The 66,645-nt window shown below is 42.7% G+C and overlaps 2 protein-coding genes and 1 long non-coding RNA gene across 12 annotated transcripts; 1 reads left to right on the top strand and 2 right to left on the bottom strand.

Annotated features, from left to right (window-relative positions):
* Window positions 1–6,006: 6,006 nt before the first annotated feature.
* Window positions 6,007–11,474, bottom strand: LOC116272835. Its single transcript, XR_004181389.1, has 3 exons — window positions 11,192–11,474; window positions 8,172–8,368; window positions 6,007–6,166 (listed from the first exon to the last, which is right to left on the bottom strand). It is a non-coding gene; the product is annotated as an uncharacterized LOC116272835 (long non-coding RNA).
* On the top strand, window positions 10,793–36,450 carry LOC101024722 (polyhomeotic-like protein 1). 5 transcript variants are annotated; one of them, XM_009180154.2, is made up of 15 exons: window positions 10,793–11,063; window positions 13,869–14,026; window positions 16,322–16,432; window positions 17,589–17,669; window positions 18,205–18,354; window positions 19,285–19,416; window positions 26,669–27,161; window positions 28,776–29,560; window positions 30,083–30,230; window positions 30,488–30,699; window positions 31,343–31,457; window positions 33,084–33,192; window positions 33,404–33,554; window positions 34,004–34,235; window positions 35,466–36,450. In XM_009180154.2, the coding sequence occupies exons 2-15, from the start codon at window positions 13,913–13,915 to the stop codon at window positions 35,618–35,620; spliced, it is 2,988 nt and encodes a 995-aa protein (XP_009178418.1). In that variant the 5' UTR covers window positions 10,793–11,063; window positions 13,869–13,912; the 3' UTR covers window positions 35,621–36,450. The 5 variants fall into 5 exon arrangements, with proteins under 5 accessions (XP_009178418.1, XP_003905992.1, XP_009178415.1 ...); XM_003905943.4 differs by having other exon boundaries at window positions 19,261–19,416; XM_009180151.4 differs by lacking the exon at window positions 10,793–11,063 and adding an exon at window positions 11,123–12,315 and having other exon boundaries at window positions 19,261–19,416.
* LOC116272834 (cation-dependent mannose-6-phosphate receptor) lies at window positions 36,124–46,747 on the bottom strand. 6 transcript variants are annotated; one of them, XM_031661668.1, is made up of 8 exons: window positions 46,159–46,747; window positions 43,391–43,499; window positions 42,895–43,074; window positions 42,105–42,271; window positions 39,934–40,043; window positions 39,538–39,668; window positions 38,569–38,695; window positions 36,124–37,056 (listed from the first exon to the last, which is right to left on the bottom strand). In XM_031661668.1, the coding sequence occupies exons 3-8, from the start codon at window positions 43,071–43,073 to the stop codon at window positions 36,829–36,831; spliced, it is 942 nt and encodes a 313-aa protein (XP_031517528.1). In that variant the 5' UTR covers window position 43,074; window positions 43,391–43,499; window positions 46,159–46,747; the 3' UTR covers window positions 36,124–36,828. The 6 variants fall into 6 exon arrangements, with proteins under 6 accessions (XP_031517528.1, XP_031517526.1, XP_031517525.1 ...); XM_031661666.1 differs by lacking the exon at window positions 43,391–43,499; XM_031661665.1 differs by lacking the exons at window positions 43,391–43,499; window positions 46,159–46,747 and adding an exon at window positions 45,803–46,149.
* Between the last annotated feature and the right edge of the window lie 19,898 nt (window positions 46,748–66,645).

Genomic DNA, 66,645 nt, shown 5'->3' with positions numbered 1-66,645 from the left:
CCATAGCAGTTCTCATCATCTGAATTCCTGTGGATTTTAGATTTTACTGATTTGTTTGTTTTCTACTACAATGTGAACTCCATGAGGGTAAACATGTTGTCTGTTTTGTCTACAGATGGCCACTCGTGACAGAAAAAAAAGTGACTGTCTTGGGAGGCCCTCAATGTATTTTCGTTGAATATTGAATAAATGGATGACTCAGATGTAGGGGGTGATCTAAAGAGAAGAGTCAAGAATGACTTCAATGTTTTCTACTTGGGCCATTGGGATTGCCACTTTCCACATCAGGGAAGTCTAAGGGAGGAGCAGGTTTGCTGAATGTGTGATGACCGGCTATCTCCGGGGTCGTCAAGAAAAAGAACTGAGGCAGAGTGCACTGATGGGGCAATCCATTCTCTCGGACTCTGGGAACTCTAACAGTTTCCTTAGTCAGATTTATATTTGCCACAAATATTCTCTGAAAGTTGGAAAAGGAAGAGGTTACTAGGTCTTCTTTCAGTTCAATACTGGGCTTGTGTCTTTGATTGATTCCCATCAATTCAGTTACTTCACAAGTCAGAAGAGGCAGAGATTAACTCTTAGTTGCAACTGGCTGCTGTCTGGTGATGGAAAGGATAATCCTGAAGGTTATGGTTCATGGTCCTATAGGACATTAACCATATTTGTATCCAACACAGCAATCTTACTAACATTCTTTTGTCAAATTGCCTAGAAACACCCATGCTTCTCAAATGCACTTTGAACTGATTTTGATATCTTATAGATTCTTTCATTAATAAGTTGTATAAAATCTTTGACATGTATTCATTTTATATTTGCATGAGTTATGATTCTAGCTTTTTGAAAATTATATTTTAATATTACTTTTACAGAACTAAAATGCTGCCACTCAAAATGATACCTGAGCACTTACTCATTGATTAGTCCAACCTTGTGACAACATGAAATTCTCTGTTGCCAGCGCACTAATGCAGCTGGCAACTGGCTAAACTTCAGGCAGCAGAGAATGTTTAGTGCTTGCTGCTTTTTGAAAAATTTAAAATAAAGAGCTTCATAATATGCCACCCCAAAATATGTTGTTTTGGCATATTCATTTGAGCTGACGGCACTGGAGAAACAGCTGATGCAGGAAAAGCTCTCTGATTCTCCCTTTCTACCTGAAAGCAGGTCATACAATTTTCCATGAGAAACGTGCCCTCTGTGTACAAGGAAGAGAACATTCTTATCACCACAGAAAGGGAATTGACACTGAAATAGACCTATGCAAACAGTCTTACTAAAATAACCTTTAACTTCCACGGGTTCCCCCTTTATATTTCCTAGTCACTGTCCCACAATTTACTGCCATTACAGGAAAAGCCCCTTTGTCTTGTCACACCCCCATAATTTATAATTCTTTGTGTAAAAAGGTATACAGTCGTTCCTTGGTATGTACAGGGTATTGGTTCTAGTTGCCACCCCCTGCATATGCAAAAATCTGAGGATGTTCAAGTCTCTTTTATAAAACGGCATAGTATTTGCATACAAGCTATGCACGTCTTCCTGTATACTTTTTTTTTATTTTTTTGAGAGAGGGTCTTGCTGTCACTCAGGCTGGAATGCAGTGGTGTGATCTTGGCTCACTGCAACTTCTGTCTCCTGGGTTCCAGCGGTTCTTGTGCCTCAGCCTGTAACTGGGATTGCAGGCATGCACTACCACACCTAGCTAATTTTTCTATTTTTAGTAGATGTGGGGTTTCACCAGTTGGACAGGCTAGTCTTGAACTCCTGGCCTTAAGCAATCCGCCTGCCTTGGCCTCCCAAAGCGCTGGGATTATAGGCATGAGTCACTGCACCTGGCCCTCCTGTATACTTCAAATCATCTCTAGATCACTTATACCTAATATAATGTAAATGCTGTGTAAGTTGTTGTTATACTGAATTGGTGTTTTATAAATTTGTATATTTGTGGTTTTTCCTTCTTTTTTTTTTTTGAGATGGAGTTTCACTTTTGTTGCCCAGGCTGGAGTGCAATGGCGCGATCTCGGCTCACCGCAACCTCCACCTCACAGGTTCAAGCGATTCTCCTGCCTCAGCCTCCAGAGTAGCTGGAATTACAGGCGTGTGCCACCACACCCTGCTAATTTTGTATTTTTAGTACAGATGGGGTTTCTCCATGTTGGTCAGGCTGGTCTCGAACTCCTTACCTCAGGTGATCCGCCTGCCTTGGCCTCCCAAAGTGCTGGGATTACAGGCGTGAGCCACTGCGCCCGGCCTATTTTTTATTCATTTCTAAATATTTTTCATCTGAGGTTTGCTTAATCTATGGATGTGGAACCTGCAGATATGGAGGGCCGATTGCCTCTTTGGGTCTTTTCATTTTTTATCTTGGGGCAGAGTCTCTCTCTGTCACCCAGGCTGGAATGCAGTGGCACTGTTAACGGTGGAAGGTATGCTGACAATTCTGAAGGCATTTCTATTTTTATTCCGCCAATAATTTCAAAGCTAGCTTATTAAGTTACACTTTAAGTCACGTGAACTTGAAAATTGCTTAGACTTACTTACTTAATTTATGAGCACACTTTTACTTACAAGCCAATTTGGTAGACACAACATAAAACAGTAAGTGTACATACAAATAAACACATCTAGACATGTATACACACACATCAACAAAGATCCAATACTTTGGAACCTCAGCCATGAGATAGCAATACAAGCTTGTGGTTTTTTTTTTTTTTTTTTTTTGAGACGGAGTCTCGCTCTGTCGCCCAGGCTGGAGTGCAGTGGCCGGATCTCAGCTCACTGCAAGCTCTGCCTCCCGGGTTTACGCCATTCTCCTGCCTCAGCCTCCCGAGTAGCTGGGACTACAGGCGCCCGCCACCTCGCCCGGCTAGTTTTTTGTATTTTTTTAGTAGAGACAGGGTTTCACCGGGTTATCCAGGATGGTCTCGATCTCCTGACCTCGTGATCCGCCCGTCTCGGCCTCCCAAAGTGCTGGGATTACAGGCTTGAGCCACCGCGCCCGGCCCAAGCTTGTGGTTTTACTTCAACCTAATAGAAAATACAAGGAAGGCTCTGAACCAAAATTTCAGGTAAAGCAGTCTCCATGGCAGTTTGATATTGAAAGGCTAAGCCTCCCAGCCTCCCTAGACTTCCAGGAGCACTGGGGCCAAACAGTACCAAAGGAGGGCGTCACATGTTAACCAGGCCCCCTGCTTAGAACAGCAGCACAAAAGCCTGGATACATGCAATGCCATCACACTTTCCTATTAGACAGTGAATTTCAGATTCTAAACAATTTTGGGGCCAAGCAGCATTGCAACTGTGAGATAATTTTTTTTTTTTGAGACGGAGTTTGGCTCTTTCGCCCAGGCTGGAGTACAGCGGCATGATCTCAGCTCACTGCAACCTCTGCCTCCCAGGTTGGAGCGATTCTCTTGCCTCAGTCTCCTGAGTAGCTGGGACTACAGGCATGCGCCCCTACGCCTGGCTGATTTTTTTGTATTTTTAGTAGAGATGGGGTTTCACCATGTTGGTCAGTCTGATCTCAAACACCTGACATCAAACGATCCGCCTGCCTTGGCCTCCCAAAGTGCTGGGATTACAGGCATGAGCCACCGTGCTCGGTCTCCAAGAGAAAATTCTAAGGAGGGTTTAATACTAGACCTTAGAACCTCTGCCAAGAGCGTCCTCTTTGGAGAGTTTGAGGTCCGCAGAACCCACAGAGCATCCTCCTGTAGGGTCCCATCTTAGAGTTCCAGACGTTTCTGGCCTTAGGTGGGTGCATCAAATGCAGGTTTCCCCTCCAAAGCATACTATGAGATTTATAAGAATAGCCAAGAACTGTAATGAGAACTGGATGCCGGGTGAGCCTTTTGTTCCTTAGCCAGTAGAGTACGACATGGGAAGAATTTAGCACAGGAAAAGAAGGTTTACGTTGCCTGAAATATGTGCAAGTTTGCTCTGAACTGCGCAGCAGGTAGAGATCATGGGCCATGCGTGGAAAATATTAAAAAAAAAAAGTCTTCCCCCTTTGGGGCGGGGCAATTCTTCCCATTCCCTCCTCGGCCTTCAGGCAGTACCAGGCAGTGACCCCAGCCAATTGCCCTCAATTTCAAGGAGCTACTAAGAAACAGCCACTGTAAGACTGAAAAAGAAAGAGAAGAAAAAAACATAAATAAATAAAGACCCAGATTCCGTAAGTGATCTGGGCAATGGTGGTTAGGCTTCTCCACTAGGAAACCCCTTAGTTTCACTGGCCACGGCCAGAAACCTGCAGTTGCTTCCAGGTTTAGGCACTGCCCACCAAGGGTCCCAAGTTGGAAAGTCCCAAATCTGCTCCATGGATGGAGCAGGAAGGAAAGGGAGAAAAATGAATCCCAAACTTTGGGCTTACCTCTCCCTCCTGGCTGGTTTGCCAAAACATGTCAATGGTGGAGGATATCCAAGTTCTTCGCGTCTTGAACAAAGAATTGGACAAAATGCACAAACAAACCAAGGAAGGAATGAAGGGTTTTATTGAAAATGAAAGTACACTCCACAGTGTGGGAAAGGGCCTGAGCAGAGGGAGTCAGGCACTGTTACAGAGTTTTTGTGAGTTTAAATACCCTCTACTTGGGGTATGCCCTATGTAAATGAAGAGGATAAAGTAAATGAAGAGGACAAAGTCATTTATGGCATATGCCCTGTGGAGAGGATATTTCCTGTTATAGCTTAAGTGTGAATTAGCCTTATGCCCCCTGCCTCCAGACGCTATTTTCCTGCCTCTGCGCAATCTCAGCTCACTGCAACCTCCATTGCCCAGGTTCAGGTGATTCTCCTGCCTCAGCCTCCTGACTAACCTGGATCAGAGGCGTGAACAACCACGCCCAGCTAATTTTTGTATTTTTAGTAGAGACAGGGTTTCACCATGTTGCCCAGGCTGGTCTCGAACTCCTGACCTCAGGTGATCCACCCGCCTCGGCTTCCCAATGTGCTGGGATTACAGACATGACCCACTGCGCCCAGCCTTAATCTATATTATCGTGATTCTGGTTCATTGCAACCTCTGCTGCCTCTCGGGTTCTCTGCCTCCCGAGTAGCTGGGATTAGCTAATTTGTCAGTTTAATTTTTAAACCAGCTGCAGAACCTAAGAGAGTAGAAGGAAGTTTTCCTTTCCTGTACTAGGTGTATGTTAATTTTCTGTTGTCACTGGTAGTGATTTGAGACACAACAATAAGCCACAAATTTAGTGGTTTAAAACAATACAAATGTATTATCTTACAGTTCTGTAGGTCAGAAGTCTGACATGTGGCGGCGGCTAATTCCTCCCAAATCCCAACACTTTGGGAGGTGGAGGCAGGCGGATCACCTGAGGTTAGGATTTTGAAACCAGTCTGATCAACATGGAGAAACCCAGTTTCTACTAAAAATACAAAATAAGCTGGGCCTGGTGGCGCATACCTGTAATGCCAGCTACTCGGGAGACTGAGGCAGGAGAATCGCTTGAACCCAGGAGGCGGAGGTTGCGGTGAGCTGAGATCGTGCCATTGCACTCCAGCCTGGACAACAAGAGGGAAACTCTGTCTCAAAAAAAAAAAAAAAAAGAAAAAGAAAAAAAGAAAAAGAAAAAAGGCCAGGCGCGGTGGCTCAGGCCTGTAATCATAGCACTTTGGGAGACTGAGGCAGGTGGATTGTCTGAGCTCTGGAGGCTGAGGCAGGAGAATCTCTTGAACCCGGGAAGTGGAGGTTGCGGTGAGCCGAGATCGTGCCACTGCACTCCAGCCTGGGCTACAGAGTGAGACTCTGTTTAAAAAAAAAACCAAAAAACACCTCTACTGAAAATACAAAACTAGGCTGGGTGGGGCATGGTGGCAGGCGCCTGTAATCCCAGCTACTTGGGAAAGTGAGGCATGAGAATTGCTTGAATCTGGGAGGTCAAGGCTGCAGTGAGCTGAGGTCACACCACGGCACTCCAGCCTGGGTGACAGAGTGAGACTCAAAAAGAGTCTCAAAAAGAACATAGTAAAAATTAAAATAAATAAATAAGAAAAAAAAGAACGAAGTCTGACATGCCTCTCACTGGGTGAAAATCAAGGTGTCAGCAGGGCTGTCTGTGTTCTTTTCTGGAAGCTCTGGGGAGGATCCATTTCCTTGCTTTTTCTGGCTTCTGAAGGCTTCCCACATTACGTGGCTTGTGGCCCCCTTCCAGTGTCAAAGACAGAAATGACAGGTTAAATACTTCTCATATCATATCACTCAACCTGTCTTTCCTGCCTCCCTTGTCCACTTTTAAGGACACTTGTGATTACACTGGGTTTGCCAAGGTAATCCATGATAATCTCCTTATTTTAAGGGCAACTGATTAACAACCTTAATTCCAATTGCAACTTTAATTTTTTTTGCCATGGAGCATAACATATTCAGAGATTTCACAGATGGGGACATCCTTGGTGGGGGGGCATTGTTCTGCTTACCACAGTTTATCAGTAGATGAGAGAGAAAACAGAGAATTTAGGGAAATCATATATACATCTCTATTTTCTGCTGAGACATCTCCACAGTGTCTTTACAGACTGATAACTAGAGCTATTTCTCTAGTTAACAAAGGCAGACTGGGCCTTCCATTTCAGGTATTTACCATGGCAAATGCCAAGCTTCTTTGTGCAAACATTTATGTGTGTGCTAAGCATTTTAAATAGACCTTTTGCATCGCTCTATTTTCACACTGTGAAGGATGTAATGTAGTTATGAGCTTTGAAGATGGACAGACCTAATTTAAATTCCGACTCCATTACTTATTACCCCTATGAACCTTGAGCAATTTACCTAATCTTCCAGAGCTTTAATTTCCTCATCTGTAAATTAAGGATTAAAAACAGCTAGCAGAAAAGGTTATTGAGTGAGTTGAATACAATAATGCATGTGAGGCCATGAGCAGACGCTCTAACTATATTTTGAATTGTTTTTCCCTTGAGATGTTTTCCCAGGTACCTGGCTCTCTGGGCCTAGGACACATAGTCCCAGAGGGTATAAATCTAGTACTTGGTTCCAACATGGTTTTGCTCCCTAAATACTCAAATAGTAGACAAGAAGATATACCTGAAGCCTGAAGGAGGCAAATGTAGTTTACAAGGAAGGGAATACTCTTTGTCATATAAAATAACAGTAAGTTCACTAAACTAATTAATGCATAAACTCAACTAAAATTGTGAGTTAATAAGGTTGTGATGTAAACTGAATAAAACATAAAGAGTGGTTTGTTCTATTTGGTGATCACAAAAATATATTAGTAAGGAAAATTAATAATAGCTTGTGCTATGTGTCAGGTCCCAATGTGAAGTGCTTTACAAACATCTCATTTATTTCCACCAACTACCAGGTGTTATCCCTGTTTTACTGAAAGCAAACCAAAGTTAAGGAAAGGTGCATAACTTGCCATCATTATAACTGTCTAAACTGATGAAGAGTATGTTATCGTCAAGTCTTACGCTCTTAAGGATGTGGGGGTACATCTATATCTTCTGCGGGCAATGATGATGGAATATTGGGCTGAACCAATTAGTATGTTAATTTTAAACTTCTCCTTGAAGAAAGGATCTATGGTAGGTATTAGTAGCGAGAGATGAGAGGTATCCTTATATCTTTTAATTTCATATTCTTTTCCTATGAGAGAAGGGCAAGAATCTAGGACATTAATTCAGTTAACTAATATTTATTGGACATTTTCTATTTTCCAGGGATTACGACATATCCCTCTTCTACATTTATCATTTAGACTTCAATTTTCTTCACTGAAAATTGAGGGGCTTAGTTTTAAAGTTCTTTTTTTTTTCCCCTTTAAATATCTAAAAGCCTATAAATCCACTCAATCTTCATTTTCTCCCAACTAGACCTAAAGTGGCATGCAGAATTACAGTGAGATACAGGTGGGCAGTATATGGTAGTTCACAGCCACAATTGGTGGTGGGGAGAGTAAAGGTTATGATTTCCTTTTTTCTCTACTTCTTCCTATCCATATTTGCATAAAAACATGGTCACACATTCTTACTTGATTACTTGTAGAAAGACACATTCCAATGATACTAACACCTTTAGGGTAAAGGACATCTCTTCCTTCACAATTTATTGCAGAATGCTGAGTTTACAGGAGAAGCTTGAGGAATGCTTAAGCAATGTTCAGTTGATATGAAAAGTTTTATTAGCTTACCTTCTAGTCTATTTGCTTTAGTTGCTGCCAAACATCGATAGCCTTTCAAATCAGGATCCTTCCTTAGAGAAGTTTGCAGGAGGGCTTCAATTTCCATACACCAGATTAAATGCTTTTCCTTCTCACCTGTTTAGGCTAATGGCCTTCAGTGTTATGCAGAGTAAAGAAATTCTGTAGCCTCCATTCAGAGAACCACTCTGTTTGAAAAAGAAAAGGCTAATTCCAGCAGAGTCATTAAATGAAAATGAGACACTTCAGAAAAATTCAAAAAAAAAGTTGAGTATTCTTGAGGAAACACAAATTGTTTTGCTGTTTAGACCGAGATAAGCTCTTCAAAGCCTGTTCTCAAGCTGATTTAGTCTATGAAAATGATTTCTTATGTATGGAGGTTTTCCTATAACTTTACTTTGCTGTTGATAAATTTCTTTTTTATACTAAATATTTTTTGGTGGAAACTGTTTAGACCTATAACCTTAGAATACTGGCCTGACTTGGAGAAAAATGAACTTGAAAAGAATCCTGTGATATATGGAGCACACACCTTTACATATAAAAATTAAACTACTGGCTCATAATCAATATAGCTTGCCTCATGATAGATTATTCTCTGGCTAAATTTATAACAGGCACTCAACAAAAGTATTCATCGTTTATCCCCTAACATTATCTAGTAGCTGTAGAAGCTAGTGATCAAGTAAGTACGAAAAGAATCTTTAGAGGTGGAATGTAACTATATGCAGTAGCAGTAATTCTGCTCCATTTGTAAGGAGGGTGAAATGAGATATGGTCATGTATCCTCTTGGTACACAAGTTCCACAGGCTATTGAAAAACTAGTGTATACCCTCTTATATCTGCATTCCTTATTCTTGGAAGAGCTTATAAATCTTCTTTAGACACTTAACAGTTATAATTCTCCCAGGGAAACTAAGGAAGCACATGAGTCATGTTTCTTGACTTTGATGTTGTATAATCTGAAAATTATCTATAGATGCTTTTTTTTTTTCATTGGTACTAGAAAATTCCGCTTAGGCTCAATCAGTATCCATTTCTAAACTTCTGCAAGAAAAGCTTTAACCCCTTTGACATGCCAAAAATCCAGGTGTGAATTAAACAACGAATGCTTTACTTCGTTTTCACCACTGGTTCTCCAGTCAGAATCTTTTCAATTCATCCTCAGCCAATGCCTGTCATCCACGGCCTGGCAACACACCCTTTCACCTCCTCATACCCCGTGTCTTCACTTTCCCAGTCCTTTGGCTGCCCTCCGGTTTCTTCCCTCACATACCTGTCTGACTAGTTCCCAGAAGCCTGCAGAGATTGTTCTCCGATTTTAATTTGGCTGCCACAAATAAAGAGCTTGGAGTCCAAATACTCCTCTCTCAAAGAAAAATCTAAATGGATATAATTTATAAGCAAAATAATACTTCTGTTTTTTTCTCTATAAACAAACCATGCATGGGCTTTTAAAGGAGAGAAAGAAGAGTGGATTGACAGAGAAAATAACTGTCTAGGATAGAGGTTAGGAAGACTGAGAGAGCAAGAGAAAAAGCATCAGTCCCAGTTGTTAATCCACGAGGCATCCCCCAGACCCTTCTGTAAAGGTTAATGAAGGCAGTAAGGCAGTTATCTTTGTTTTGTGCACTGATGCAATCCAAGCTTCCATGATTTAGCACATAGTAGGCGCTCTACAAATATTTATTGAATGCTGAACGATGAGCGAATAATTAAAAACCGGTAAGTTGGTACCATAAATACAATGACAAAGGCTCCCCGATCAAATGTTTAGTGTTCCCAGAAACAGCCCTATTGTTCTACATCTCTATACTCTGGCCTTTTCCCGTTTTTGTCATTCGAACTCATATACATATTTAAAACGAAGCACACACAAATCTCTGAAATGACAAACTTAAGTGCTATCCAAAGGAAGTTATATTAGGTTGCTGCTTTGAAAATGAAGTCAACTCCTAATGGCTTAGCTGTTTCTGCAGCATTCGTTCCCGCCTTCTTGGAGTTGAGGTGAGGGATTAAACAATCAACCTTCTCCCTCCTTTCTCTCATTCTCAAAGTTTTTCTGGCCTTTTCTCTCCTTTCCTTTGCCTCATTTCCTTTCCCAGTCTATCGTTTCTCTAGGGGTCGTAGCTTTGCTGTTTCTCCTTCTCTGCCTCTTGGTCCCTTTGATCCTTTCTTTCTATCCCTTATTCCCAGCAGCTCCAGAAAATACCTTCTTTCTCCCCTTCTCACGTCACTTCCCTCCCTTCTCCCATCTCCCTCTCCTCTCCGAGAAGTGCGTTCCCCACTAGAGGCCAGCACTTTGTTAGTGTTCTCCCTCCAACCGGCGAGCAGAACTCGGAGAGAAAGAAGGGGGTAAAAAAAGAGGAGAAAGAGAGCGAGAGAGGAAAAAACCCCGGGGCCTGGAGCGCAGAGGCCCGGGAGCTGCGTCGCCATGGCAACGGGCGCCGGCAGGAAACGAGGGACTCGCGGGCGGGAGGGGGCGGAGGGCGCCGAGGGGAGGCGGAGGGACGGGGGAGGGGTCCGGCTGCCCCGGAAGCACCTCCCCGCAGCCCCCTCCTCCAGCCCGGCCCGCAGCCCCCGGCCTGCGGCCCCCACCTCCTCGGCCGGGCAGGAAGTGACAGGCCCGGAGCGAGCCCCGGAGGCCTGGCTGAGCCGCTGCCGGGCCCGCACCCGGAGCGGCGGGAGGGGCGGGGAGCCGCGGCCGCGCCGGGCGCCTCCCACCCCGCCCTCGGCGCCCCCGCCCCTCCAGGAAGGGGAGGAGGCGAGGGGAGCCCGCCGCGGAGGCCGAGCGAGCCCCCAGCCCAGCCTGGCGACTGGGGACCCCGGCACATGAGGTGGACGCCCCCGGGGAAGACTTGGGTGCAGAGCCAGGCGAGAAGGTAACCGGGCGACCGAGGGCCGGGGAGGGGCAGGACCTTTGGGGGCTTGGCTGCGCGGGGATGTTTCCTCAGCCACCTCCATCTGTGTAACGCCCCAGGTACCTCCCCCAGTTGCTTTCCCTGCCTACCTCTGGCGCTGAGCTCTGCGGTCCTTCGGCTCTGCCTGTCCGAGTCTTCTGGCTATTCATTCTGCTGCGCTTCATGCTGTCTGTCCGTCACCCTAGCTGCCTCTGACTGCTCATTTTCTTATTCATTTTTCCTTCTCTGACTTTGGTCCTTCCAGCCGAGCATGCTGTCTAGTTATCTCCCTGCTTTCGTGGTCCGCTGGGTTCTTCAACCTCCAGTTCGTTGACTTCTGCCTGTCTCCCTGCTATCTGTATGCACATGTCTCTGCTCACTTGGGTCAGTTCGCTCTGGGCGCACCACTGGATCCACCCCCTTCCCCCGGTGTATTTGATTTCTCTTTGAAACATCATTTTCATCAAGGTTCTATATAGAACCAGGACCCCTGGGCGTCTACTCTCCCTGTTCTCTTGATTATTACCATGTCTTTGGCACAGTCTTCCCTGAACCACCCCCTTCTCCCGTCCCCCTTCCTATGTCCCATCCTTTCTACATGATAAGAGTTTCGTGCTTAGGGATACTGACTTTCTCCAACTCTCGACCCAATACTAAGTCCACTTCAATGTCCCTTTCTAGCTCCCTTCGGTAGGTCTGTGCGCCTACCCAACCCCATGTATACCCCACATGCTACCTTTTAGGATGACCGTGGCTTAGCTACTTTGGGGACATCTGTGGATCAGCTTCTCACTCTCTTCCAGTTTAATTTTGAAAATTTTAATTCCTGGTGCTGCCGAAACTGCTTGTCTCCATTTTTTGTATTTAATCTTGTAGTCATAGTGTTGATCACAAATGAATACATTTATGTGCCTGGGATCCAGGAATCCTGGTTTTGGTGGCAATTTCCCTCGATTTTATTGAGACTTTTAAGTTGGTCCCTTTACATTTTTATTTCTAGTTCACAATCAAAATAAAATTGTTAATAAGAATTCGGTTTTGGGGAGACGAGGGGTGATACAGTTTGTGAGTATTTTCACATGTGAACGTAGGAATTATAGTCTCTATACCTAGCAAAGGGGTCTCAAGTCTCTGAGTCCAGTGAACTAAATCCAGTAATCTATAAAACTGTGCCGTGCTGCCTCTAATCCTTACCCACTTTTTTTCTTCACATGCTGATAATGAGGATTCATGGGTCTGTATCTGTTTAGTGCTTTGATATTTTGGCAAAAGATGTGGGGAGAAGGTAGACTAGTTGAAGCTGATGTGATTTTTCCTATGTACTTTTTGGGTTATATACATGTTTGCAGTGACATTTGCTAGTCCTAAATGAAACTAAAGATTTGGGGGTGGGATAATGGTGTGATCGGATGGTACTGGGAATGAGATAATAAGAAATATCCTCAGCTTTATTGCCAAGGCCAAGCAGTTTGATTTTATTTACTTTGCTTGTTTGTTTGTTTTGGATGCAATCGCTATGACCAATCCATTCACCCTAATAAAACTGTTGACAACACTTAGCAGAAATTCTGGTTTGATGTTTATATTCCTAAGCCAAATAATATTTTGGTGACCTGATATTGGCCCAGTGCCTCAGAAGTAGAGAAAATAGTGTGAAGCTTAACAAAAGAGAAAAACAAAAAGAATGAGTAAAAACCTTATTGTCATTTAGTGCTGCTTTGGAAGAATATTTCTTCTTCTCATCTCCTGTCTCTTTGCTTGGTTCTTAGCAATGTTTTCATGTGTCTTTTTGCAAATTTAAGTGTAGTCCCCAGTGGGTAAATTCTGACGTTAGTAGACTACAAAGTTGCATCTTACTTTCTTGAAGATTTTCATTGTGTGTATTTCTATGTTGCATACCCCGGAGTCATGTCTTAAAATGATATATTACATTCAGTATGAAGCCGTCTTTGCAGTGAGGAAACAGGTATAAGGAGGAAAAGCGACATGCCTGAGGTGTTATTAGTAGCCGGAGCTGGAACCAGGCAGCTATTTGGGCTATGTGGGCTGTAGGTGAGCTCTTCTGCCTCCTAGTATTATGACCTTTCATGACCCACTAAATGTGTCTGTATGTTAAGGTCCTCCCCCATAGAATGAGGATAACGAGTACTCACTATCATAGTGAATGACACTGCCTTAATCAGAGTTTGGTTTGAAGAAGCATGTGTTAGTCTAAAGACTTGATACTTACTAGGGCAACTTCTTTAATCTCAGAAAACCTTATTTCTTAAATTGTAAAATAAGGATAACAGTGTTAACAGCACTACTATGAGAGAGAGAGTATAGGTGAAGTGCCTAGCCCAGTGAAAGGAGGCAACCAGTGGCTCTCCAGTATATGGTGACTCATTTGGATGATAATGCGATGCAGATGGAGACAAAAATGAGACAGCCAAAAGTTTTAAGTGGGTAGATTTTAAACTGTTAAAAAATGCTATGGGAATGTAAGGTAGCTTTGGTATTGTAAGGTGCCATCTCACATTCTGGCCGTTTTACTTAGTGACATCCATGAGGGAATATGTAAAGGCTGTTTCTTTTGAGACTGCATAGCTTCAAAAGATGGTAATATTGGGAAGACATGGTTGCAAGAGTGTACTGAAGATTTGGGAGTTTTAAGATGAGAAATCATGGCTTATGGAAGAGGAGGAAGATTCTCAGATACTTAGGGATTTCTTGTGTTCTTGAATAATAACATGAGATAACAGCTTGGGATCAAGATATAAGTTTTAACCTTTTACTGCTTCCATCTAGGTCTTGAGTCAGAGCACCAGCCTTGGGGACCCTGGACCGCTATCATGGAGACTGAGAGCGAGCAGAACTCCAACTCCACCAATGGGAGTTCCAGCTCAGGGGGCAGCTCTCGGCCCCAGATAGCTCAAATGTCACTGTATGAGCGACAAGCAGTGCAGGTGAGGCTCAGCTCTGAGGGGCCGTGGTCTGTGAGTCTTGGCTTGTGGTAGGCAGTGATGCTGGAAAATAATTGTGCTCAGTTCTTTTTCAACAAATTGGGGAGAGTTGGGTTAAATGATGACTAAGCTGTCTTCCAGCCCTGAGAATCTTAGGAGTTTACAAGGTTTGGGCAAGCAAACAGTGAAATCCGGTCTTTCAAATAAGGATTTAAAAAACAACATTCAGTCCATCTAGCTAGATTCTAACTAACCCTTTCTCATCCTGGATTGCCAGGTTTTTAATCTTTGGCCATTCTTGTAAATCCCCTTGAGTAATAGAAGTATCATGGAACTCTTTAGAGATTTATTTTTAAACAAACAGCAAATTCCATGTTTGTATTAATTCTGTTAGGGAATGAGGTCTTTTAGTAAATATTTTGGTTACTAGAATAACTATGCATATGATAAAAATAGTTCCAATTACTGAAGAATAAGAATTCAGTAAAGTCCAGTTAGCACTAAAACCAAACTACTGTTCATTTTATAAATCTGTATTAGCATACTGTAAATATGTAAAAATGCCAATTGGTTGAATTCGTTGAAAATTTTACCTGATGGAATCTTTTAGAAGCCACTATTTATTTTTTCATTATTTCCAACCCATTAGGACTCTATAACCTTTACTCTCTATCTAAAATATACTTTTACATTTTCTCCTTTTCTTTCTTTTTTTTTTCTTGAGACAAAGTCTAGCTCTGCTGCCCAAGTTGGAGTGCAGTGGTGCGATCAGGGCTCACTGCAGCCTCAGACTCCCAGTTCTCTCATCTTATCCTCCTGACTAGCTGGGACTATAGGCACATGCCACCATGCCCAGCTTTTTTTCTTGTTTTCTTTACATTAATCGGCATCTTGTTTATTTTCACCCTGTCTAGTCTTTGCTATGGCATGTATTTCCAGCTCCCAATTGGAGAAATAAGTTTGTGTAAATTGCACTGCTTTGCTTTTCTTACATTCTATGGAGAATAAACCATAGAATTACAGTCATGCGTCACTTAATGACAGGAATATGTTCTGAGAAATGTATTGTTAGGCAATTTTGTAATTGTGTGACTGTCATAGAGTGCACGTACACAAACCCAGACTATATAGCCTACTATACACCTAGGTTATATAGTATAGCCTATTGCTAGGTTATATAGTATAGCTCTTGTATATGTGGTCTGCCATTGACCAAATAGTGGTTATGTGGTGCATGACTGTGATTGTTTCTTCCAGTTTTTAAAGGACCATATAGACTTACTGAGGCAGAGGCAGAAGGATTTTTTTTTTTTTTTTTGAGGTCGAGTTTTGCTCTTGTTGCCCAGGCCAGAGTGCAATGGCGCGATCTCAGCTCATTACAACCTCCGCCTCCCAGGTTCAAGCGATTCTTCTGCCTCAGCCTCCCTAGTAGTTGGGATTACAGTCGCCCGCCACCATGCTCAGCTAATTTTTTGTATTTTTAGTAGAGGCGGAGTTTTCACCATGTTGGCCAGGCTGGTCTTGAAACTCTTGACCTCAGGTGATCTGCCCTCCTAGGCCTCCCAAAGTGCTGGGATTACAGGCATGAGCCACTGCGCCTGGCTCAGAAGGATCTCTTGAGGCCAGGAGTTCAAGACCAGCCTGGGTAACATAGCAACACCCCATCTCTAAAAATAAAAAAAATTAGCTAGACATGGCGGTGCATACCTGTAGTCCTAGCTACTTGGGAGGCTGAGGCAGTCAGGAGGATTGTTTGAACTAGGAGTTTGAGGTTACAGTAGACTATGATCACGCCACTGCGCTCCATCCTGGGTGATAGAGCAAGTTGACCTTGCTCTAAAAAAAATGAAGGAAAAGGCTGGGCGTGGTGGCTCATGCCTATAATCTCAGCACTTTGGGAGGCTGAGGCAGGCGGATCACCTGAGGTCAGGAGTTCGAGACCAGCTTGACCCCACATGGAAAAACTCTGTCTCTACTAAAAATCCAAAATAAGCTGGGCACGGTGGCGCATGCCTGTAATCCCAGCTACTTGGGAGGCTGAGGCAGGAGAATCACTTGAACCTGGGAGGCGGAGGTTGCGGTGGTTGCGGTAGATTGCGCCGTTGCACTCCAGCCCTGGGCAACCAGCGAAACTCTGTCTCAAAAAAAAAAAAAAGGAAAATAGCTGTTGAAGATTTAGCCCAAACTCCCATCTCCTCTGGTTTCTGTCCTTCCCATGGCCACACAAATATAGTGATTTACATAGAATAGGAGCTAGGAGTCCATTCTAAATATTTTATCCTCTCTGTCTTTTCCTAGGCTCTGCAGGCACTGCAGCGGCAGCCCAATGCAGCTCAGTATTTCCACCAGTTCATGCTCCAGCAGCAACTCAGTAATGCCCAGCTGCATAGCCTGGCTGCTGTCCAGCAGGTGAGAGGTCAGCAGCCAGCTGGCCCGAGAGGGAGGGGACAGGCACTACAGGTGGGTAGGGGAGATTTTTTGGGCATATTGCATCCTATACTAAGCCAGGCTGCAGGCACCTCTTCTGCCTCCTGTCTCCTGTGGGAGGATGGATGCATCTTAGCTTCTGGGGTTGCAGTAAGAACTATAAAATCACTTTTTAGGTGTAGAGTGGCTATGTTCTAGACCTGTGCTGTCTATAATCTAGACCTACACCGTCTAATATCATAGTCACTAGCCACATATCGCTATTGAGTGCTTGAAATGTGGCTAGTCTAAATGGAGACGTCCTATAAGATTTTAGAGTTAGACTACTTAGTACAAAAAAGGTAAAATATCAGTAATTAAAAAATATTAATTGCGTGTGAAGTGATATTTATATTGGGCTAAATAAAATAAATTATGAAAGTTAACTTCCTGTTTCACTTTTTAAAAATTTGCATAGTAGAAAATTATATATGTGGTTCACATTGTATTTATATGTGATACCTCTGGACTAGACTTGCATTGACTCATGATATGACCTGACCAAAAGATCTTTTTCCGGCTGGCCACGGTGGCTCACGCCTGTAATCCCAGCACTCTGGGAGGCTGAGGCAGGTGGATCACTTGCAGTCAAGAGTTCAAGACCAGCCTGGTCAATATGGTAAAACCCCCTCTACTAAAAATACAAAAATTAGCTGGGCGTGGTGGTGTGCGCCTGTAATCCTAGCTACTCTGGAGGCTGAGGCAGGAGAATCACTTGAACCTGGCAGGCGGAGGTTGCAGTGAGCCGAGATCATGCCACTGCACTCCAGCCTGGGTGAAAGAGGCGAGACTCCTCCTTAAAAAAAAAAAAAAAAAAAAACCCAAAAAAACCACATCTTTTTCCACCTAAAAGAGAGTGGGAACTGGAGGGCAAGTTGCCTCTCTGCCCCAGGAGGGTTATGTGGGACTAACTGGTTAGCATATGTGGTAATGTGAGGATTATCAGGCTAGTGAATATACTTTTCTTTACCCTAAAGTGGAATCTCCCTGTTTATAAAGTCAAATCTCTATGTTTTGTGCTTGTGATTTATTACTAGAAGACTGAGAGCTTTTTCCTTCACTGTCTTTGCTACTTCTTGTTTCCCTTCCCCTTTAACAGGCCACAATTGCTGCCAGTCGGCAGGCCAGCTCCCCAAACACCAGCACTACACAGCAGCAGACTACCACCACCCAGGCCTCGGTGAGTACTGCCTCTCCCACTGAGAGGCGTCTCTACCTGGGTCTTTGTCCCTGGGTTAAATTACTTTGTGCCGCTGATCTGAGAGTGTGTATTGAGCTGTCAGTGGATAGTTACTGCTCTTAAGTAGAGAATAGTAGTACAGGGGAAAGTAACCAACATTAATCTATATTGGAGTCTCTAAAGAGGAAGTCTAAGGAAGAAAGAAAAGAAAATTCTGGGGAAGAAGAGGAAATAACAAAAGAAAGGGACTAATCCCTGAACTCTTCAATGAGAAGTAAAATCTGTTCTGTTTCAATCTTTTGTCTTCTCAACTGTTAACACTAGTGGTTAGAGACTGTTGGTTTTTTTTCACTTCGGTAATACCCTAAAGTAACCAGGATGACAGTTTTGGATAGGAAGACATTATTCATTTCCCCCGGCTCCATGAAAGTGAAATACTCTGTTCTTCACTGTGTAACTCTGATTTTGTCAGTCATGTACATTTCCTTTTACTTCTCCCAAATCCTTAGTCCTGGTTCCTTTCTATACCACACAGATCAATCTGGCCACCACATCGGCCGCCCAGCTCATCAGCCGATCCCAGAGTGTGAGCTCTCCCAGTGCTACCACCTTGACCCAATCTGTGCTACTGGGGAACACCACCTCCCCACCCCTCAACCAGTCGCAGGCCCAGATGTATCTACGGGTAAGCCACAGATGCAGCCACCATTGCCCCAGGGGCATGATTGTCTGGCCCTGGCAAATAGTTGAGTGAAAGCTGGTTTTATTTTTTTTGTTTGTTTGTTTGTTTTGAGACAGAATCTCACTGTGTCACCTAGGCTGGAGTGCAGTGGCACAATCTCGGCTCACTGCAGCCTCTGCCTCCCGAGTTCCAGTGATTCTCCTGCCTCAGCCTCCCAGGTAGCTGGGATTACAGGCACGCGCCACTACACCTGGTTAATTTTTGTATTTTTAGTAGAGATGGGGTTTCGCCATGTTGGCCAGGCTGGTCTGGAACTCCTGACCTCAGGAGATCCGCCTGCCTCGGCCTCCCAAAGTGGTAGGATTACAGGCGTGAGCCAGTGCTCCCGGCCAAAAGCCATTTTTTAAAACCATGGTTACCCTGATGTCTTGAGAGAAGCTGGGACCTACTTCCCATACTTTACTTAACCTAGAAGTGATGCTCTCTGTTCACAGGTAGCCTGTAGATTAAATTAAGATATTATGCTAGAAAATACTGGCTTAACATTTGACTAAATTAGTGTTAGATATAGTCGACCTTTAAACCTTTGGCACAAGTATACAAATTCTGTGTTATCGCCCAGCCTACTGAGCGATATATATAAGTACTTGTTCTAAAATCCTAATTTTCTCTATTTCTTCGACGTCTGACTCTTTGACATCAATCTGTAGTTTTCTGTGCATTCTAGGTTTTCTTCTGGATGGTTCATCACATGTGGAGAGTATGAGGCTCCTGGGTTGGTGTGGAACAGGCAGGGCTCAGCTGTTTAATATCTTCTGTTTATTTTGTCTTGTGGTCCTTCCTTTCCATCTCTTCTGTCTCTTCTTTCCCTCTTGTCCTCTTTGCTCTTCGTCTTCCTCTCCTTGCCAGCCACAGCTGGGAAACCTATTGCAGGTAAACCGAACTCTGGGTCGGAATGTGCCTCTAGCTTCCCAACTCATCCTGATGCCTAATGGGGCAGTGGCTGCAGTCCAGCAGGAGGTGCCATCTGCTCAGTCTCCTGGAGTTCATGCAGATGCAGATCAGGTTAGTGGTGATGACTTTACCTGTGGGTGGGCACTGGGTAGGATGAAGGGAATGACCATGGACCTGGGTCCATCCTTCTGCTTTATTGCACTTTTCAGAATTCTTACTTTTTGTGTTTTGTTTTTCCTTCCCTTAATCACCATAGAAGTTGAATCCCGTATAACCTTTGAGTTAATTTGAGTTAGAAAGACAAGGAGATTTGCCTGAAAATAGTCTTGTGGATTTGGGAAATCTTATTTTCAAGATAGGGTAAATTTCCTTACCATCCTTCAAGTCTCCTGTGAGTCTGTTTTATTCGGAGAGTCTTAATTCTCTCATAGTACTGTCAGAAGAGAAGAGATTGTTGAGAGAATTCTTCTGTTACTTAGATCTAAAGCTGACCCGGCTGAGGAATGACCTTACTGGAGGAATGTTTGGTTGCTTCTGTTTATAAGTTACTCTAGTTCTCAACTTTCACTCTCTTCCTGTTCACTGTTTTTCCCAGTAAAGGTCTTCCTCACCGTTACTTCCTGTGACTTATTCCCAAAATATATGTATTTTTGAGCCTGAAATTTTAGCTTCTTATGGATGGGACACAACCTAGGATCTTAGGATAATTACTCCATCCTTTTAGTTTATCAGTAAGCTGGTAAATGTTGAGTTCTTCCTGTGTGTACTTTTGGCCCTCCCTGTTTGTGGGTCCCATACCTGCAGGTTCTGCATCTTTGGCTTCCACGTCTGCAGATACAACCAACTGCAGATTGAAGATATTTGGGGAAAAAACCAATTAAAAATAGCAATACAAGAATAAAAAAATACAAAAATACAGCATAGTGTAACTATTTACATAGTACTTACATTGTATTAGATATTATAAGTAATCAAGAGGTGATTTAAAGTATACAGGAAGATTTGCTATGTGCATAGATGATATGCAAACACTGCTCTGTTTTATAAAAGGGAATTGAATGTCTGCAGATTTTGATGTCCATGAGCCTGGAACTAATCCCCTGTGGATACCAAGGAACAATTGTATTAGAAATTTTGCAGGTTTGAAAAAGAAATGTGAGTCAGGTCTTCAAAGAGCTTAGAGAATGAAAGTGCCCTAACTAGGCTGGGCGTGGTAGCTCACTCTTGTAATCTCAGCACTTTGGGAGGCTGAGGAGGGTGGATCACCTGAGTTCAGGAGTTCAAGACCAGCCTAACCAATATTGTGAAACCCCGTCTCTACTGAAAATACAAAAATTAGCCGGGCTTAGTGGTGGTGTGCCTGTAGTTCCAGCTACTTGGGAGGTTGACACAGGAGAATTGCTTGAACCCAGGAGGCAGAGGTTGCAGTGAGCCAAGATCGCGCCACTGCACTCCAGCCTGGGCGACAGAATGAGACTCCATCTCAAAAAGAAAAAAAAAAAGTGCTAAACTAAATGGTGCTAACTTTGAGTGAAACATGAGTTTGGAAAAGAATTGGTTACATGACTTTGCAATGCCTTATTGGGATACTTGAGCAGAGTCTTGAAGGGTGAGTGGATTTGATTTGGAGTGAGAAGAAAACTGGAGAGAGAACAGCAAGCGTAAGAGCATAGTCATGTATTTAAATATGAGTATGTGTGGTGGGCGTTGGAATGAGGGAATAAATAAAATAGAATCAACAGGCCTGATGATAGAAGAGGTCATTGCTAGGGTGGAGCATAAAAGCCAAGTAAAGGAGGTTGTAGTTAACTTCATAGGTCACAGGGATCATTGCAGAATAACAGGATGAGGAAAGTATTTAGGAAGAACTGTAGCGAGAATAACTGTTCTAATACTGTTCTAATAGTTCCTGGAGAAGAGAAGTTAGGGAACCTGCTAAGAAACTCTTGGGGTCCTCTAGCTGTAAGGCAAGCCTTTGTTTTAGACTTGGTGATAGCAGTGGGAGCCAAGAATGAGGTTGGTTCCATTTCCATATCCAGTTCTTTGATTTATCCACTCATTCCTTCATCAGATATTTGAGTGTCAATATGTGGAGGAACAGAGGGCAGTAGTTAAAAATACGCATCCGATGGGTCAGATTCCAGCTCCACTACTTACTGTGTGACCCTGTGCAAATGATCTGACATCTTTCTGTTACCGTTTTTTTCGTCTGTAAAATAGATATTGTAATATACCTACCTCAGGATGTGTTGTGAGGACTAAATGAGTTGCTGTGTTTAACTGCTTGAAGAGTGCCTGGACGTAGTGAGTGTCCAGGAAGAACTGCTATTATTAATGTATCAAACATTCCTTAACCTTGGGTGCCCAAGAAAGTCATAATCACTTCTTTTGTGGAGCTCATAGACCATTGAAACACCAGACATTAAACTAATAGTCACCTGAATGGGGAAATAATTGAGAAAGTACCAAATGTTCTGAGAATTTAGAAAGGGACTTAATTTAGCTTTGGCATGGGGTGTAGAAGTCAGGGAGGTGACATTTAACTTGGGGTGTGCAGAAGTTAGCCAGATAAGGATGTGAAAGGAGAGTGTTGGAGGCAGGAGAAGAGTGTGTCCAAAGGCCCTGAGGAGGGCAGGAACTTGATTTGTTTGAGGATTTGAAAGTCTTATATTCTTGGAGTTTGGCAAAGTGGGGCTAGATGGGTAGGAGGAACCTTATCTTGCAGGGCCTTGGGGGCTGTGTTTAGGATTTTGGGCTTTTTATAAAAAGCAATTGGAAGCTATAGAAGGATTTTAAATAAGGAAGTGTCATGGAGAGATTTGAACGTATTTTTGTTTTGTTTTTTAAATACCATGTTGATTTCCTCTTTGGAGACGAAACAGATATGGTATGAGTGTGACTGTCAGGAGAATAACTGTTCTAATGGTTTAAGGGAAAGATGATGTTTATATTGGGGGTAGCAGTGGAGATGGACAGAAACGCATAGATTTGAGGATAACTTGGAAGAATCATTGAAGAGGGTAAACTAATTTAATAGATGGGGGAATTAAGGGAGATGCCAGATATGAGATCTGATATAGCAGTGGGGTGGCCGGTGGTGCTGTTTATGAGACGACGAATGTAGAAGTGTATTTAGAGTGAAGTTCAGTTTTGGACATACAGGCTTAGAAGTGCTTGTGAGCCATCCATGAGGAGATACTGAGACTGCAGTTTTATTATGTGGTTCTTGAGCTCAGAGAAGAGGTCTGGGTTGGAGATAAACATTTGAGAGTAGTAGACATATAGATGATAATTGAAGTCCCCCATCTACTAAATTAGTTCACCCTCCTCAGTGTTTAAAATTGCCTGGGGAGGCCGGGCGCAGTGGCTCACACCTATAATCCCAGCACTTTGGGAGGCTGAGGCGGGTGAATCACCTGAGATCAGGAGTTTGAGACCAACTTGGGCAACATAGTCAAACTCAGTCTCTACTAAACATACAAAAAAATTAGCTGGGCATGGTGGCGTGTGCCCATAGCCCCAGTTACTGGGAGGCTGAGGCAGGAGAATCACTTGAATTTGGAAGTTGGAGGTTGCAGTGAGCCAAGACCGTGCCACTGCACCCAGCCTGGTTAACAGAGGAAGCTCCATCTTAAAAAAAAGGCCCGGCACTGTGGCTCATGCCTGTAATCCCAGCACTTTGGGAGGCCGAGGCGGGTGGATCACCCGAGGTCAGGAGTTTGAGACCATCCAACCTGATCAACATGGTGAAACCCTGTCTCTACTAAAAATACAAACATTAGCTGGGTGTGGTGGTGCACCCCTGTAATCCCAGCTACTTGGGAGGCTGAGGCAGGAGAATCACTTGAACCTGGGAGGTGGAGGTTGCAGTAAGCTGAGATCATGCCATTGTACTCCAGCCTGGGCAACAAGGGCGAAACTCCATCTTTAAAAAAAAATGTTTGGGGAGATAGTACAGATTGAGGAGAAGAACGTTTAATATGGGGCCCTGAGGTAGGATGAAGCCCCACTTTGGAAAAGCAGTTCAAGATGGATAGAGGGTAATGGGCTGGCAGAGGGAATGGGAAAGAGCAGCAGATAGGAAAATCTGGACTGTAGTGTCATGAAGGCAAGGGAACAAAATGTTATAAGATGTGCGTGTGTGCATCTGTGCGTGCATGGGCAGGGGGGTTTTATTAATAGAGAGGGAGAGTGGTTTCAGTTGAGTTTGGGGGTTGGTGAATCCAAAGTAGTATGATGAGTTTGAGGGGTGTGAATGGCTGGTGGGAATGAATACGGTGACTGTAAATAGCTATTAAGAGTTTATCAGCACCAGGAAAGGAAGGTGGAACCGGGGAGGGGAATGTGCATTTCATACATGGTGATGAGGGAGCCAGTGGAGAAGGAGAAGTGGAAGAGGAGGCAGTGGATCTTATATGCTCCTTGAGATGGCAGGAGGAGATGGGATGTAGAGCGCAGAGAAGGATTGATTGCCTTTTGATAGGAAGGAGAGAAGGGAGAGAAGGGGGAAGTGATGAAGTAATGCTCATATCATTTTTGTTTTCTTTGAAGAGGTGAGGAGGAGGAGGAGAAACAGAAGGTAGCCTGAGGTATAGGGAGAGAGTGGGAAAGTTTGAGACAGCCATTATGGAAATGAAGCTGATTGGAAAAACTATATATTAATGATTACCAGATAATATTATATACTAAAGCACCCAATCCTGATGATTCTTGTTAATATCTCTCAAAAGCCATCACCTCTTCTCTACTGCTTATCCTCCTGCCTGAATTCAGGTTTTAATTATTTGAACCTGTTCTGTACTAGTTTTCTTTCTTTTTTTTTTTGGAGACAGAGTCTCTCTGCTGCTCAGGCTGGAGTGCTGTGGTGTGATCTCGGCTCACTGCAACTTCTGCCTCCTGAGTTCAAGCGATTCTTGTACCTCAGCCTCCTGAGTAGCTGGATTACAGGCTTGTGCCACTATGCCCGGCTAATGTTTTGTATTTTTAGTTAGAATATGGGGTTTCTCCATGTTGCTCCTGCTGGTCTCGAACTCCGGAGCTCGGGCAGTCTGCCCACCTTGGTCTCCCAGGGTGCTGGAATTACAGGTGTGAGCCACTGCACCGGCATATTGTACTAGTTTTCTAAATGGTCTTCTTGACTTCAGTCTTACCTACTTGTAATTCTTTTCTGCATTACTATCAGGAAACTTTTATTAACTTCTTTTTTTAAAATAAGAAAATATATGTTGTTACTACTAATTTTTTAATTGTACTTCTGGTACACAGAATTTGCTAATATTATAAGCCTTGGGTCATGCCACTCTCTCACTGTTGGTCTCGTCATAACCTTTTAAAATTTATTTACTCAGTAACTTTTAATAATGTAATAAGCAGTGTGCAGTTCTATCTATTGCCTTCCCTTACCCATAGTAAGGAGCCTTCTGATTTCTAAGTCCATTCTTCCCTGGGGTCCTTTTTTATATAGTTTTATTGCATCTCTGTATTTCTAAAATGCCCTTTTTATTATAGAAAATTTTAAACATACACAAAAATAGAAAAAGTGTGAATTCCTATGTACTTACCATCCAGCTTCAACAATTATCAACACATGGCCAATGCATTCAGGCCCTTCTCTGCCTGTGGAGTATTTTGAAGCAAACCCCGGACACCATATATATTTTTTAATTGTATTGAAATGTATAAGGTACTCATGCTGTATGTACACTTTTGGAGAGTGCTTTCTTAGTAACATTGTCATGATCCATTTGTTTTGTTGGAGTCATTATAGTTTATTAATTGTAGTTTCTACATACTGTTCCATTGTATGAATATACTATAGTTTATTCATCTTCTCTTCTGTAGATGGCCCTTTGGGTTGATTCCAGGTTGTGGTTGCTATGAATAATGCCACCATGAACATTCCTATACATGCCTCCTGTGGTACATGGCAAGAGTTTCTCTTGTGGAATTTCTGGGTTAGAGAGTGTGTGAATGTTCAACTTTAGGATATGATAACAAATATTTTCTAAAATAGGAAGTGTATTGATTTATACTTCAATCAGAAATGTATAAATGTATAAATGAATGTTTATTTTGATTAATAACCTTTATTGGCTTCCTATAATCCGTTAAGCGGGCATCATTCTTTCCCTTTATCCATATTTTAGAGTACTGACTATGTGCCAGAACTATGAAGGTGCTAGGAATATAACAATGAATAAGACAGATAAACTTGCTGTTCCCAAACTAAAGTTCAGATTCCTTATTTCAACACACCAGGCCCTTAATGGCCAAGCACCTTCCTACCTCCTTATCCACAGCCTGCCTTCCTAGCTTCGTTTCTTTCCATTCCTTGTAATTTACCCCAAACATAATATTTATAATTTCTAAAAATACAGTCTTTTTAGAAATTATACATATTTTCTATAATATTTAAAAATAATGTCTTTGTTTTTTTACCCCCCACAGACAGGGTCTCACTCTGTTACCCAGGCTGGAGTGCAGTAGCATGAGCTCAGATCACTGCAATCTCTGCCTCCCAGGCTCAAGTGATCCTTTCACCTTGGCCTCCTGAGTAGCCAGGACTACAAGTGTTTGCCACCATACCTGGCTAATTTTCTGCATTTTTTGTAGAGGCAGTGTTGCCCAGGCTGTTCTCAAACTCCTGAACTCAAGCAATCTGTCCATCTTGGCCTCCCAAAGTGTTGGGATTACAGGCGTGAGTCACAGCGCCTGGTCTAAATAATAATCCTTTTTTGGCTCTGGCCTTGCAAATGCTATTACCAATATCTTTAAACCCCCACCTTCACCATTGCCTACTGAGTGTCAGATCAGCATCACGTGTTTTAGGAAGCCCTTTCTTGATCTCCCTAGTCTTAGTTGCTCTTCCTTCTTTGTACTCCTATGGTACTGGGTGTATATCTATACATCTTATATCGTAAGTGGTAATTTTCTTGTCTTCTGTAGTAGAAAGTCATCATTAAGAGCAGAGACTGTGTCTTTCCTCTGCATTTCCAGTATCCAATGTAGTACCTGAGGCATAGTAGGTTTTTGGGAGGTGCTGAATGATTGAATGGCAAGGTTTTGGGAGGTGCTGAATGATTGAATGGCGAGGAAAGGGGTAACTGAAGAGAGATTTTGAAGGAATAAATGACCACACTTGATGACACACTTGCTAGTGAGTGAAGGTGGCTGAAAAATTAGATATGGTTCCAGAGTTCCTCCCTAGGAGGTAGGAAGGCCTTAAAGTATATTGTAAAGGCAGAGATACGAGCTGAGGTATTCTGTGGAATATAACACAATAGCTATCCTGGCTGCTTTTGAATCTTTGACCTTAATGCCTCCAGTCCTCCTTTTCTCAATCTGTTTTTTTCATGTCTTTCAGGTGCAGAACTTGGCAGTAAGGAATCAACAGGCCTCAGCTCAAGGACCTCCAATGCAAGGCTCCACTCAGAAGGCCATTCCTCCGGGAGCTTCCCCTGTCTCTAGCCTCTCCCAGGCCTCTAGCCAGGCCCTAGCGGTGGCACAGGCTTCCTCTGGGGCCACAAGCCAGTCCCTCAACCTTAGTCAAGCTGGTGGAGGCAGTGGGAATAGCATCCCAGGGTCCATGGGTCCAGGTGGTGGTGGCCAGGCACATGGTGGTTTGGGCCAGTTGCCTTCCTCAGGAGTGGGTGGTGGGAGCTGTCCCAGGAAGGGCACAGGAGTGGTGCAGCCCTTGCCTGCAGCCCAAACAGTGACTGTGAGCCAGGGCAGCCAGACAGAGGCAGAAAGTGCAGCAGCCAAGAAGGCAGAAGCAGATGGGAGCGGTCAGCAGAATGTGGGTATGAACCTGACACGGACAGCCACACCTGCGCCCAGCCAGACACTTATTAGCTCAGGTAAATTGTCACTCCTAATGTCATTATTCTCCCAGAATTAATGTGAAATTTTCCTTTTTTTCTTTTTTTGCCTTTTTTTCTTCACCTTTTTGTTTTTTCCCCGCTTCTGTTGGTCCTTGAATAGAGGAAGGAATGGGAATCATATCAGCCTTGAACATATTATTCAGGGTCGGAGGTCAAGTGACAGATACAGATCTTATCTGTTTCTACCAGGCAATAGTCAGCTTACAAGTTGCCCTGTCCGCTTTCTTAGGCTGTTAGTTCTTCAGTTTATCACTCTGTCTATTCATTCATCACATCTTACTGAATTGTTTGCTGTTTTCTAGGAATTACTGGGGATACATTTTTGAAAAGCAGATTCCTTGTCTTCATGTAACTTAGCATTTACTATAAGGGATGAATTCTCTCTTCACTGTTTAATGTGGTTACTTGGTCCAGCGTAGAGCAGATATAGTACAAATGCCTTAGAGCACTTAAGACTAATAGAGAGGTGGGGTGCGGTGGCTCACTCCTGTAATCCCAACACTTTGGAAGGTCGAGGCAGGTGGATCACTTGAGGTCAGAGTTTCAGACTAGCCTGGCCATCATGGTGAAACCCTGTCTCTACTAAAAATACAAAAATTAGCTGGGCATAGTGGTGTACGCCTGTAGTCCCAGCTACTCTGGAGGCTGAAGCAGGAGAATAGCTTGAACCCGGTCGGCAGAGGTTGCAGTGAGCTGGGATCGCACCACTGCGCTCCAGCCTAGGTGACAGGGCAAGACCGATAGTTTATACTTGCTTTCAGACTGCGGGTAAGATGTAGTTAGATGTGTGTATCTTATTTGGTCAAGTTGATTTTTGCCTTGTTTCTAGCACCTTAGTTGTTGATATACTTACATAATTTACTCACACAAAAAATTAAAAGTTAGTTATTATTATACTTGGTATTTACATACTCTAGCAGTTATATTTCTAAAGTGCTTTATCACATGCTTTGATCTCTGGACAATCTGGTGCAATATGGAGAAGTAGAGTTTGTCAGTCCCAGTTTACAGTGGAGGAAACTTAGGTCAGAGCTGACAGGTGCTGACTCTTAAGACTTAGATAGTGATCTAAGCTGATGGTTTGTAAAATCCAAGTCATTCATGGGAAGATGTTGGTATCTTTAACTCTGTGAGTATCTATTTTTTCAGTGAATATTAAGTGCTTCTGAAGTGTCAGGCCCTGGGCTCTGTATTAGGGATGTGAAAATAAATAAAACATTGGATTCAGCCTTTGAGAAACTCCAAGTCTAATGGAGGAGGGGCTAACCATTCTTCTTTGCTGAGTACAGAGTAAAAGAGTACAATATTTAAGTATGGCAAAGATAAGAGACACAAGAAATTACTGAGGCTCTATTGAGCAAGGGAGTTCTTTCTCTGGGATCTTTAAGACTAGTGGTAGTTGATAATGTCTGATTCAGTGGAAAGAGTATGGATGAAGTGATGTCCAAGTTTCATACTGACTAGATTTATTTTCACCGCATAATTCCAAAACTAGGTATACCTTGGAAAAATGATTTTACTTTTAATTTAGAATGGTTATTATTCTCTGCTCTTTTTTCTCTTTATTCTGTTCTGGGATTGTTCCTACAGCCACCTACACACAAATCCAGCCCCATTCACTGATTCAGCAACAGCAACAGATCCACCTCCAGCAGAAACAGGTGGTGATCCAGCAGCAGATTGCCATCCACCACCAGCAGCAGTTCCAGCATCGTCAGTCTCAGCTACTTCACACAGCTACACACCTCCAGTTGGCGCAGCAGCAGCAGCAACAACAGCAGCAGCAGCAACAGCAGCAGCCGCAAGCCACCACTCTCACTGCCCCTCAGCCACCACAGGTCCCACCTACTCAGCAGGTCCCACCTTCACAGTCCCAGCAGCAAGCCCAAACCCTGGTCGTTCAGCCCATGCTTCAGTCTTCACCCTTGTCTCTTCCACCTGATGCAGCCCCTAAGCCACCAATTCCCATCCAATCCAAACCACCTGTAGCACCTATCAAGCCACCTCAGTTAGGGACTGCTAAGATGTCAGCTACCCAGCAACCACCACCCCATATCCCAGTGCAAGTTGTAGGCACTCGACAGCCAGGTACAGCCCAGGCACAGGCTTTGGGGTTGGCACAGCTGGCAGCTGCTGTACCTACTTCCCGGGGGATGCCAGGTCCAGTGCAGTCTGGTCAGGCCCATTTGGCCTCCTCGCCACCTTCATCCCAGGCTCCTGGTGCACTGCAGGAGTGCCCTCCCACATTGGCCCCTGGGATGACCCTTGCTCCTGTGCAGGGGACAGCACATGTGGTGAAGGGTGGGGCTACCACCTCCTCACCTGTTGTAGCCCAGGTCCCTGCTGCCTTCTATATGCAGTCTGTGCACTTGCCGGTGAGTGATGTCTGATGGTTTTGAGGGCACTATTATGCATGAGAGAGGACCTGGGGCTGAGTGGAAATAGAGCTTAATTTAATAGGGGAATAAAGAGTTAAGAGGGTTAATACTGGTATTTATCTGCTTTTTCTGTAAGAGAGTGACACATTAATGTGTATAATATCTGAACTTTATACTCCTAAATTTGTTACTGATACTATTCTGGGTTTTGGGTATGTAATAAGTTAGATCAAGATAGCCTTAACCAAATCAGTCCTTGAAAAAACAACAGTTCTTGGTTGGTCTGCATGAATACAGGGTCTCAAGACCTAGGTCAGGACTAAATCATGTTACATTTTCTTTTGTCCTGATGTAAAGTTATTAGGAATGACCAGGAATTTTAGTGTACCATGGGAAGTAGATAAATTGGCAAATCTGGAACTAAGAAAATTTTCTTTGAAAGAGATTATTTATGGTAATAATTGTGGTTCCTTGTTATCCTTCATTTGTACATCTTTGTTTCTTTCCTCTTCTTTATAGGGTAAACCCCAAACATTGCCTGTCAAACGCAAGGCTGACTCTGAGGAGGAGAGAGATGATGTCTCCACGTTGGGTTCAATGCTTCCTGCCAAGGCATCTCCAGTAGCAGAGAGCCCAAAAGTCATGGATGAGAAGAGCAGTCTTGGAGGTGAGTAACTGACTTCTAAAATGCTGTTGTAGTGCACACAGAGTAGAGAAATGTTCTGAGTGAGCTAAAAGATAAATCTGATTGAGTAGAAAATGGGCCAGAAGTTGGTGGACAAATGAATAGGTCCAAAAACAGGGAATCCAGGGTGAATTGTCAAGGGTAAACATAGATTATTATGGAAGATCATGCCGGCTCAACTAATAGATGGATCAGTATTTCATCTCATGTCTATTGCTTAATCTGTGTTTATTTTCCAGAAAAAGCTGAATCAGTGGCTAATATGAATGCTAATACCCCAGGCAGTGAACTAGTAGCCTTGACCCCTGCCCCATCAGTACCGCCTCCTACACTAGCCATGGTGTCTAGACAGATGGGTGACTCAAAACCCCCACAGGCCATCGTGAAGCCCCAGATTCTCACCCACATCATTGAAGGCTTTGTTATCCAGGAAGGAGCAGAACCTTTCCCGGTGAGGGCAGGGCCACAAGGTGGGACTTTGAAGTGGGGACTTGGTTTGATTGTTGTCTTTTCAAACTCCAGTAAAAATAAAAGGCACAGAACTATTTAATTAAAGAATGGTTCAGTTACGCTGTTTAGTTATAAAGAAGGAAAGGAAAAGGAGTGTGTGAAGCATAAAATGAAAATGTTAGGAAGAGGAGAAAAAAAGGAAGAAAGTAACCTTTAAAACTGTAATGTTTAGTTAGATTAACTAGTTTGTTTTATAATGAATAGAACAGTAGTGAAGTTAAGGAGCTTTCCTAGGGTTTGTAGAACCAGGACTAGAACTGAGGTGTCTTGACTCCTAGTGCATTTTCAGCACCATAGGAAGGAAGAGGACAAAATAGGGAGCCAGTGTAGGAACCTGTTCTCCATTGGCTTATCTGGAAAGAAAAGCCAGTTACTACTTTTTTTTTTCATTTCCAAACATTGTATAGAGACCAGTTACCACTCTTAATGATTAACATATTGAAAGTGATTCTCTCTGAACCAGACTTGGTCTTTAACTCAGAGATCCAAGCAAAGACATAATATTGATTGGGAAATGTTGGGGAAAGCTATAGAGAAGCAGAAAGGGATCAGGCTAACTTAATTCTAAATGTTTTCTGGGACAGGTGGGTTGTTCTCAGTTACTGAAGGAGTCTGAGAAGCCACTACAGACTGGCCTTCCGACAGGGCTGACTGAGAATCAGTCAGGTGGCCCTTTGGGAGTAGACAGCCCCTCTGCCGGTGAGTATTTATTTAGAGACCCATTTAGGGGAAGGAGGCTTGTGGAGATGTGTTTGAGGATTCAGTGTAAAATAGTAGTTACCTGTTTATTTAAAGTAGAAATAAGGCCTGGCATGGTGGCTCATGCCTATAATCCCAACACTTTGGGAGACCAAGGCAGGCACATCACCTGAGATTAGGAGTTCGAGACCAGTCTGGCCAACTTAGTGAAACCCTGTCTCTACTACAAATACAAAAATTAGCCTGGTGTGGCAGCATGCACCTATAGTCCCAGCTACTCGGGAGGCTGAGGCAGGAGAATCACTTGAACCTGGGAGGTGGAGGTTGCAGTGAAGTGAGCCAAGATCGCGCCACTGCACTCCAGCCTGGGCGACAGAGCGAGACTCTGTCTCAAAAAAAAAAAGTAGGAATAAAATGAAGTCCGTCTACACATAGAAGCCATATTATATATCAGAGTATGTAGAATCACAGAAAAGGAGTTATATAAGGTTAGGGGAATTTATCCAGCTAAAGTAACCTTTTGAATTGTTATTATTTTTTTTGAGATGGAGTTTTGCTCTTGTTGCCCAGGCTGGAGTGCAATGGTGTGATCTTGGCTCACTGCAACCACCGCCTCCTGGGTTCAAGCGATTCTCCTGCCTCAGCCTCCTAAGTAACTGGGATTACAGGCATGCGCCACCACACCCGACTAATTTTTGTGTTTTTAGTAGAGACGGGGTTTCTGCGTGTTGGTCAGGCTAGTTTCCAACTCCCCACCTCAGGTGATCTGCCCGCCTCGGCCTCCCAAAGTGCTGGGATTGCAGGCGTGAGCCACCGCGCCCAGCCCCTGAATTATTCTTTACTCTACAGATGTATTTTTTGGCCGAGTGTGATGACTCTCACCTATAATTCCAGCACTTTGGGAGGCCAAGACCAGTGGATTTCTTGAGCTCAGGAGTTTGAGACCAGCCTGAGCAACATAGTGAAACCTTCTCTCTACAAAAAAATATAAAAATAACTGGGCATTGTGGCACGTGCCTGTAGTCCCAGCTACTTGGGAGGCCAAGGTGGGAGGATCGCTTGAGCCCGGGAGGTGGAGGTTGCAGCGATCCAAGATAGTGCCACGGCAGTCCAGCCCGGATGACAAAGTGAGACCCGGTCTCAAAAAAAATTTTTTTTTTTCAAAAGATGATCTAAAATAGGACGTTTATGTCTTTAATTTCCAGTTCTCCTTATTCTAGATTTTATAATCTGTCTTAAGGACTCTTATTTACATTTTCCCCCTGCTTTTGGAAATCCTTGTGGTAGATGGATCTTATATCTTTCTAGGCATTAGTAATTAGTTCCTCTTTCCTCAGAAGTTGAATCATATCTGAAATCTAAGAGTGTGAATTAGGATAAAATTAGCAAGACATCTAAAATGGAAAGAGTTTGGCTTAAGATTAGGAAGATGTCATAAAGTTCTCAAGGGACACGTCTTCATGGTTTTAGATTTTGAACTTTGTGTTTTAGGGATTCTCAACTAGGTTGTGTAGGTTTTTGGGGGTAAACCCTGAGAATAATTTTAGAATCCAGCTCTGAGCCTAATGATTGCTTGAGGGGCAGCAGAAACCCATGGTGACTGTCCAGCAATGCCTTGTTTTTTAGAGTTAGATAAGAAGGCGAATCTCCTGAAGTGCGAGTACTGTGGGAAGTACGCCCCCGCAGAGCAGTTTCGTGGCTCTAAGAGGTTCTGCTCCATGACTTGCGCTAAGAGGTACTCTGGGCACCCTCCTCCTTGCCCTCAGCACTGATATCTCCATCTAATGTTACACCCCTTCCCCAGGATCATCTCATAGCTGATATTTTATGTCTGCCTCCTTGCTTTTATTCCCTTCCCCAAATCAGCTCATAAGCAGCAATTCACATTTAGAGCAGGGTAGTCTTCTGTGGCACTATTGACATCCTGTATGTGCCCTGTCCTGTAGGTACAATGTGAGCTGTAGCCATCAGTTCCGGCTGAAGAGGAAAAAAATGAAAGAGTTTCAAGAAGCCAACTACGCTCGCGTTCGCAGGCGTGGACCCCGCCGCAGCTCCTCTGACATTGCCCGTGCCAAGATTCAGGGCAAGTGCCACCGGGTGAGCTGCTTGTTGCAGAGCCAGATGCCTTTAAAGTGGGTCTTTTTTCTTTCCCTACAGGGCAATTCATTTGCCCAGGTAAGAGGGCGTGAGGTGAGAACTCTGGTTTCACATTGATTGCATTACTCCAAATTCCAAGAGACCCTGACCCCCTTTGTGTCTGGACCTCTTACCTAACTACTGGTTCATATATCCAGTAATCCTTACACTGTACTTGAGTAGAGAAAATAGATCAATTGTTAGGTCATGGGGAGAATCAAGGAGGTGATACAGTTTCTATTTAAAAGACACTTGAGAGTAGATTTTGGGCATTTGCAAATAAAGTGCTGCTTATTTCATATGTGGTAAGATTAGTTTTTCTTCTACGCCCAATCCAGGGTGGTTTGGGAAGAGAGAGAGGAGAATAAACCTTTGACACTGACCTCACTGGTTTGCTATTTTCCCTATAGGGTCAAGAAGACTCTAGCCGAGGTTCAGATAATTCCAGTTATGATGAAGCACTCTCTCCAACATCTCCTGGGCCTTTATCAGTAAGAGCTGCGCATGGAGAACGTGATCTGGGGAATCCCAATACAGCTCCACCTACACCGGAGTTACATGGCATCAACCCTGTGTTCCTGTCCAGTAATCCCAGCCGTTGGAGTGTAGAGGAGGTGTACGAGTTTATTGCTTCTCTCCAAGGTACTGACCCTCTCTTCAACAGAACCCAGGTTGTTTTCCTTACATCATCCCGCAGGGGCCTTGATAAGAGGGAAAGTAATTGACTTTAAAGCAGTGGGAGCTTGAATGCTAATATAGCGGCTCTACTCCTAATATTTATTCAAGTTGACTTCCTGATTTTTTTCTGGGTTGACATTATCTTCTATAGCGTCAGTAATTTTACAGTGTTTGATTATCATATTTCATGATGTAGCTGCATTTCTCACTAAATTTTTGGATAAAATATTTTTTATGTGTAATTATGATACCTACCAGGGAGAAAATTTTTTTTTCAGTGGAGCAGGGTATTAGAAACTAAGTGGCTATTGTTGCCCCACTCTTCAAAGAGGGCTTGTTTGCTAGTCTTTTTTGTTTGTTTGTTTTTTAAACAGAGGCAGGGTTTCCCTATGTTGTCCAGGCTGGTCTTGGAGTCCTGGGCTCAAGAGATCCTTCTGCCTTGGCCTCCCAAAGTGCTGGGATTATAGGTGTGAGCCACCGCACTCAGCCTATATGCTATTCTTGACAAAGAGTTTTCTCCAGAAATGAAAATTACCCTACCCTTCTTGCTATTTGTCTCAATTCTGGGCCCTTAAACAAAAAGATCACAAAGAATCTTTTTGCCAGTATAAAAGAAAACATGCTTTTTTGTTCTCTCGCTTTCTCCCATCTCCACGCTATTTGAATGAAGTTATTTCTGTGGTTGAACAATTTAGTTGCTTTTCCTTTCTTGGTCTTGGACCTTGGCTTTGTTGTTGTTGTTGTTTTGAGACAGTCTTACTCTGCTGCCCAGGCTGGAGTGCTGTGGCATGAATTTTGGCACGCTGCAACCTCTGCATCCTGGGCTCAAATGATCCTCCTGCTTCAGTTTCCCAAGTAGCTGGGACTATAGGCATGCACCACCATGCCCAGCTAATTTTTGTGTTTATAGAGTCAAGGTTTTGCCATGTTGCCCAGGATGGTCAACTCCTGGGCTCAAGGGATCTGCCTACCCTGGTCTCCCAAAATGCTGGGATTACAGGTGTGAGCCTCTGCCATTTTTTAAATAGCCAATTCTTTCTAATTTCATTTTCCTTTTAAAGCTTGCCATCTGACTTCGTATTACTGAATTTAGGACAAGTACTTTGGAATTAATCATTGCTAGACCTCAGTTTCATTTAGTTTCCCTCCTCCTATCATCCGGCACTACCTACGTGTTCTCACCATTTCTTCTAGGCTGCCAAGAGATTGCGGAGGAATTTCGCTCACAGGAGATTGATGGACAGGCCCTTTTATTACTTAAAGAAGAACATCTTATGAGTGCCATGAACATCAAGCTGGGCCCTGCCCTCAAGATCTGCGCCAAGATAAATGTCCTCAAGGAGACCTAAGGTGGCCCTGTTGCACAAACCAGCCTAAGGCAGACACTCCCCACTGTCCAGGTTATAACCTGGTACCAGCAGAGACTTTGCAGGGAAGAAAGAGCTGTTCCAATCATGTAACCTTCTGTAGGGGATTACTGAGACAGGGAAGAGAAGTGCAAGAATTGGTTGCTGGTGCTACATGGCGGCAGCTTTGACATTTTCTCTGGGTTCTACTTTATTTTGTAAAATCTTTACAATTCTCACCATTTCCACCTACCTTAATCCAATCTTTATAGAAGAGGCAGTCTAGAGAACTAGGACTGCTCAGCCTTATCCTGGAATGGAGCATTTAGCCCAGGTCTTAATTCTCCAAGAGGAGGAATACATAGTATGGTAAGGCAAGGAACTGGGTGGAATGTTAGGTTGCCTGCCCAATGGGAGAGGTAGGGTTTTTCTAGCTTGTGTGACACAAGTAGCAAAATCTGGTACACCCCCTGCCAGTGTAGCTGTGGCTCAGAGTTTTCTCTTTGTTGTCACTTACTCCCTTGTGATTGAATCTTTTCTCCCGGCAGGATCCCCAGCCAGTGTAGAGACTTGATTGACATCTTTCTTATGCTGCAGGGACTAAAAGTATTTGACTGGGGCATATGTGGCTGCTCATTCTTTCTGCATCCCACTGTTCCCCTCCAATTTGTTACTTTGTACCCTATTTTTCAGTTCCAACTCTGCTCTGTCCTATAGCTGTATAAAACCAGAGTGCGTGGGGCTAAGGTCAGGAGTATAAGTACCTGCCTTAGGCACTATTCCTTATACAACAAAAATATTAAATATTTTTTTCCTCAGTAAAAGGATGAAAATCGGTTTCAGTTGTCTTACTCTATTCCAGTCTTTGCCCACGTTCACACAAATGACTAGGCCAATATGTTTTGTTTGTTTTTTTAATCATTACGAGTTTTTGTACAAAAAGTGATTTTTTTTTTCTTCATTTTAAAACACCAGGGTGTGGGGGGAGGGATGCAAACAAATAACAAAAAAGATGCTTTTGTAACATTATTTTCCCTGTTTAGAAAGAAAAAATCACTCCAATAGTATTGAAAAGTCCAAAGATGAAATAGTTTCATTTTCTTTTCCTAAGGCTTAGAAAAGGCCCCCTGCCTATTGATTCCATTCCTCTTTTGTGTCCAGTGGAGCCATGTTACTCTTCAGTGGCCCAGGGGTTCACTATTACAGAAAGATCAGTCCAGGTTTCTGGGCACATGGCCTAAACAGGAAGATGGAAGCATCAGAGGATTAAAAACCTTTCCCCACAGAAATGTGGGCAAGAAGACACTTCCCTGAGCCAGCAGAAGGGACAGGTGCAGCAGCATTCCACACCCAGCGCAGAGGACAGCAGAGCCCTCGATGTCCCACTTCTGCTTCCATTCCCTTTCCAGAAGATTGAAAAAAAGGTCAAAACCACATGCCTGTGGAGAAAGTGCGACACGTTTAGAAATACTGGTATAGGGAACCAGGAGTAAGAAAAGCTTTACCAGCTTTTACTACAAATGGAAGAAAGACATCAGGATCCCACCACCGCAAGGTAAAGTGACTTCCCTTTTCTGGAACCCCTGTGGCACAGGAGTTCCAATTTTCCTTTCCAGTGGACTGGATTTCTGGATAGGCATTTTGGCTGTATGTGGACAGATAAGACCACAATCCATGGCCCAATCCCAGCTATACAGTCACCCCAATTTCCACAAATGATGTGATGGTACCGTATAATCCTGTAAAGGGAAATTTCACATTTTTCCTGTCCTAATCCCAGAGGTGGGAGAAGCAAGTCTAGAACATCTCCAGGCTCAGACTAAACGAGAGTACTTGGACTGCAACCAAGTAATCACTGCAAAGTAGTTCCAAGCAGCAAGAAATACCAGATTCTCATGGAGACTACTATAGGGTACAGAATAACAACATGAAAGCAATCAAACCTGTATAAATAATGTTTCTTGGCATTTTTTTTTTTTTAATTAAAGAAATCCAGTGTCTCAAAAACTTGTGAAAATGTGTTTAAAAAACAAAGGGCCAGTGAGCCTGCCACACCATTTTGCCCATATGCCTGTTGTACCTTGTGATGTCAAGAGACAATGCAAAAGCCTGTTTTCACAGGCCCTATTAATATTAAGTCTGACTTACAACTGTACCTCTCTAGAGAAAAAACAGAAAATAAGGAACAAAGGGAAGGCAGTTTTACTAGTGAGAAGATGCAAATCAAAAGCAAACTGGAAAGCAAGAGCAATAGTAAGGGTGAGATGAGAGACTGGAGTTGAGACTGCTTGAGAAATCTGGCTGTGTAGCTTTGGTTTGGGGGACTGAGGAAGAGGCTGGACATATAAAGTGCAATCTACATTGGTAATAAATGGTCATCCCTTTCTTCTGACTCCTCCCCCAGCTGGTCATCCCCCACACCACGATATGCTGCAGGCACATTTCGAGGTTTAGAACGGCAGACAAAGTCACAGCCATCCTGTAGGGGAGAAAAATAATAATAATTTGGAGCATCCAACTTTAGGTTATGAGAAAAATGTACTTACGGTCTAGGAATGTGGCAAGAATTGGTTTTCTACAGGGATAATGAGAAAACCTAAAAGATGTGACAATCAGCCTAAATTCAATTTGGGACAACAGGAGAAAAAGTTTCTTCTTAGGCCTCCCCTTCTTCCCACCCAGGCCCACTTAAAAGCTAAATCAGATTTAGAAGAGCCCACCTGGTCATCAACAGTGTTGCTCTTTCAGCAATTTCTTACCAAGGCCAGAAACGGATGCTGTGCCACTTACTACTTTGTACTAGGGCAACCGTCTTGTTTACTGGGACTTTTGTGGTTTTAGCACTCCATGTCCTGTGTCCCAGGAACCCCCTCAGTGTGAGCAGACCAGGATGGTTGGTCACCCAGCCTTGTTTGCAGGCTACAAATTCAACCAGCTGCCCTGTTACTTACTGCTACCAGATTTCCAAGATCCTGCCAGAAGGCTAAGTGAGGAAACTGCTCCATTCCTTTGGCTCCCACCACCAGTCGCTGGTATAGGAACCCCCCAACAACATAAACAGCAACCAGTGACGCAAACCTGTAGAGAAAGAAGTCTATACTTAAGAACTGAGAACTAGTAAAACTCAGGATAACCTCTATATTTACTGTTAGCTGTTTCCTAAGATACATTCCCTGAAAAGGAAAAATGAGTAGTGACACTAAATGAAAAAGGGGGCTGGTAGCTCTTAGAAAACCAATTAGAGTGCTGTCAGTCCAAGAGAAAAAAGGCCCAAAGTGTGACAGGGTGTGATTCTATGGCCAAGAATAATCACCGTTAAGTATATGATTCCATTTCTCTAAAAGTTCTGATAACCGAATGAAATAATATAAAAATTGCCTAGTCCTCCAGCAGGGGAAAAAAGCACCTCCAAATGCAAATCTATACCGGCAACTAAACATTAAATCTCATTTAAAAAAAACTTGCAGAGTCAGTTTTTTTTTTTTTTTTGAGATGCAGTTTTGCCCTTGTTGCCCAGGCTGGAGTACAACGGTGCGACCTCAGCTCACGGCAACCTCCACCTCGCAGGTTCAAGTGATTCTACTGCCTCAGCCTCCCAAGTAGCTGGGATTATAGGCGTGTGCCACTGTGCTGGCTAATTTTGTATTTTTAGTAGAGACAGGGTTCACCATGTAGGTCAGGCTGGTCTCAAACTCCTGACCTTAGGTGATCCGCCTGCCTTGGCTTCCCAAAGTGCTGGGATTACAGGTGTGAGCCACTGTGACCTGGCAGAATTATTTTATAGCTAGAGGATTTAAAAAGTCATCCCCATCAATTACAGTATAATATACACATGTACAGTTTGTGCTTATGTACCACCATATAGTTACTGATCTTAAAAACAAAAGGAAAGAAGGTCTGTTCTGATAAGGCATACTCACGTGACAAGTAAGATAGAACCCACACTGAGGTGGGAGATCTCTGGGGAACAGGCCAGGCTGCTATCCATCTCAAAGAGGTAGAAACAATCTTGGACTTTGCCCCGCTCCTCAGACACAGGGTTAAAATTGTCCTGATGATGAGATGGCATAACACATTTAGGTGGTAAAGTGTTTTGACTCCTATGCAACAAAATAAAAAACCCCCAAAATACCTGCTCCTTCCTAGTTCAGCAGCCTATTTTCCATGGAAGATGCGTGTCTGACACAGAGAGAAACTGAGCTGCTAGTATTCTAATGTCCATTGCAATGTATTGTGTCCCCTCTGGATATTCTCCCCCACCTCACGTCAGTCCTTTCAATCTCCTCCCTCGCCTTATACAACCCAGGGTGCCTCACCGCTAGGGTGTGTCGATTGCAGGAGATCATCACCACTGCACGACGCTGCTCCTTGCCACAGTGGTTGTCATATTCATCACCCCCTTTATAGATCAGCATGATCCAATTACCTGAGGAGGGACAAGGAAAATGGAGCTATGGCGTGGGGGAAAAGCAGAGGCAGATCTGGGTGGTATGGCAGAGTGGAATTGAGTAATTCATTGCAATTGGTTATAAGTAAACAAGCCTCATCAGTATGAACTTGGTACACCAGAAATGCCAAGCTAAACTTGTTTGCTTACAAAGACTTGTGTTCCCTTAAGACAAGAATCAGATATTCATTTAAGAATAATCTGCCGGGCGCGGTGGCTCAAGCCTGTAATCCCAGCACTTTGGGAGGCCGAGGCGGGTGGATCACGAGGTCAGGAGATCGAGACTATCCTGGCTAACATGGTGAAACCCCGTCTCTACTAAAAATACAAAAAACTAGCCGGGCGTGGTGGCGGGCGCCTGTAGTCCCAGCTACTCGGAGGCTGAGGCAGGAGAATGGCGTGAACCTGGGAGGCGGAGCTTGCAGTGAGCCGAGATCACGCCACTACACTCCAGCCTGGGTGACACAGCGCGAGACTCCGTCTCAAAAAAAAAAAAAAAAAAAAAGAATAATCTTAGGCCGAGACGGGCGGATCACGAGGTCAGGAGATCGAGACCATCTTGGCTAACACGGTGAAACCCCGTCTCTACTAAAAAATACAAAAAACTAGCCGGGCGAGGTGGCGGGCAACTGTAGTCCCAGCTACTCGGGAGGCTGAGGCAGGAGAATGGCGGGAACCCGGGAGGCGGAGCTTGCAGTAGCTGAGATCCGGCCACTGCACTCCAGCCTGGGTGGCAGAGCAAGACTCCATCTCAAAAAAAAAAAAAAAAAAAAAATCTTAATTTTTAACATTAAAGGTAGGCAGCTGACAATGCAAAAGCAATTATGATCCATACCTTAACACTGATTCATTTTCTGAATATCTTCTAAAAGCAAAAAAAGAGGTTCCATACAATGGCTGAGCAGCAGGGGTAAGCCCATCTAAGATTTCAACTTAGCCCCAGATAAATTCAAAGCAGATATTTAATATTGGAATGTATATCTCCTCTTTAGTATTTACTGTGTTCAGTTATTTTGCAAAATATCATTTGATTCAATAATTGTGAGGTGAATGCTCCTCGTTTTGCATATGAGAAAATAAAGTCAAAAGGTGATATGACTTTCCAGTCACAGGATTAGGAAATAGGAGGAGAACCTAGTCACATAACCCCTAGCCCCAAATCCTTTTGTTATTTTTGTATTGTATTATTTACCAGGAGTAAATAGCTACCCTGTATAACTTAGTTATTTATCTGTATGGGAGGGAATTGGACCATATAGGTGCTTACATGGTCCTCTCCAGCAATGCGACTTTTAAGAAATACCACCACCATAGCACAAAAGTCAGTGGGTAAAGTTTTGCAGACTGAGTAGTTTGCAAAAAAAGTTTGAGCTCTTAAAATTTAACTGGTCAACTTTTGATTAATTTGATGAAAAGTGGTGGTGGTTGGCATTTTTAAGTCTAGTGTGAAGCTCATTAAAAGTATTTGGGTGAATAAAAGAACTCTAGGCTATAGAATTCTGGCTAGAGTTGGCTGGGAGCGGTGGTTCATGCCTGTAATCCCAGCACCTTGGGAGGCCGAGGTGGGCAGATCAGGAGGTCAAGAGATCAAGACCATCGTGGCCAACATTGTGAAACCCCGTCTCTGCTAAATATACAAAAATTAGCTGGGCGTGATGGCACACACCTGTAGTCCCAGCTACTCGGGAGGCTGAGGCTGGAGAATTGCTTGAACCCAAGAGGCTGAGGTTGCAGATTGTGCCACTGCACTCCAGGCTGGGTGACAGAGACTCCGTCTCAAAACAACAACAACAAAAAATTCTGGCTAGAGTCTTCATTTTGCATAAGTTTTTCACTAATTGTAATGCACAATTGTCCTGAGCTGTGACTTACAGAGGAGCTGTGGAATTAGGCATCCTGTGGTATATTATAGTCTCAGGTGTGCCGAACCACACATATGATATACCGAAGAGACTGGAAAGGGCCACGACATACAGGATTGTCAGAGGGATTGGTTGGGATCAATTAGTTAATCAAGAGTAGGAAGGGGAGTTTTCTTACTTCCGTTGAAGATGTGAGTCTCGTTGAGTCTCCCTACCACTGTCTCCTTCCCATTACTTTTGTTGATTTGCACCAGGCCTGCCCCAGAAGTGTGGTTGCCAGCTTCCCGGCACACCCTGAAGATGTAGATGTATGTGTCTGAACCCTGGCCCACAGTGCTCTCAAAGCTGTCAAGAGAAGTGGGAAGAAAGAAGAGGAGTTACCAGCTATCAGCCTCAGGAATAAGAGCATCCTTTTCCTTTAATTAAAACAAAACAAACAACATGCTCGATTTACTTGAGGTCATGGCTGAGTGAATATTTGTTTAAGATATTCATAACCTTGACAGACCATCCTTATTGCTGATGATGAATTATTAAAATACACCACCCAAGATAGCTCAGTATTCTAGTTATTTTTAGAATGCCTGTTAGTAACCATGTTCCAATGAATAAGGGCCCATGTTCATGGGATAGTCTCATTTCTTAGGGACCAACTTCAGATTTATATAACTGAAGATCCCTGACACTTACAATGACGTGTCAGCCTAAATATGTTTATCCGATATTTCTAAAGTCCTATTATATGTAGGTATCAAATAATGCTTAAATTTCTACAAGCTAGTCTCTTGGATCCAGTCTTGGAAGTAGCTACTCTTCTGTGAAAGATGAGAAAACTGCACACGGCAACTAAAAGCTGGGCTGAGAATTTGCTCTATATCATAAAAGAGAGCACGTTATCAAATAAAATCAGTAAGAAAAGACCTTAACATAAATATTTTCTCAAGCTCTTTAAGGTTCTTCTCATTTACCTTTTATTAAACAGTGGTTTCAGCCTCTTCACTAGAGCCAATTCTTTCTCTGACTCTTTACCCTTTTCTCCTACCAAGTCGCAAGTTTTTTCTTCTGCCTGCCAGGATTCTCTCACTGCCACAGCCAGAAGTAACAGCAGTAGCAGTCCAGTCCTCCAGCAGTTGTAGAAAGGGAACATCCTTTGGGAGAGAGTGTGTGTTGGGGAGGGCAGGTAGGATCAGGAGAGGGGGAAAGAAACAAAGCGTATGAATGTGTAATAAATGGATGGTATTTTGACTATCCAGAAAGTACACGATTCTCTGGCATATGCAACACATAGTACATTTTAATATCTCTAACAAGAGCACCTGCAGCAGAAAACTCATTTATATTTAACTTTTAGTCTAATGTATAGGTGAGTCTTTCAGAACAAACTACAAGGTTGAGAAGGGGGAAATGAAGAAAACTTAAAAGAGAATGATGATAGCTTGGGCGGAGCCATCCTTGCCTCCTTGCCTCTTTACTGTTTGATGGCTTGATGAAGTCTTTTGAAACCTCTTCGGCCTCTACAGGTCACAAGTCTCAAGGGTTTCTAGACTTCCAGTAAGTACAGTTGTCTTTTATGCTACAAATCAATGACAACAAATTGGGAATCACCAAGCCATTTTACAATAGAGTAAATTCAATTCACCTGCTGCTTGTACTGCTCTAGGAATGAAAACACACAGCTCTCTTTCCCAAACTTACTAGGTTGGTGCAAAGGTGACTGTGGTTTTGGCAAAAAAACCCCCACCAAAACCTAACATTTTGTTTTCTCTAATCCATCCTCATATCCAGGACAGACTGATTTACCCTTGCAAAACACTTCACTCTGATATCTGTTAATGATCCCTCAGGCCATCGCTACTTGTTTATTCCAACAGTATCACGGGCAGTTTCCTGATTTAACTCTTCTAAACTTTTCTCACTTACAATAAAACGCTGCAAATCTGGGCTTTGGTATGAATATTCTTTAAAGTTCTCTAGTTCTTTTTCATGCTGGTCCACTTACTCCACCGCATTTTTGAAGTATAAAACTTGAAACAAGCAGAATTTTCATGGGTACTAATGAGTGTGAAGATGGGAAAATGGAAGCTCCAACCTTGACCCTGAATGCACTTTCCCCATTTCCCTAAACAAAGTAACATCTGACCTTCTATTTCCCACACCCCACTAAAGCAACAAATTCCGGGAAATTGTCTGCCTGACTTCCTGTACCCCAAACATCAATTCACTACTGTAATATTATGGTAGTTGCCATAGAATAATCATAGCTAGCCAAGAGGTCCAAGGCCCTCATAACACATTTAATGCACTGAAACCACACAACAGCAGGAAACAATAGACTACTGCCTTGGGCCAGGTGCTGTTCAAAGCACTTAACATATATTAAATAACTAATTAATCCTCACAACCTTATGAGTAAATACAATTATTGTTGCTATTTTACCAATAAGAAAACCGAGACACAGCTAGTGGAATTAGCCAGAGAGTCTGGCTCCAGAGTTCATGGTCTGTCATTACATGTATATTTCCACTATGTACATAATAATTTTTTGGAGATGAGAGCAGGCAACCAAAACTGTGGGTTTTTTTTTTTTTCCTCCTAAGAAGTGAAGGGGAAGTGATTCCTCACAGTTGACTGAATAGGTGGTGAAATAAAGAACTTAGACCTCCAACTCCCACCACCTTCCCTAAGTTAACCCACTGCTCAACACACAACTTGACCAGCTGACTCACTAAAAAGAAATTGGAGGCTCCTTTTTCTAGACTAACTTAGCCTGCCATTTTCCTTTACAGTCAGTCTCTCAGGACCTAATTAAAAACTGACAGTTGATGATTTCTTTTCCTAAACTAGAACAAGGAATCTCACAAAATTAGGAAGGAATGAAAAGTTAAACACCTCAGCCATTAGCTGAGTTGAACTATCTTTTATTTGCTTATTATTAAAAAAGGGTAATAAATTGATACTGTATTCTTCTTTCCTGCTTAAGGCTTGGCTTTAAATTTAAGCTGCTTCTCTTTGATTCAGTGGCATAATGCGCTAAATGTTTTACCTAGATTATGTTCATTAATCTTCACAACCCAGAAAAATAGGTGTCATTTTTCATACTTTAAAACGAGAAAACTGACGCTTTACAGAATTAGTTAAATTACTTGCTGTACATTACACAGGTATTTTATGTGTATGGGGCAATTTAGACGATTCGTGGCATAAAGATGACTGCTGGAAAACTTACAAACATAGGGGTGCAACAATCAGGCAGAGAACGAAATAGAAGGGTTGGGTAGTCCCCTTTTAATATGCTACAATTAGATTCTCAAGGTACAAGAGTTTGTCTATATACTTTGGAAATAAGGAGCAGGATTTTATGATCTTGAAAAATCTCTTTCAATTTTCTTATTCTCTAACGACACATCTATTCCATTTGGCAATGCTAAAAATTATCCTTTATTAGGGTGGCCAATGACTAAGTCAGCAATTGGGAAGCAGCTTACACCACTGGGCCTCTGTAGCACTCACTTCCCCATCTGGTAAGACAGCCATGGCCATTTTTCCAGTGGAATTTCTACTGTCTTCCCGCTGGCTCCTTTCTGATGTAGCAGTCCTTATCCCTTTTTCTCCAGCAGCCTACATTTTTAGAAAAGCAGCCCCAATTGGCTAAAAGGCCCAATGCTTAAATGCTTAAAGAACTCAAGAGAGAAGGAGCCTCAGAGAAGTAGCGGCTTCGTCCCAAGAGCGGAAGCTCCCCACGAGGAACACATGATAATCCGTCCATCAGCCATTCTTATCCATATCACAGTCGCATCCCCCTCAAACCTCTCCCAGGGTGCTAGAAATTCTCGCTCTGTCCAGTGTCCCGACTTTCCAAGTGCTTGGAGCCATACCTTCTCCAAATGATGCCACTTGACCTCCCACCGTGATGCAGGCCAAAATTTCTCCTACAAATAAATCCACGAACACCTCCAACGGACTCCATACTTGGGGTTATCTTCCTTTCCCTGCTTTCCAAGTATCGTAAATCCCCTCTCTGGTTTTGGAAGTCCTTTCTCCCTCACACCTTTCGGAACTCCGTGACTCTCCGCCCCCACGCCTCCGCCTCTATTCTACTCTTAGGGCTCCTCAGCCAGATCTTTGGCTAGAACCATGGTCAAGGGAGCCATTGCGATCCCGGCTCCTGTCATAGACGTTTAAGTGTGAGCGCACCCCAGCCCGCCTCCTCCTCCACGCCCCTCACACTCACGTGTCGCGGGGAACTGGAGCAGCCAAAGCTCAGAATCCCCCGTGAATACCCGTCTGGGGATGGGAGACGGGGCCAGCTAGGGGCCGGCCGCAGACCCCGGTCCCAGAGCTAGTTTCAGAGGCCAGCGTTCCCCCTAGCGCCTGGATGTGCCCCACTCCGGGAACCGGAAACAGGAAGCGCCAAGAGGCCGCTGGGCAACCGCTCCTCCCACCAGACCCCGCAGCATGTGACCAAAGAACAATTTCGCCCCTTTCCCCTTCCCGGTCTCCCTGGGATTTTAGCTCCGCCCTCGTTCCATCAGCTCCAATCACTATCGAGGTTGTCTAGTTTCGCCTTTTCTGGTTGCCTTTCTTCCAATGGGGTCCCAAAGTCCCGCTTCCAGGGCCTCTCGGCTTGCGCGCCCCGGTCACGCGGCGTCACGCGCCGGACCGCTCCCGGGTAGGGTCCGAGTGAAGAGAGTGCGAGGGGCAGGTGGCGGAAGCGGAAGTTACGCTGGCAGCTCGCCCTCGGGCTCGGCGGGAGTTGTAGTTTTCACGCTAGGTCTCCTCCGAGCGTTTCCTAGACCGTTCGCCGCCTGAGAGGGACGCTGTTCCGCCGCGTGCAAACTTCAAGTCTAGACTCCACTGTCGACTCCTAGACGAGAGTAGTGCAGCGACGGGGCCATGTGCGTCCTGGCTTTCTTAACGACATCACTCCTATGTATTTCCTTTTCCCAGTTGAGTACCTTGGGGTGAATTATTATTGTTACTGTTACCTCTGTCGTTCCTTGCTGCCTCGTGGTATTTTACTTGATAAGCATGCTCTGCAACCGCCTCTGTTCGCCAGAGGTTACTTCTGCAAAGTAGGAAGAAGCGAGCAACACGATGGTAATCTTTGTGCCTTTGCTAAGATCTTTAGCAGGTTCCTTTTGTCTTATTAGCCACTTGTTGAAGTCCTGCTCGTTCTTAAACTCTGTTCAAACGTTATTTCTCCTGTAACTTCCTGCATTCACTGTCTTCAGAATTAACCATTTCTTCCTGTGGACCCCCGCTTGTGGCTTGTAGCTGGCTTTAGCATGTTTTCATTCCGCTTTCACTCTTACGTTGCTTTTATGTGTGGCTCTACGCAGATGCCTGGATTTTTTATTCTTACCCCTCTCATTAGAACTACTACAGTGTTTTGAGTCTAATAATAATAAAAGAGAACGGATGCATATCTCGGTGGTGCGCCGCACTTTTGTAAGTGCTTTAAACGATAGTTAATTCACTTGGTCTTCACACCAACCTTATGAGGAAGTATGTTATCCCAAGTTTACAGATGAGTAAATTAAAGCAGATAGAAGCTAAGTAACACCGTGGGTCCCACAGCTATTAAGTTATCGAGCCAGTATTTAAATAGTCTCCATAGTCAATGCTCTCAAGCACTACGCTGTACCTACTGTATGCCATTCTGCATTTCTTCGTTTGTTGGTAACACATTCAGTTCAGGCTAGGTAGTAATCATATCTGGGTTGGATGTTGCCCCAATAAATAAAATTGAAACATTTTTTTCTTTCTGAAAATAAAAGGAATTTGTGATCAGATAACACAGAAAACAATAAAACAAAAATACATAAACTCACCAGGAGGGTGTGTATTTCCTTCATGAATATATGTTGTTTCCTTTTTTCAAAAATTTAATGTATCGGTCCCACACTGTGGCTCATGCCCGTAATCCCAGCACTTTGGGATTCCAAGGCAGGAGGATCACTTGAGGTCAGGAATTCAAGACTAGCCTGGGCAACATAGTGAGACCCCTTCTCTTAAAAAAAAAAAAAATTAGCTGGATGTGATGGTGCACAGCTGTAGTCCCAGCTGCTTGGGAGCCTGAGGCTGGAAGATTGCTTGCGCCTGGGAGTTGGAGGCTGCAGTGAGGTATGATCCTGCCACTACCCTCCAGCCTTGGTGAAAGAGTGAGAACCTATCTCAAAAATATATGTATGTATCAAATATTTTTCCATATCCTTAACTCCACAAATAAACTTTTTAATAGCATAGTATTTAGTTCTATGCATTGCTACTTAACCAATGACATTAATGTTGAGCATATAAGTTATTTCTACAGACTCGCTTTTATCAAGTAACTCAACACAGCTTTACTGCGCAATTACTATGTGCCAAAACTACATAATATATAATATAGGTCTTGGGGATACAGCAGAGAAGAAAGACAAAAATCCCTGTTACAATCCATTCTAGAACTGATGTTCCTTTGTTGGTTAATTCAAGTTTTGATTTCAGAAATCTTGCCTCTTGGTGACTGCCTAGAGTAGCATTGGGCTGGAGGGGAGGAAGTGTTCATGTTAGAAATGGGGAATGGGCCAGAAATGCAGTTGAGTAGGTTGACTAACTTGTCTGCTGTCAGAGTGGAAGCAGGGGTAGTTTCCCTTTCCAACCACAGGCAAACAACCTGGGTCACTTCCTTGCTTCTCAGACCTCAGCCCCTTTCTGGGTGCTTTCTGGGTTAGAATTCTCATCCCTGGGAACTGAGCTCAAGGTTCTTGCTGGGACAAAAATTGAAATGAGCAGGGTTTTTGTTGTTGTTGTTGTTGTTTGCATTTCTGGCCTGCCTCCTTTCTAGCCTCATTATTAACCAGCACACTCCCCACAATAAACCTACACCCACACTGCCTTCTCCCACACAAGGTAAATTGTTCACTTTGTTTCGAAAGAAGTTTTAGGATTGTTGTCCTGAATCAAATGGGAAGGATGCCTCCTGTTCCGTATAATCATAGAGAGGAAGGTAACTAATGGTCCTAGAACCTCAGGTTCCCATGTAGCTGGGACCACAGGTGCAAGCCACCATGCCCAGCTAATTTTTGTATTTTTTGTAGAGACTGGGTCTCACATTTTTACCCAGGCTTGTCTTGAACTCCTAAACTCAAACAATCTGCCTTCCTCAGCCTCTCAAAGTGCTGGGATTACAGGTGTGAGCCACTGAGCCCGGCTCAGATGCTGTTCAAAATGATCATGTTTACCATATTTCAAGGACTAAATATAGTTTTTGGTAACTTTCAATTTTAATATAATTTATCATTTATAGAGAAGGTGAAAGGATAGTACAAAGAACTCTGCTACACGCTTTACGTAAATTCATCTCTTTCCCCTCCATATACATTAGTTTATTTTGAACAAGTTGAGAGTAAACTTCCATTACCACTAAATATGTCAGTGTGTATTTCCTAGAAGCAAGGACATCCTCTTATCAAAATCAGGAACTACAGTATTAATACAATATTATCAAATCTATAGTCTGTATTCAATATTTTATCACGTGTTTAAATAGATGCTCTGTATAATTACTTCCCATTTCCCAACAATCACAGGAGCCAAGCCAGAGTCACACATTGTAATTAGTCGTCATTGATCTTACTTGACTTTGAAATTTTGATAGGTACTGGCTACTTGTTTTGTAGAATGTCTTTCATTTTGGTTTTGTCTGATATATCTGATGTAGGACTTTTCTCGGTCACTTTGCCAACCAAGGACCCCTCCATAGCTAGTGACACCACCCCCCACCCCCAGGCCTCACTTGACCCACTGCCTGTGTTACAGTTTGTACCTGCGTTCGGTGGTTCCTGAACTCTTGTCCCACATCCAAGAAGAATGAGGATATGCTGACAATTTGAAGGATGAGAAGGATGGAGGAGAATTTTATTGAGCAATGGAACAGCTCTCAGTGGAGAGGGGATGCTGTAGGTGGAGGTGGTCCCCCACCCCTGCAGTCAGGTGATTTCTCACCCATTGTGGCTGGATCGGGGCTTTTATGGATTCAGAATGGGAAGTGTGTGCTGGTTTGTGAATATGCAAAAAAAGTTAAAGTGAAGACACCACTCAAAGGTGGGCACAACAGTGTAGAAAACCAATTAGGAAAGGGTAGGTCTGTGTAAAATGGGTGAAAGGTGGGGATCAATCAGAGAAAAACGTGCCAAATGGGAAGACAGGTTCTTAATCCGGTCCATGGATTTGACTTGTAGCTTGGCTTTCAGGCCTTAAACTGTCTTCAGCTTGGAGATGGGGTTTCACTGGGAATCTGCCTAGCCTTTTGTCTGCCTCCTGCCACTATCATTTCTTAATGATTATATTTAAGTGTGCATTTTTTTTGGATAGAAATGCAAGAGAAGTAATACGTTTTTATATCAATCAGGGTCCATTCAGAAACAGATATCATATTCGTGATTTTAACAGGAAAAATTTAAAGAATTGTTTTCTAGTAAAAGATGATCAGTTACTAAAAGAGGACTCTATGATACAGAAGAATCAGCTACAAAAAGGAGCTGTTATTTCTAGGGATGAAGAAGAGTTAATAAAGGAGTTACTTAAGTTAAAGGAAATGCTCCCTTCCCCAACTGCAAGATTAGAGATTCAGATCTCTGAGGCAAGGGTGTGTTTCCTACCACAGGAACATGCAGCCCACCCACTGATGAGGCTGAGAAGTTGCTGGAGGGTGTGGGCCTCTGTTGAGCAGCCAGTGGGAATCTTTTAATGGTGGCTCCTTTATGCTTTTGACATGTCCATATCATTTTTTGAGGAATTCTTTACTTTCATACACATAAGATGTTCCATGTTTATCTTGTAGCATTCAGCATGAATGGACCTGGAGGACATCATGCGGAGTGAAATAAGCCACACGCAGAAAGAAAAATACGATATGATATCTGTTGTATGTAGAGTCTTAAAAACAAAAATCGCCATAGAAACAGAGTAAGAGGATGGTTACCGGGGCGGGGTAGGGGAAATGGGAAGATATAGGTCAAAAGGTACAAAGTTGCAGTTAGATTCTAATGTGTAACATGAGGACTGTAGTTAATATTGTGTTGTATACTGGTACTTTGCCAGGAGAGTAGATTTTAGGTACTCTTACCACCAAAAATAAATAAATAAAGGAAACTACATGAGATGATGAATATGTTACTTTGCGTGACTGTAGTAATCACTTCACTATGTATATGTATATCAATCAAAATATCTTGTTTGCCTCAAATGTATATTTTAGAAAAGTTTTATAGTTCTCTTACCCTTATCCTAGAATCAGTCATTTCACCGAGGGGTCCTGGTTCTTTTAGTGGAAAATGGTATTGAGAAACCAAGATGTGATTATGAGTTGTGTTTGTTGCTACTTGTGTGTCACTGCTTCAGTGTCAGTAGACAGAGCTAGGAAATTGTATATTTCCAAGAGTGAACCAAGTTCCCATTATATTCATTGTATGTATACATTTATTCACATATAAGAAAACACAGGAAGTGATTTTTTAACTGATAAGTGGTTTTTTAACTATACGATGTGTGAAGCAAGCCTACTAGTAAGAGTTCCATATTTGTTTAAAGTTCTGTTTTCTCTTGTTAAGGCAAAATATATAAATCATGAAATGTACAACTCTTAAGGATACAATTCAATTAATTTCTACAAATGCATCATAACTGTTACCCCTCTGTAATAAAAAAATTTAGAAGATTTTCATCATCCAAGAAAATTTCCTCATGCTCCTTTTCAGTCATTTTCTCCTAGTCCTAGAGGCAACTATTGCTCTGATTTTTTTTTTATTTTTATTTTTTTGAGCTAGAGTCTCTATCACTCAGGCTGGAGTGCGATGGTGCAAACATGGCTCATTACAGCCTCGACCACCCAGGCTCAAATGATCCTCCCAGTTGGCCTGTGGAGTAGCTGGGAGCACAGGAGTGTGCCACCATGCTAGGATAATTTTTTTATTTTTTGTAGAGATGAGGTTTCCTTATTTTGCCCAAGCTGGTCTTGAATTCCTGGGTTCAAGTAATCTTTCCATCTCAGCCTCCCGAAGTGCTGAGATTACAGGCATGAGCCACCAAGCCTGGTCTTTTGAAGTTTTCTTTTTTTTTTTTTTAAATTATAGATTAATTTTGCCTATTTTAGAACTTAGTATAAATGGACAGATACTGATAGTGGTGGGAAGCAGACAAATTCCTAGGCAGATTTGGGTGGGTCCCTGGTGAAAACCAACCTTCGAGTCAAAGACAGCCTGAAACCTGAAAACTCACCTGCCAGTTCTGGGTAGAATCCAAGACCCAAGTGAGAACTCCCGCAATGCCTTTTAGCCAGTCAAATGGTGCTTTTTCCAGGCTGCCTATGGACCAATCAGCACACACTCCCCTATTCTGAGCCCATAAAAACTCCCAGACTCAGCTACACAGTGGGACTACCCACCTTTGGGTCCCCTCTCTGCTGAGAGCTCTTCTGTTGCCCAATAAACGTCCTCTCTGCCTTGGTCACTCTGCAGTTGTCGGTGTAACCTCATTCTTCTTGAACGCAGGACAAGAACTCAAGGACCTTTCGAACAGTGGGTGCAAAAGAAGCTGCAAAGCTGTAGCCCTCCTGCCCATTCCTGGCACCAGGTGGCCACCCTACGTTATGGGAAGTGGTGGTGGGGCCAGGCCAGCCCAGGAGCCTCAGGCTGGTGGGACTGAACAAGCTGGGACGTGCCCCCGTTCAGCAAAGCTTGTGGACGGCAGGAATGAATGAACTGTAACACAAATGAACTGAGACTCCTGTGGGGTGCGGACCTTGGGATTCCCCGAGCCAGAGCTGTAACATACTGTGACACCCCCACCACATTTTTTTTTTTCTTTTTATTTTGAGACAGAGTCTCACTCTATCACCCAGGCTGGAGTGCAGTGGTGTGATCGTGGCTCACTGCAACCTCTGCCTCCCAGATTCAAGTGATTCTCCTGCCTCAGCCTCCTGAGTAACTGAGATTACAGGTTCCTGCCACCACGTCTGGCTAATTTTTTGTATTTTTAGTAGAGACAGGGTTTCGCCATGTTGGCCCAGCTGGTCTTGAACTCCTGACCTCAAGTGATTCTCCCACCTCAGGCTCCCAAAGTGTGGGGATTTCAGGCATGAGCCACTGCACCTGGCCTTTGAGGTTCCACAGTTGCTGGTGTCTCTGAGTTTTTTGGGCGCCACTGCGTTCCCTTCATTCATACGCCAGTGCCCAACGTAGAAGCTGCTTGCAGTATACCTGATCCAGCCACAGCTTCACATGAAGCTAGTGCCTGGAGGTGATCCCCTGCTGTAGCAGCTAGCATGCCTGGCTTGCCCTTGGTAGGTGTGAGATCTAGGCCAGTAGCGCTAGCCAAGAACCAAGCACAGCCTGCCAAGCTCAGTGGGTGGAGCCAGCCCAGTGGTCACGAGTGAATTTTTTTTTTTTATTATACTTTAAGTTCTAGGGTACATGTTACATATGTATACATGTGCCATGTTGGTGTGCTGCACCCATTAACTCGTCTTTTACATTAGGTATATCTCCTAATGCTATCCCTCCCCCCTCCTGCCTCCCCACAATAGGACCCAGTGTGTGATGTTTGCCTTCCTGTGTCCAAGTGATCTCATTGTTCAGTTCCCACCTATGAGTGAGAACATGCGGTATTTGGTTTTCTGTTCTTGCAATAGTTTGTTGAGAATGATGGTTTCCAGCTGCATCCATGTCCCTACAAAGGACACGAACTCATCCTTTTTTATGGCTGCACAGTATTCCATGGTGTAGATGTGCCACCTTTTCTTAATCCAGTCTGTCACTGATGGACATTTGGGTTGATTCCAAGTCTTTGCTATTGTGAATACGAGTGAATCTTGATCTTGAGCAGGGGACCCCCAGCCATGGAGGTCTCTGTGGAGCAACACCAAAAAATCCTGTGTCAATAGCATGTTCCTTTTGCATTTGTTTGATTTCTTTCACTGTAGTATCTGTGAAATTGTATGTATCAGTAGTAGGTTTTGTTTTGTGTTTTGGTGGGGTAGTATTACATTTTATGAATGCAATAGCCCTCCCTTCTCCTCAGGGGACATGTTCCAAGGCCCCTGGTGTGGACAGCATCTAACCCAGTTGCCTTCAATGAGAATATGTTTCTGTTCATATCTTCCACCCACAAATTTAATGCCTTTTCCATCTTAACTAAGCACTTATCATGGCCCATGGCAGTAACTTTTGCAGTTTGAGTTGCAACAGCAAAACTAGCACATGTTTCTTTTCCCTTCTTCACAATTTAACAGATAGAGGATTTATTCTTACCATAGAATATATATATATATATATATATATTTTTATATATATGTGTGTGTGTGTGTGTGTATATATATATATATATATATCTTTTTTAGTAAGTTAAGAACCTTCACCTTTTTATTTAAAGGAAGCACTTTACACTTCTCTTTGGCATGTCTGCATAGCCAGCATTACTACTTTTGCACTTTGTAGACATTATTTAGTACAATAAGAGTTACTTGCACTGCTATACTGTGGCAGTCAATCTGATAACTGAGAGGGACGCTAATGGGCACGGAGTGTCCACAGCGTGTTTCCACTGGACGAAGGGGTGATTCATGTCCCAGGTAAGATGGAGCAGGACAGTGCAAGATTTTATCACAGTACTCAGAACATGCAATTTAAAACTTATAAGTAGTTTATTTCTGAAATTTTTCATCTGGTATTTTCAGACCTTGGCTGACCACTGGTAACTGAAGTTGTAGAAAGCAAAACTGCAGATAAGGGTGGGGAACTATTGTATTTCTCATCTTATTCATTACTCTTTTGATGGGCATTTGGGTTCTATCTGTATTTTCTTCTAAGAAGCCTTATAGTTTTATATTTATGTCTGTAATTTATTTAAAAAAATTTTTAGAGACAGGCTGTTTTTGCTATAGTGCCCAGGCTGGTCTCAAACTCCTGGCCTCAAGCAATTCTCCCAACATGGCCTCCCAAAGTGTTGGGATTACAAGCATGAACCAGTGTGCCTGGCCTATGATCTATTTTGAATTAGTTTTTGTATATGGTTGAGGTAGGACTGAGGTTCCTTTTTCCCCCCATATGGATATATAATGACTTCCTATAACATTATTTGACTATTTTTCCTCCCTTAATTGCTTCAGAGCTTTGTTGAGAATCAATTGAATGTATAAATGTAGTTCTATTTCTGGACTTAATTCTGTTTAATTGATATCTTTATTATTATGCTAATAACACACTCCTGATTCTTCTAGTTTTATATTAAGTCTTGAAGAAAGGTATTATAAGTCTTTCTTGTCTTTTCAAGATTGTTTTGGCTATTCTAGGTCCTTTGCATTTCCATATACACTTGAAAAGCAACCTGTTAATTTCTATTAGAAAATCCTGCTGGGGCAAGGCATAGTGGCTCACACATGTAATCTCAGCGCTTTGGGAGGTTGAGATGGGAGGATCACTTGGGCTCAGGAGTTCAAACCAGCTTGGGCAACATGGTGAGACTCTGTCTCTACAAAAAAACCTAAAAATTAGCTGAGTGTGATGGCGTGTGCCTATGGTCCCAGCTACCTGAGAGGCTAAAGTGGGAGGATAGCTTGAGCCCAGGTCAAGGCTTCAGAGAACTGTGGTCTCCAGCCTGGGCAACAGAGTGATACCCTGTATCAAAAAAAAAAAAAAAAAAAAGAAAGAAAGAAAGAAAAAAATCCTGCTGGGGTTACAATTGGGGTTGATATGAATCTGTAGATAAATTTGGGGAAAATTGACATCTTAATGTTGAGTCTTATAATTCATGAATGTGAAACCACCTTTGCAGAACCATAAGTAATGAGAGAAGTCTAATATGGTTGACTCCATCTTGCTTCTAACCTCTCAGGTTACATTGTTTTTTTGTTCATTCTAATGTGGGGGCCAAGATAACTGTAAGAGGAATTTAGTTTACAGTTAAAGCCACATTCATAAGACAAAGTTAAAATTATGGTAGGGGCTTGAACTTTGCTAAAGAATAGGCGTAGTTGAACGATGACCCGCCACTGCTTAGCTTGTTTTTGTTGTATAAGTTGCTTACTGCCCCAGAGTCATGTATCTGGGGTCGCAGGATTTAGAGCTTCTCCAACTACTCCTGTAGGTAATATTACTATTGTAAAACCTAAAGAACTGGTCTTTGAGACATTTTTCAGATTTAGCATTTCAGGATACCAAGAGGTGCCACCTGGTCCTGAGACCCCTTCCCAGGAAATGACTTGCCTGTGTGAGTACAGTTTTAGACACTCCTGCAATTTCATCCCCAGCCAATCAGTTGTTTCAATTCTCCAGCCCCCTGCCTGCCAAAGTAGTAGTTAAAAAACCCAAACCTCTGAACTCTTGTGGGGATAGGTTTGAAAAGTGTCTGTCGTTCTCCTCACTTGGCTGGCCCTGCAATTATTAAACTCTTTGCTGCAACACCTGCTATTCTCATTGTTTTTTTCAGGGTGGCAGGCAAGAAGAACCCCTCGGGCTATGACAAATAGGGTACAACTCTATTTATGTAAGCCTTAATTTTTTTCAGCAGTGTTTTACAGTTTTCAGTGTAGAGGACTTACATGTCTTTTGTTACATTTGTCCTGAAGTACCTTATTTTTTGATGCTTTTATAAATGAGGTTATCATGAAAAATTTATTTCATGAATGTTTACTGGTAGTATGTAGAAACACAATTGGGTTTTGTATTTGTAACTGTATTCTGTTACCTTGCTACTTATTCTGGAAGTTGCTTTTTGGATTTGTTAGGATTTTATATAGAGACAATAAATTTATCTGCTAGTTTAATATCTATTTTCAGACTTCTGGATTCTAGTCATGATGGTATAACTGGGACTGGATTTATTCTTCTATCTTAAACAACTGGCAGACTGGGAAAACATATGGAACAATGGCTTTTTGATATTGGACAACAGATAACACAAGACAGCGATTCCTGAGAGGAGGGCAATAAGTTAGGCGAACCCCACAATTCCCACTGCTTAATGCGTGGGGAGACTATCCAAGGTGCAGTGCAGGAAAGGGGAACCCAAACAGAGCCTGGAAGTTTCACTGAGCTTCAGGGGGAGAGAGTGTGGAGTTTGAGAAGACTAAAGCAGCTCAGATTTGTGGGTTAGAGTACCAGAGAAAAGAGAGATGCACAAAGAGTGAGCTCTAGATAACTACAGAGGAATCCTCTCAAGCCTTTGGTTGAGTTCTGAGCTGAACCACTTCAAAGCAGTAGGCAGAACAACTCCTAGATCTCACACAGGGCTACGAATAGTGTTTTCACCTGCCAGAGTGGAAAGATGTTCTCAGTATATGGGATTTTTCAGTAAAGTTCTGAGAAGACTTTTCACTTACTTGCGTGTTCAAATTAGTTCTAGACTTGTATAAACCCCTGGTAAAGCTTTAATATGGTGGGAAGTGTGGATCCATGGATTGCTTACATTTTTGCATGTCTTGCAAGCAGAGGCACTAACTGACCTTTTGTTCCAGACGGTCTTTTCAAGGATATTGGAATAATGAACAGCCTTAGAATACAGAAATACTGTCTCCTTCTGGGAACAAGGACAGATTTGTTTATTGTCCAGTGTAATGAAGGTCATGTGTCCTTCTGGGACAAAATATAGTACTGCTTGTAGCACATTATAAAAATTCAGATTCCCTAAGCTCAAGGGAGATTCCCTAAGGTCTCCTTTCATTTGACTCACTCAATGTTTTGTGATAGTTAGGTTATTTGAGGGGACAAGGTGTAGGAGATGGCAAACAGGAGAAAAAGAAAATTTCTACCCTAATTATCAAAGATACCAAAAGTGTCATCTCCTTTAATTCCTGTACCAAGTCAGCAAGTTAGGTTTCATCATTATTTCCATTTTGCCTAAGGAAACGGAGGTTCACAGACATTAAACTGCTCAAGCTGTGATGCAGACCCACTGGTTGCATAGCATCCATCTGGCCTTTTCCATATTGCTGCTTTGAGACTTGGGAGGCAAGAAAAACCAATGCAAACAGGAATCTCATGTTCCTTGCCACACTGTAAATAGTAATGTCCTTTGCCTTTGAGCCAGGAGTTTTGTGTCTTTAGCTAATATTTGTGAAACTTGGTGGGTTAATGTGTTTGCTCAGAAGTAGCATAAAATCTCTGATTCTTCACAGTTCTAGATAAAAAGCAGGCCTCAAAAGGATCAAACTGATAACAGGTAACTGCATACCATAAAAAAAGATGGCAATTTTTATTTATTTATTTATTTATTTATTTATTTATTTTTGGAGATGGAGTTTCACTCTTGTTGCCCAGACTGGAGTGCATTGGTGCGATCTCAGCTCACTGAAACCTCTGTCTCACAGGTTCAAGTGACTGTCCGGCCTCAGCCTCCTGAGTAACTGGGGTTACAGGCACCCGCCACCATGCTTGGCTGATGGTTTTTTTTTTTTTTTTTTAGTAGAGACAGGGTTTCACCATGTTGGCCAGGCTGGTCTTGAACTCCTGACCTCAGGTGATCCGTCCGCCTCGGCCTCCCAAACTGGGATTACAGGCATGAGCTACCACCCCCGGCAGCAATTTTTAAAAGAACACAATATCTGGCACTCTGCTGTCTGGCATCCAGGTAAAAATTGTCACACAGGCCAGGTGTGGTGGCTCTCGTCTGTAATCCCACTGCACTGAGTGTCCAAAGTGGGAGGATCACATGAGGCCAAGAGTTTAAGACCAACCTGGGTAACATAGGAAGACCCCATCTCTACAAAAAATTTAAAAATTAGCCAGGCATGGTGGTATGTACCTGTAGTCCCAGCTACTCAGGAGGATGAGGTGGGAGAATTGTTGGAGGCCAGGGAGATGGAGGTTACAGTGAGCTATGATCCTGCTATTGCACTCCAGCCCATGCAACAGAGTGAGACCCCATCTCTTGCCAGGCTTGCTAAGAAGGAGGTAAATGTGATCCATTACAAGGAGAAAAAAAATTAATAGAAAGAGACCCAGAAATGACAAAGCTGATAGAATTATCAGCAAGGGTGATAAATCAGGTATTATAAATACACTCCATATGTTCAGAGAATAGAGGAAAACTGAACATGGTGAAGAGAAAAATGGAAGATATTCAAATATCTTCTAGAAATGAGAAGTATAATATCCGAAATGATAAGATGAATATATAATGGATGGGATCAACAATGATTAGAAACTGCCGAAGGAAAGATTAGCTCACTTGAAAACATGTTATCAGAAAATATCCAAAATAAACACATGGAGGCCAGGAGTGGTGGCTCACACCTGTAATCCCAGAACTTTGGGAGGCTGAGGTGAATGGATCACTTGAGCCCAGGATTTCAAGATCAGCCTGGGCAACATGGCAAAACCCCATCTCTACCAAAAGAAAATACTCAAATTAGCTGGGCGTGGTGTTGAACACCTGTAGTCCCAGCTACTCAGGGGGCTGAGGTGGGAGGATAGCTTGAGCCCAGGAGGCGGAGGTTGCAGTGAGCCGAGATCACACCACTGCACTCCAGCCTGGGCGACAGAGCCAGACCCTGTCTCCGCCACCCCCCTCCCCCCCCCCCAAAAAAAGTAAAGGAAACAAACAAAATAAACACATAGGGAAAAAAGAAGATACCTCTCCCAACCCTGAAAAGATCAGAACTTCAGTGACCTGTGGTACTATGTCAATCAATCTAACATGTATAATTAGGGTTTCAGAAAGAGGACAGATTTGGCCCAATTTTTTCCAAATGAGATGAAAACGAAAAACTTATAGATCAAAGATGCTCAATAGATTTTAGGCAGAGGAAACATGAAAAATTATATATATACCAAGCTACATTATTAAGCTACTGAAAGTCAGTGATAAAGAGAACATCTTAAAAGCAGCCAGAGAAAAAATACACAATGGCATAGTTTCTTTGCATCAGAAACTATGCAAGCTGGAAAAAGTTAGATATATTTAAAACACCGGGGTGAGTATGGAAAACCCTGTCAACCTAGCGTTCCATGCATTCAAAAATACCTTTCAGAAATGAAGGCAAACTAAAGTTTTTTCGCATGAACACATGCTGAGAGAATTCATTGCAAACAGACCACTAAAAGATATATTAAAGGATTTTTTCCTTTTTTTTGAGACAGAGTCTTGCTCCAGCTCAGGCTGGAGTGCAGTGGCGTGATCTCGGCTCACTGCAACCTCTGCCACCCGGGTCCCGGTTCAAGCAATTTTCCTGCCTCAGTCTCCCGAGTAGCTGGGATTACAGGCACGTGCCACCATGCCCAGCTAATTTTTGTATTTTTAGTAGAGACAGGGTTTCACCGTGTTGGCCAGGATGGTCTTGAGCTCCTGACCTCGTGATCCGCCCGTCTCGGCCTCCCGAAGTGCTGGGATTACAGATGTGAGCCACTGCACCCGGCCAATTTTAAAGGAATTTCTTCTGCATGAAGGAAAATAGCACCAAGGGAAAAGTTAGGTTTATACAAGGTAATGTAGAACATTTAGAAATGTTAAATATGTGTATTTAGTGTAAAATACACCTGTTCAAAAATTTTTTTATTATACTTTAAGTTCTAGGGTACATGTGCACAATGTGCAGGTTTGTTACATATGTATACATGTGCCATGTTGGTGTGCTGCACCCATCAACTCATCATTTACATTAGATATTTCTCCTAATGCTGTTCCTCCCCACTCCCCCCACCCCACGACAGGCCCTGGTGTGTGATGTTCCCCTTCCTGTGTCCAAGTGTTCTCATTGTTCATTTCCCACCTGTGAGTGAGAACATGCGTACACCTGTTCAAATTTTTAAAGATATCTCTGAAAAAGTAATAACTAGGCTGAACCACATGACTGACACCTGTAATCCTAGCACTTTGGGAGGCTGAGGCAGGAGGATCACTTGAGCCCAGGAGTTTGAGACCAGCCCTGGCAACACAGCAAGACTCCGTCTCTACAAAAAATTAAAAAATTAGCCAGGCATGGTAGTGCGTGCTTGTAGTCTTAGCTACTTGAAGGCTGAGATAGGAGGATTTCTTGAGCCTAGGAGTTCAAGGCTCCATATATGGAACAATGGTTCCATGTATTTTCTGCACTCCAGCCTGGCCAACAGAGCTGAACCTTGTCTCAACAAACAAAAGAAGAAAAATAATTTATAACAATAGAAGTAAAATGTATGAAAATGGCCAGGGAAAGGGAGAAGGGCATACTATTGTAAAGTTCACTTCATATACATGAAGTAGTATAGTATTGAGAGCAGAATGTGATTAAAGATGTACAATGGAGAACCTAGAGCAATCATAACAGAAAGAAAGAAAAGAAGGAAGGGAGAAAAGAAAGAAAGAAAAATGAAGGAAAGGGAAGGAAGGAGGAGAGAGGGAATAAATAAAGAAAGGGAAAGATAAATAATAAGCAATAGTGAAGATAAAGTAGAATCATGAAAGACATTCCATTTAAAAAAAGATAAGAAGAAAAATGAACAGAAAATAAATGGAACATACAGAAGATAAAAAGCAAGGTAGTAGATATAAACTCACCTAAAATGATAATCACATTATCTAAATGGCCAAAATTCTCCAATTAAAATGGTTGTCAGATTAGATTTTTAAAAAGGTCCAAGTGTATGCTATCTAAAACAAACAACAACAACAATAACAAAAAACACACACTGAGATAATAGAAAAATCTATACCATGCAAAGAGAGTTGGAGTGCCTGTCTTAATCAGACAAAGTAGATTTCAGAACAAGAAATATTACTAAGCCTTGCTCTAAAATAGAGTGACAATTTTATAAGGGATAAGGAGTGACAATTTTATAAGGATAAAAGGGTCAGATAATCAGGAGAACATGTGTTTGCCTCTAATAACCGAGCTTCAAAATACATAAAGCAAAATCTAAGAGAACTTGAGAGAAAAAGACAGATCCAAAATTATTATTGGAGGTTTTAACACCACCATCCCATGTAATTAACAGAAAATCTGTAGTGATATAGCCGCTTTGAACAGCATATCAGTTAAACTGTTTAATTGACATTAATATAGCATTTAATCCAACAAATGAATAGTATACATTCTTTTCCAGTGCACACAGACTTTTACCAAGATAGCACATATTCTGGCCATAAAACAAGTTTTAATACATTTAAAAGGACTGAAATCATGCAAAGTATATTTGACAAAAATAGAATTAAACTAGACATCATTAATAAAATAATACCTGGAAAAATCCCCAAATATTTGAAAATTAACAGTTTTTGTATAACCCATGGATCAAAGAAGAAATAATAAATTAAATGACCAATATTTTGAATTGAACAAAAATGAAAACATTATCAACATCAAGGGATGCATCTAAAGCAGTGCTTACAGGGAAATTCATAACATTAAAATTTTAGCATTATGCTAAAATTTATAGCATTATTATTTTTTATTTCCACAGGGTGAGGTTTATCCTCAACAAAACTGTCCTCTCCCATCTCCAGCCTCGGACAGGGTAGGACATGCGGGGGCTAAGATGTGGCTCCAGTGGCTGAGGGGCCTCTGAGAAACAAGTAAGGGCCCTGGGTTTCCAGGCAAAACCATGTCTGGCTCCTCCAGCCAGGCTGAGTCCGCTGTGCCTCCCTGCCCAGGCCTTGGGAAAGAGGAGGGTGCGCTGGCTCCTGGCTAGTTCCAAAGTGGAGTGTGAAAATAGTGAGATGTTTACATGCAGTAGCCAGTCCAGGGTGGTACTCACACCTCTTTCTGGAAGTTGACATTGGGTGGTTCTGTGGGCTCCCAGGCTGTTGCTTAGTGCAGTCAGCTGTTCTTGGGGGTTGTGGGGGAAGAGCCCAGTGTGATGGATTTGAGGGCATTCCAGCTCTGAGGTTGCAGTCTTCTCCTTGGCAATGGGCTGGCTACAGTAGCAGGTCAAAGTGTGGAACCTCGGGTGGAGTGCTCTTATTTTAGTTAAAAAAAAAAAAAGTCTCAAATCAATGATCTAAGCTTTCACATTGAGGAATGAGAGGAAGAGGAGCAAATTACACTTAAAGTAAGCAAAAGGAAGAATCTAATAGAGGCACAAAGCATCAATGGAATAGAAAATAGAAAACAGAGAAAATGAAGCCAAAATCTAGTTTTTTAAAAGTGATCAATAAAATTGATAAAATGTTGACAAACTGATTAGGGGAAAGGCACACATTTCCAGTATCAGGAATCAGAGAGGTAAAATCACTATAGATTCTAAGCCATGAAAAGGATACTAAGGGCTGGGCATGGTGGGGCTCATGCCTGTAATCTCAACACTTTGGGAGGCCAAGGTGGGTGGATTGCTTGAGCCCAGGAGTTTGAGACCAAACTGGGCAACATGGTGAAACCCTATCTCTACACAAAATGCCAAAGTTAGCCAGGTATGGTGGTGCATGCCTGTGGTCCCAGCTACTCTGGAGGCTGAGGTGGGAGGATTGCCTGAGCCTGGGAGGTTGAGGCTGCAGTGAGCTGTGATTGTGCCACTCTCCACCAGTCTGGGCCACAGAGGGAGACTTTGTCTCAAAAAAAAAAAAAAAAAAAGATAATAAGTGGTCGGTAAAGTCTGGCCTGTGTGCCTAATCTGGCTTGCCATCTCTTTTGTGAGTAAAGCTTTATTGGAATACAGACACAACTATTTACATTTTATCTATGGCTGAGTAGTTATGGGAGACCACATTGCCAGAAAAGCCTGAAATATTTACTATGTAGCTTCTTACAGAAAAAGTTTGCTGACCCTTGACTTAGTTGAAAAGAACAAATTCATTGACAGACACTAACTATCAAAGTCACTCAAGGAAACATAGATAGCCTGTATATTCCCCTGTCCCCTGAAAAAATTGATTTATAGTTAAAGTTTTCCCACAATGAAAGCTTTGGGCCCAGATGGCTTCACTGGTAAATTCCACTTCTTCCTTTTCATCTTTTATTTATTTACTTTTCGGCTTCACTGGTAAATTCCACTTCTTCCTTTTCATCTTTTATTTATTTACTTTTCGGCTTCACTGGTAAATTCCACTTCTTCCTTTTCATCTTTTATTTATTTACTTTCCTCTAGGATTTCAGTATAGTGTTTCATAGAGTTGCTGAAATAAGACATCTTTGCCTTGTTCTTAATCTTACTGAGATAACATTCAATATTTTACCTTAAGTGTGTTAGGTTAGTTGTAGGTTTTATGTAGAAGCCATTATCAGATTGGGAAAGTTTCCTTCTGTTCCTTTGCAGACCTTATTTATTCTGAATGGGTGTTAAATTTTTTTTCATGCTTCTTTCTGCTTCAGTTCACTTGACCTATATCTTTTTTCTTTTTCATTATGTTAATATGGCAAAGCACATTGACTGCTTTTAGAATGTTAAACCCACATTGTACATTTCTGGGATAAACTGTATTTTGTCATGATGATTTATTTATTTTATATTTTTATAGATATTTTGTTAAAGATTTTCATGTCTATAATCTTGAAGGCTGAGTGTCTGTAATTTTCTTTTCTTGCAATTTTTTGTCAGGTTTGGTATCAGAGTCATAATGGCCTCCTAAACCAAATTGGGAGAGTGTACTTATATTTTCTATTTTTTGAAGGAGCCATGTTATTTATTTCTTAAAGTTTAATATAGTATGCTATTGAAGTCACCTGAGCATGAAGTTTTCTTTGTGTGTAAGTTTGTATTAACCAATTCCTTTTTTTTTAGTGGTAACAAAGCTATTCAAAAATTTATTGCTTTTTGTGTCAGTTTGTTAAATTCTGTTTTTTTAAATAAAGAATTTGTCTACTTAATCTAATTCGTTAAATTTATTGACATAAAGATATAATATTACGTTATTATACTTTTGATGTCTTTAAAATCTTTAGCAATATAGCCTCTCCATTCTTAATACTGGTAATTTGTGTTTTTTCTCTTTGTTATTTTTATTTATTTATTTATTTATTTATTTATTTATTGAGACTGATTCTTACTCTGTTGCCCAGGCTGGAGTGCAGCAACTCACAGCAACACCCCCCCTATCCTGCCCACAACCCCCAGGTTCAAGCGATTCTCCTACCTCAGCTTCCCAAGGAGCTGGGATTACAGACACAAGCCACCACACCTGGCTAATTTTTGTATTTTTAGTAGACATGGGGTTTCATTATGTTGGCCCGGCTGGTCTCAAACTCCTGACCTCAGGTGATCTGCCTGCCTTGGCCTCCTAAAGTGCTGGGATTACAGGGATGAGCCACCATGCCCAGTCTTTTTTTTTCTGTTTCTTGATCAGTGTTTTAAAAATATGTGTTATCATTATTTTCATTTTTATTTTGTCCTTGTCAAACAGCTTAGATGTTTTTCCAGCGTTATTGAGATATAATTGACAACTAAAATTGTACATATTTAAGGTATACAACTTGATGTTTTGATATATGTGTGCATTGAGAAATGTTACAATCAAGGTAACTAACACACTCATCACACTTTTTTTGTGTGTGGTAATGAGAACACTTAAAATCTACTTTCTTAGCACATTTTAAGGATACAATACAGATTGTTAACTGTAGTCACATGGCTGTACATTAGATTTCCAGAACTTATTCATCCTGCATAACTGAAACTTTGTACCCTTTGACCAACATTTTCCATTTCCCCCTCCCTCCAGCTTCTGGTAGCCACCATTTTACTCTTTGCTTCTGTTAGTTTGACTATTTTATTTATTTATTTCCTTATATATTTATGGTGATGGGGCCTTGCTATGTCACCCAGGCTGGAGTACAGTGGTGTGGTCATAGCTCACTGTAGCCTTGACCTCCCACGCTTAAGTGATCCTCCCATACCAGCCTCCTGGGTAGCCGGTACCACAGGCATGCACCACCATATCCAAATAACTAAAAAATTGTTTTTTTGTAGAGAAAGGGTCTCCCTGTGTTGCCCAGGTTGGTTGTGAACTGGGCTTAAGTGATCATCCTGCCTTGGCTTTCCAAGATGCTGGTGTGTCTGGAATTGGTGGGTTCTTGGTCTCACTGACACTAAGAATGAAGCCACGGACCCTAGCAGTGAGTGTTACAGTTCTTAAAGATGGTGTGTCTGGAGTTTGTTCCTTGAGACGTTCAGATGTGCCTGGAGCTTCTTCCTTCTGGTGGGTTCGTGGTGTCGCTGGCTTGAAGAGTGAAGCTGTAGACCTTCGTGTGAGTGTTACAGCTCATAAAGGCAGCGTGGACCCAAAGAGTGAGCAGCCTCAAGATTTATTGCAAAAAGCAAAAGAACAAACCTTCCACGGTGTGGAAAGGAACCCCAGAGGTTGACACTGGGTGGGCCGGCAGCCTGCTTTTATTCCCTTATCTGGCTCCACCCACATCCTGCTGATTGGTCTATTTTACAGAGAGCTAATTGGTCCACTTTACAGAGAGCTGATTGGATTGTTTTGACAGAGTGCTGATTGGTACGTTTACAATCCTTGAGCTAGACACAGAGTTCCAGACATAAAAGTTCTCCAAGTCCCCACTAGGTTAGCTAGATACAGAGTACCAATTGGTGTATTTACAAACCGTGAGCTAGACACAGAGTACTGATTGGTGTATTTACAAACCCTGAGCTGGACACAGAGTGCTGATTGGTGCGTTTACAATCCTTGAGCGAGACACAGAGTGCTAGACATAAAAGTTCTCCAAGTTCCCACTAGGTTAGCTAGATACAGAGTACCAGTTGGTGTATTTACAAACTTGAGCTAGACACAGAGTACTGATTGGTGTATTTACAAACCCTGAGCTAGACAC

This window comes from Papio anubis, unplaced genomic scaffold, assembly GCF_008728515.1.
Source record: "Papio anubis isolate 15944 unplaced genomic scaffold, Panubis1.0 scaffold219, whole genome shotgun sequence".
Classification (NCBI taxonomy): domain Eukaryota; kingdom Metazoa; phylum Chordata; class Mammalia; order Primates; family Cercopithecidae; genus Papio; species Papio anubis.
Note: the sequence above shows the minus strand (reverse complement) of the source record. Positions and strands in the feature narration are given on the sequence as shown.

Coding starts and splice junctions, on each gene's coding strand:
- LOC101024722 (XM_009180151.4), top strand. Junction 27,162..28,775: donor CCAGACACTTATTAGCTCAG/GTAAATTGTCAC, acceptor TTGTTCCTACAG/CCACCTACACACAAATCCAG. Junction 30,700..31,342: donor AAGGAGCAGAACCTTTCCCG/GTGAGGGCAGGG, acceptor TTTCTGGGACAG/GTGGGTTGTTCTCAGTTACT.
- LOC116272834 (XM_031661665.1), bottom strand. CDS start 45,894: ATGGAGTCCGTTGGAGGTGTTCGTGGATTTATTTGTAGGAGAAATTTT. Junction 43,075..45,802: donor AGTGGCATCATTTGGAGAAG/GTATGGCTCCAA, acceptor TCTCTCCCAAAG/GATGTTCCCTTTCTACAACT. Junction 37,057..38,568: donor ATCTTGGAAATCTGGTAGCA/GTAAGTAACAGG, acceptor CTTTCTCCACAG/GCATGTGGTTTTGACCTTTT.